The sequence below is a fragment of the Myodes glareolus genome, chromosome 25 (assembly GCF_982192425.1).
Source record: "Myodes glareolus chromosome 25, mMyoGla1.1, whole genome shotgun sequence".
In the NCBI taxonomy this organism is placed as follows: Eukaryota; Metazoa; Chordata; class Mammalia; order Rodentia; family Cricetidae; genus Myodes; species Myodes glareolus.
In genome coordinates this window covers 13,634,809-13,706,897 of record NC_142050.1, presented here as the reverse complement: position 1 = coordinate 13,706,897, position 72,089 = coordinate 13,634,809, and the positions used below count along the sequence as shown (strand labels likewise).

The following is a 72,089-nucleotide window of genomic DNA, read 5'->3' as shown; positions in this document are numbered from 1 at the left end:
TTAAAGAGGCCCTTTGAGATTGTTGTCTGGTCATAGAGGCCATAGCAACATTCAGGTCCCCTACATTATACAAGAGGTAAGTGTGAATCCATGTGCTTTTGCCTGTAGCCACAGCAGCAGTGGGCTCCACACAGCCCTGCTAGCCAGTTCTCTCTTCTTTGATCCAGCCACAACTTTGAAAATTCTGCTGATTTCACCCAGATGCATGCCCCTTCTGAAATGTTTTTTGTGCTCTCAGCATAATAGCCAGCCTTACCCACTTCCTCTCTTGATATCCTCCACCCCCTGTTTGCAATGACACTGCTTACTTACTAAATGCTTCTTCACACTCCAGTGTGAACCAGCCCAGTCACAGGGAGATGCACAGCAGTGGTCTGGAAAAACATTCAGTGGAAGAATTCTCAGGTATTTATATACTGTCTTGAGTCCTAAACTGTGGAGTCATACAAAGAATGTGTATACAACTGAGGGAGGTACAAACCAGGCTCTTCCAGAGAATAGTATACAATGCTCATAATCTGATCCTACAGTCCTATGAAGAACCAATATGGAGAGAGGGTACCTGAATATTAATTTTAGTTTCACAGGTTACCTCAGCAAAATTATTTAATTTCTCTTTAATTTGGTACCCTTGTCTGCCAATAATAACATTACTTACCTCATGTGGTTGTTTGTGGCTTGAAATAATCAAAGAGGTAAAACAATTTGAAAAGTCCCTGGCATGTACTGAGGGCTCAGAAGGAGTTCTCTCTCACTAGCAGTAATTATAATTATTGCTGTTATTATATTAACTCTACAGATTGAAGAATATGACATTTACTTTGGATCTGCCTGATTTTTACTCAACCAAATATCAGTTTTATGATTCATTATATGCACAGAGGAGAGAATTAGAATCATATACCAACTAATAACCAAAATGATTCTTCTATTAGAAAATATTTTAACAGAGTTCAAAGTCTTCAGAAAAGTATATAAAACATGTTATAACTCATTTTTCTTTACTGTTAGTCTAGTTTTTGAGAGGTTTATCAGGGTTAAGATAGTTTTACTCTAAGTAACTGAGTTTCAAAGTTCCATGCACTGTTTACGGATACACTTACGTGTGTCTGCTCACATAAATCAGCTGTGCCAATCTGCTTTAAATTATAATTAAAAGTAATAAATTAACTCTTTGTACTCAATTAAAAAACATTACATATACATGCTAGGTCAATTGACTAGAACCATCATTACCGAACTAAATTAATTAGTCTAAAGAATGGACTGTAGTATTCAAAAATAACATATTGCTATCTGAATTTATCTACTGCTAATATTCAGACGTATTTTCCTTCTGCTACTATCTAAATAAACTCTTCTATTCATTCACTTCCTCAGCAAGAAGCTTTGGGAGTTATGTGTGAAGAGGCATTGTACTGATTCCAAAAACAAGAAAGGCAATTGAAAGAGACAAAGAAGCTAAGCACAGTGGTGTAAGCCTAGAATCTGTGACTTACTCTTCATATTTCCTGATATTTTGCTTTTTGAAATTATTAGCAGGATTTTCAAAGATGTTTTCACTTTTAGAAGAGGTAGCAAGATTCTGAGTTTGAGGCTAGCTTGCTACTTGGTACACACATGGTGAGTTCCAAACTGCATCTCAGGCACAATAAACTACAGCAATAAAGATGAAATTCCTGCAGAGTATGTCTAAGCCCTAGAAGGAGACAGAAAGAAAACAGGAGTAAAATCACACCAAGAATATATAACCAGGAAGGCAAGCTCATTTTTATTAGCTATATCTAGTAAAATGGGAGTAAATTTAGCACCCAGAAGTGAAATTTTACAGTGACAATTATAAAGTACCAATGAAAAATATAGGAGGGACACTGGAAAATATAAGATAGCCCATGTCCATGGATTGGGAGGACTTATACTTTTTCAGTGCTCATATCTTCCCAAAGTAGTTTACAGATTCGGTGTATTGCTCATCATAAAACCAATTACTTTCCTCATAAAAATAAGGAAAGAAAGAGAACCCTAAAACTCGTGTAAAACCAACAACAATTCAAAAAATTTAAACAAAGCCACAAAAATACCCGATCTGAAATCCAATTGTCAGGATGTCATGACTGAGGCAGTGTCTCCACTTCAAATGTGGACCCTTGAGATGGACGCAGTGCGTAGGGAGAGAGGAACGCAGAAGCTGAGTTAATCAGAGGAGGAGGACGGAGATGACAGTATTCTAGAAAACCTAAACACAAGTTTGTTTTCTTCTATTTTACAATTAAAATATAATCACATCTCTTTTCCTTTCCTTCCCTCCAAACCATTCCATATATCCCCCTTTGTTTTCAAAGTCACGGCTCTCTTTTCATTAATTTTTGCTATATGAATATATGTACATGCACACATATTCCTAAGTAAAGCCTGATCAGTCTGTATAATGTTACTTGAGTGTATGTTTTCAGGGCTCAGAATTTGGTGTTAGATAAACAATTTCTGCGCTCTTCCCTGGCGAGTACTATTTCTTCCCCTCTCTGTATCCCTCAGTTGCCCGTAGTTCTTTGTGTATGATTGAAGCCTCATGGCCTTTCAGTATCTCTATAAGAAAAGAATTTTATTGGGAATTTGCAGGCTACAGTTTCACATTGAACTGACAAAAAAGTAGGAAATATTTGTTTCAACTTTATACATAATGTGGTACATCAAATAATCTTCTCCTTTAAATAAATTTCTATAAATAAGTGAATTTCTTGATTTCAATTCAAAGGAAATAAGGAGTTTGGCTCTTTTGAAAAATATGGTAGTAATAATAATGATAATGATAATACTATATGTTTTATTATTATCTCTTAAGAGCCTAGTTGTATGTTAAGGATAATTAAAGACAATTATTTCAGGTCTAATAATGGAAAAATCAAACAACTGAAAATGATTAACTAGATGTATACTGTATATTAATAGGCTAAGGCTAATCTTTCATCCCAGGTTTCTTAGGAAAATTCCAATTTATTCCTGTTGGTCCTGTGTAACTGATAGTAGTGTCTTTTCACTTTCAACAGTAACTAAGTTTGGAATAAAATGACATACAATGATTCTGAACAAAGTAGGGCTCCATGAATGACGCTGCTGGGAAAACATTCCTGTTGCCAACGGTGTCTGCATTAGAGTTTAATGGTAGGGTGGGATTCGGTGAGGATAGGAGCTGACTTAGAGGTTGACTTCGGCAGGGTTACTATGCTATGATGAAACACCATAACCAAAGCAGCTTGAGAGGAGAGCCATTATTAATCTGGTACTTCCACACCATATCTCATCATCAATGGAAAGCAGAACAGGAACTCAAATAGGAGGAACCTGGAGGAAGGAACAGATGCAGGGGCCATGGAGGAGTGCTGCTCAGTGGCTTGCTCACTCTACTTTCTCACAGAGCGCAGGACTGGCATCCCAGGGATAGGACCTCCCCTAATGGACTGGGTCCTCCCCATCAACCACTAATTAAGAAATGGCCTACAGGCTTGCATGTGATCCTGTCTTATGGAGGCATTTGCTCAGCTATAGATTCCTCTGATGACTCCAGCTAGTGTCAGTCTGACATAAAACTGTTCAGCAGAGGTGAATGTCAAACACGGCCACATATACCTACTGAGTGCTCGCCATCTCCACGAAAGTGAAACCTACTCATTTACTTTTTTGTTCACTCAGCCACCAAATAGCCGTTGAGTCAATACTTTGAAACACTGTTAAAGCGTTGGTCATACCAAGTGAGCTTGTTAGAAAAGACTTACTCCTCATGAAACATGTATCTGTGGAGCATACAGGGAGGAATATTTTCTTCAAGTAAGCATTATAAGTCATCTACTTTCAGACTATTTTATCTACTTTGAAGGATGCCTGGAAGTGAGATGTGTCAATAAGTAAGTGGCCAGTGGCCAGTTATAAACAAGAAGGTCCTGTGAAGACCTGCAGTAAGCCTCTGATTTGAAAACAAACTCAGAATGAAGTGGCGAAGCAATCAAGCATAGAGAAAAATGATGCTCAAGGTTCTGAGGTGGGGGTGAGTTTAGTTTGTGGCTGACAGTAAAGTAAAGAGGATAAGGGAGAGCATTGACTCCTGGAGAGAATTTATAAGTACTATGGTGAATATTTGGACAGTATACCAAACAATAGAGCAGCATAAACGAACCAAGTCTTAAAATTATCAGTCTGTTATGTCAGGCGAGAGAAGAAAGAAGAATTGGAAGGTATAAAAGGCCCAAGGTGATGGAAGTTGATTAGACCGGATGGTGGCAGAGAAGGTGGATATGATTCAGTGGAGTCAAATATATATTTTGAACTAAGTTCATAGGGTTTGATGGAAGTCATCAGGGGGTGAGTTGGAGGGCTGTGAGTAGTAGAGAGAAATAATGGTTAATTCCGGAAATAGGCCCAAAATTTAGTGTGTGGTAATAGATGTGCAATTATTGAAATGTAAGCACAGCCTCACTTTTAAGTGCCCATTCATACTTTGATCAAAGAGCAAATAACGTTGACAAAGGAAAGTGCAGATTAATAGCATGAACTCTTAGAACAAAGCCACTGTCAAGTTCATTGTTTCATCTCCTATGATGCTTAAATGTGCCACAAACACTATAAAGGTGCAAGAAAATAGCGCTGAATTAACGAATGGAAATTATTGTACACGATCTTAGATATCTCAGAAAATGTCCAAAAGAATGAAGAATAACTTTGATTACCAGACACAAAATTTTTCGGGTGTCTCATTTATTGTTTATTTTCTCCTTTCACACATATTTGCTTGGTGCTTCATTTGTCCCACTCAGTATGCTCAGCATCGATATAAGTTATGTAATGAGAGTAAGACAGCAGAGGGCTAAAAGTATAGAATGTTCATTGATGGCTAATGTCAAACTGTTATGGTATAGATCAAAGTAAGGATCTTCTATGAAGAAGAAAATCCCTTCCTTCTTCCATCTCTCCCACCTCACTTCCTTCCCCCTTTTCTTTTTCCTTCTTTTCTGTCTTCCTTTCTTTTTTTCATGGGGGAGGAGCAGAGATATGGTCTCCCTATGTGATTCATATAGTCCTCAAGAGTTAGTCTTTTCTGCCTCTTTCTCTTGAGTGCTGAAAGGATAAATTATGGAGCAAAGTGCTAACGGCATCAATTTAGTAGCTGTAAGATCATATAACAAAACCCCCCAAAAGCCCTGGTGGCTGGAGGGAGGAAGAAGGGGCAGCCTGTGGTGAAATGCCAGTGAAAGGCTGAAGGAACAGACCTGGAAACTGACCAGTGGTGACAGCCCGGGGACATGAACAAGGTGCACCTTGTTCACCTTGGGGTCAGTAACCAAACTGAAGAAGTAGGCCAATTCAGAACTGGTGTCTAGTGGTATTTCTTAACCAATCTAGAGACATAATGTAATTTGAATAATTCTCTTTGAAAAGCTTTAGTTCAAAAAAAGAAACAAAAGAGGGAAAACAACAACAACAAAAATAATACAAGCTGTATGTATATATTCAGTATTTGGCACATAAATTCAGACATCTAGAAAAGATATGTGGGTTTCTAAAATAACCTATCCCCAACATAAACTTCTACAATTTTACTATCAACAAAGAGCTAAGTTTTTGTTATTGTTAATATTATTGCTGCTTTTGGGTAAATTTAATTCCAAAATGATGGGTTTCACCCATATTAAGTATAAATTTTGCTCATTATTTTAAAAGTTAGGAAATACAGGCTGTAGCGGTGTCTCAGAGGGTAAAAGTACTTGCTGCCAAGCCTAGTGACCTTGGTCCCATCCTAGGACCCACAGAAGAAAGGGGGGAAGCTACTCCCACAGGTCCTCTGACTGGATCAGGAAAGCCATGACAGGTGCATTCGCCTACACACACACATACACACATTACATAAAAATAAAGGTAAGTGAACAAAATAAAATTAGAAAATGATTCTATTTTTTAATAGTGGAACCAATTTGACAAATGATGTATCTGGAATACAAATCTAATTCTAAAAAATAAGGATAATCCAAATGACCAATATCCTAGAAATACGTGTTCCTGCTCACATGTGAGGAACAGGATAAATAGAACAAAGCATCATTTCTTTTGCCTGGGAATTAAATGAAATCACAGTATGCTAAGTTGCACATATTTTTCATTAGCACTTAGCTACCGTGTCAGCACTAACATCCATTTATCTCATACATTTCCCCCCCTTTACAGATAAAACTTTCAAATGCTTACATTTCACTGCCTGTTGGTTGATTGGATAATTTGAACATCAAAGGAAACTTTCATTTAATTTAAGCCGTAAAGTTGTCTTTTGCTTTATTAACTCTCGATCAATAAACAAGCAATTTGGAAATGTAATCAGGAAATGCTTCCGATTGGCTGACAATGTATCAAAGCCAGGCTTCAAGGCAACAGCAGGCTGTAACAAGCAGTTTATTACCAGTAGCTGTTACTGACATTAGTCAAAACCAAGAAAGATAAAATGGAATAAGAAATGTAATGCTGGCGGAGCCTTGGGCGCTATGTTCTCTTCTTCCTTTTGAAAACTGCAAGCCTGTCTTTGATATGATAACAAATATAAACTGTTTAAAAACACCGAATGCAGAAAAACTGAGCCTAGCCTGTCATGGAGTTAATCCATTGCAGAGTGACATACAAAGAGGGTAGCATCCAGCAGATATATGTTATGGAAATATTTTGAATTGGATTTACATGTAGTGAGCAAATTGGAACTTTTGATTTTTACCAGATATTGTAATATGCATGTTCTCATATTAACGGAATGTAATCCTATTTGAAGATAATGAGTTTTCAACAGGCTTTGGATTGGAGGCTCTGTTGGAAAAAAAAATGCTTAGTTTGTAACTAGGGAGAGGCCAGAAGAATTGGACCCTAAATTTGCAAGGTAGTCTCATTCTCTATCCATCAGGGCTGCATGTTATTTTGCCCTTGGGTACTGCTGACCAAGAGATTTCTGGGATTGATGGGATTTAGGTTTTCCCCCACCCTTATCTCTAGACTGTCCATCGCCATGGGCAATAGCAGTGCACAGAGCACTTGACAGGGATTTTTCTTAGCACGCACCACTCCTCTCAGTCATTCCAAACGGTCTATGCAGATCTTCCGAACAATTAAAAAAAAAAAGGAGCAAGAAGGAGAGATATTCTTTATCTTTGTTGGTCTGAAAATTCTCTCCGATACTGAGTATGGGTTTTCAGAATAAGTTTTCATTGCACTCAGAAAATTATAACCCACATCGAATATATATCAAATAGACTGGACACAAAGGGGAGGCTTTTAAGAAGGGATTCTATTTTATTATTGTTATCATCACTCTCAGAGGCAGCTCGGCCTTGGCACGTTCACTGCTTTTCCATCCAGAGACTACTCCAGGGGTCCCTGTCAGAGTCAGAGATCTCCGTATCTCAAAAATAAATAGGGATATGTTGTTTGAGGGATCTTTTGTTTAGGGGCCCCTGTGTAAAAATTAGTCCCTGAGACCTTGCAACTGGATTACACCAGGATTACAGATCACAATGTGTATACACTTTTCTCCAGGGGCCAGGCTTATCAGTGAGAAGCATCCTTTTAAAAAATAATCCGATGAGTATCTGTGCTGTTTGCCCTCCATATGTAAATGTAGACACTGAAGCATTATAATAGCCCTTTAGCAAGGGCTTACCTAATGGTGCATGGTCCTAATCTGGTGTATGATATTTCCATCTTGATTTCACTTATGCACAATGGGTGTGACAGGCATCTTGAAGCATCACTTCTCTACTCTCTGCTGCTAGGTTCCGAATGTGTGGTACAATTATAGTCCACGCCAGGGCAGACTCATTGAAGTTCCGACTGGGAAGAGACTCCTCTAGCGATGGCAGTGAGCCCTTCGCCTTGATCTGCTTATTTAGTTTTTCCTGACACCTATTTGTAAATAGATTGAGATAAGAAGTTTCACTCATGTGACTTATTATAAGTGTTACGAAAATTAGTTTCACTCGTGGTCACCATTCAAAACTCTGGAATAGCCCTGCCAATCCCAAGAAAAATCATCAAGAACAAGTTTGTTATGATTATTGCTGTAAGGTGTGTCGAAAAGCACATTTCAAAAACGTAAACAAGATGTATTTGTTTCTGATGTCTTAAAACTCTCACATGTTAAACTATAGGATAGCACTCCAAAGACAGGTGGATTTTCAAAAAAAAAACAGTTTATGACTCACAGAAACCAAATATTGTCAGTGTGTTCATGTCTGACAAAAATTCAAGATGTTTGTTCTTTCAGAAGCTGAAATAATAAAAGTGTCTTGGATTTTGCAGGAAGAGACTAAACAATCAGTTTAGACTCAGAAAAGGCCATTTCATGAGAAGCAAGTACTTAGCTCTCATGTGTTAAACATGGAGAATTAGATAGGTCTTCCATATTTTCTTGTTTCCTAACTCCATTGTGCATATAACTTAATACATGTCAATAACTGTGGGAAGGTGTGAAAACCAAAAGGTTCTTTAAAATAGATTTATCATCCATCTACTAGCCCTGAAAGAACGAAGAAATGACACTTTAATACTTTGAAAAGATTTTTTTTTAAAAAAAATTGATTCTCCTCCCCAAACCTATGTGAGGTTATTTATATAGTTTGAAGCTTAATGTCTCTAAGACAAACTGTAGCGACATCAGTGTTGAAAGAAACCTTTGGAGGGAAAAGAACGCTTCCAGTTTTTGAAAGACCAACAGCCGATAGAGTGCGATGCTGAGAGTGCAGAGGCATGCATGGTGTCATTTATTAGTTCTAGGAGATTATGTGGCTTCTCAGTGCATGCACTGTGCTTAATAGAGAGTGAAGCCATTTTTTTTTAAAGAGAGTGGTTTGCCTAGGATAAGTAGGGATGCTGAAGCAACGAGTATGAAGATTGTTGTGTAATAGCATCACTTATGTATAGGAGAAACAAGAAAACAATGCCAGGACTATTAGAAGCTCCTTACAGTATTCTGTTTTTCTTCTTATGGATGAAAAATGATGATACAGTAAGTTAATTTTAGAGAACAGGACTCTGGAGGGCACCTCTGTTACATCAGCCTGGTGCCAGCACCACACATCCCTTGAATGATACCCTAAAGGAAGTGACACACAACCAGGCTGCATCTTCTAACTGACATCAAACTTCTAAAAGACACATTATGCATATATGCAATAGCTTACAGTACAGCATACCATCAGTGAGAGTCAGGCAAAGTCTGAATACTCAAAATTTTAAAAACAGGGAAGACCTGGACCTCACGGGAAGAGTGGCAGTTCAGTGAAGTCCAGCCCCCTACCCACCCAGACAGGGTTTCTCTGGGTAGCCCTAGCCGTCTGGGAAGTCATTCTGTAGATCAGGCTGGCCTCAAACTCGGAGATCTGCCTGCCTCTGCCTCCCAATCACTAGGACTAGGCTTAAAGGAGTGAGACACCACTGCCCAGCTACAGCTAAGTTCAGAGTTGAAGCAAACCTGCAAAAAGAAGCACCTATTCCTGTACTGCACTGATGGAGAAGAGTGTAACATGAAGGGAAGGCTGCTTGTTGGGGTTTTCTGTCCTGCCCGGTTACCACAGCTGTTTAGCCCCAAAAGAAAATCACACAGGGGACTCCGTAAGTTATAGGCTGATTGGCCCATTAGCTCTGGTTTTTTGTTCATTCTTGTAGCTTCTATTAACCCATTATTCTGATCTATTTTAGCCATATGGCTCAGTACCTTTTTCAGTGGGGCAGATCACATCCTCCTGCTTCGGTGATCTGGGCAGGAGTCGGAGGAATTAGGTTCCTCCTTCCCAGAATTCTCCTGCTCTCCTTGCACCATTTCCACTTCCTGTCTGGTTTTCCCGCCTACACCTCCTGCCTGGCCAATCAGCTTTTATTTAAGACATGATTGACAGAATACAGGCAATTCTCCTGCACCAGAAGAGAGATTGGAGAGAAGAAATAAAAATTTACTTTTGGGAAATTGTATAATAAAAATTCTAAGTAATACAGATTCAAGTAAATAGTATTGCCAAAAAGGTTATTTGAAACATATGAACAGTGGTCAGGAAAAATGCTGGGTAGAAATATAAAATCGGGTCTCATCAACATGGCAGTGTCAAAAACCACCTAAGCGTTCAGACACGTGAGGGTCTTTGAATGAAGATAAGAAAAGCTTGTGAGGTACAGCGGGAAGATGTCACCAGTGGGCAAGCAGGACTCTCACAGACTGTATAGTTTTAAATAGGTCTTATTGAGACTTTCCATACTCTTGAGTGGTTTTGGGAGCCTAGGAAGAATGATTCTATAGTTCATTGACTGTTACTTTTGTAGGAGGACACACTACACTAAACTCAGTCATCTCTAGAATGAGAAATTCTCATTGCACACAAAACGGCAATAAAGTGCTATGGTAGTTTTCCTTAAAGCAAGTGCTCTGCCACCGAGTCACATACAAAACCTTGATTTCTTATTTTAAAATACAGAAAATGGAAGAGAAGGTTTCTATGTTGGTAAGAACAATCTAGTACACTGAGATTGATACCACAACAAAATACCAAAATAATTATAATAACCAGGAAGGGAAGCAGTGGGATTTCAGAGAGCCTCATGCTTCACTGGACAGGGGAACGAGATGATTGACAGTGGCAACTCTCACATACACAATAGCTCCTGGTATGTGTACACATGTATGCATGTGCAAGTGTTTGTGTTGTTAAGCCATAACCATATATTGAGTGAATAGTAGCATCAAAATTAAATTCATGGAAGAAAGACTTTAAAAACTGCACAGCTTCTCCTCTAAAGGTCTGAGTTAAAACCACAGCTTTAAAAAATGCAGGCTTTCTTTGCTCATTTCTAGACTTCAGGACAGATCTTTATTTGCAAATCAACAAATTATTAAAATAAAACTTCATATTACTTAGCCTTAGAATTTATTATTATAAATGAGTCATAGACTGTGCACTCTTAAAGTCCCTTTTAATGCTCATGTAGGGTTTTGAAATATTTTATAATTTTGTTGTTTTTCTTGTTTCTGTGACAAGTACTTGACAAAAGCAACTGAAAGAAGGAAGGGTTAACTTTAGTGCACATTTTGAGAATATGGTCCATCTTGACGAGGAGACCATGGTGGCAGGAGCAGAGATGACTTGTTCAGAACCTTACATCTGCAGTCCGGAAGTGGGAGATTATTGGTGCTGCAGTTTTCTCTGTTCTTTTTATTCAGTCAGGGACCCCAAGCCAGTGATTAGGTCACACCCACATTTAGATGGGTCTTCCCATCTCAACTGACTCAATTTAGAAACTCCCTTCAAGATGTTTCCAGAGATTTGCTTCCTAGATGATCCATCTGTCAATCAATGATCACCATGATAGTACAAACTTATTTTCTCATTTTATGCAGTGCTCACATACATGCTCATGGTGCTGAAGCAGTGCTGGTGCGGAGTGCTCTTATTGCCCACATCCCAGTCGGGACACCAGCAATCTGTATTTCTGCCATCAAGCACTCATGATATATAAAACTGAAAGCCATCTTCACTTAACAATGACCTTGAAGGAAGAGTAACAACCACTAATCTTGTCCAATTAAGTTATAAACTCTGTAAAATTAACACTTGAAAGGATTACTTTTTAACACGCCATGTAACAGCATAGGAGATATGCAAAATGCCCTATCTGCCCTACCACTGAGTATTGCAGCATGACAGTGACCTTGAAGGAAGGCCGTGGTGTTACTGTTGAGATTAAACCAGCTACCTTCTTAGGGGACATCATTTTCACTTGAAAGAACAGTTTCTAGACCAAGTGAGATTATTCAGTTTTAACATTCAGTGAAGGTTTTCTCAAAATCGGCCCAAACATGCCAAAAACTTGAAGGAATAAATAGAGAATACTTTTCGCCAATGACCCGATTCAAGCTTTCAAAAAAATTAGAATTCTAAAAAGTCTCCATTGCAAACATTACATTATTACAAACATCTTGGCAACTCCCTAATTTTAATAGATCATCCAAAAAGAATAGAATTATTAACATACATAATGAACTGTTTCAGTATCTGAAAATGCCACCTAGAAATATTTTGCAAATGGCCATTGTATGATGTTACAAAACTGACTACTTGAAAAAAATCCTCTCCAAGTCAAAGATATATTAGCTAATGCATTCCAGTGTGATATAATCAAATTACTTTCTTATGGTACACATTGCAACTCACCTATAAGAAACTGTTTCATGGTCAGTCTTAGTATGGTATCAAAGAAGACTTTATGGTGAAGAGGAATGAAATGTAATGATATACATTATTTTATATGTTAAATAATAAATAAAGTATATTTTCAATTATGTTAACATTCTTGACTCTCTTTCAACTAGATATGAATGTAAAGCTAAATTTACTTCATGGAAAATTGGAATACATAATAATACCTTCTATTAGCAACAAATGAAATAGGTTTGCAGAATCTTTGGAGAGTTGGGGATGAGGAAGAATAGGGAGTGGGTAGTCACCAGGTCTTAATTTGCAGCGTAATAGAAGAAATAATTTCTGGTGTTATATTTCACAGTAGGATGATTGGAGATGTCAGTAATGTATGCCATATTGTTTAAGAGTCAGAAGAAATATCTGGGGGATAGCCGAGTTGGAAGAATGTTTGATGACTATGCACAAATTTCTGAGTTTAACCCCCAGCCCAAATAAAACTATCACGGTGTTGTATTCCTGCAAGCTCTGCACTTGTTGGGCAAAGGCAGGGGGATCAGCAGTCCAACATTATCCTTGGTTTCACAGTGAGCTCAAGGGCAGCCTGGGCTATATGTAAATCAATGTATGAAAAACAAATATTCAGAAGAAATATATTTTCTAAAAATACAATAAATATTTTAAGAGATACTTGATTAAAAAATGATTTAAGAGATAATTCAGTATAGTACAATGTACATTGGTATTCATGTACTAAAGGAGTACATGATACCCTATAAATACCTACAACTGCATGTTTCAATTAAAAATATGAATTTTTATAATGTGAAATGACACTATTCTCACCTTTTTGGAAAATAAATCTGTTTTGTTTTACATTAAAAATAATGTTCATTATGCTCAGCAAATGGTAAATCCACCACATAGAAGACTGTGGAAAAAGGAGTGGTTCCAAGGGTCAGTGGGGTTTGTGTAGCAAGAATTTGTCCCAAAGATAAATGTTCATTAATTACATGAAATATAAGTGTTATTTGAAGTGAACTTGAATCACAAATGTTTTATATAGTTCTCTTTCTGAATTTTTGTGTTAAGTGCTGTTGGATGAAACCCATATAAATGAAAATAGACTGAGGTTCTTACATTTTTATTTTCAGATTTTAAAGGAGTTGAAAGACTATAAGTTTGAAATTCATAATTTTGTCACATTTAAACAATATATTGGTAGAACAAGTGTTTGAAATACACTTTTGTCTTTATATTTACTTTTTCCATTTATTTTGTTTATTTATTTTACGCTTGATTCCCACTGCAAATTATGTTACCCTACTAAGTAATTCTAATACATCCCATTTTCAATGCAGCCACATTCTAGATAAATGCCTGCTATGTTTTGTTTGGAAGGAAAATGGATGAGCAATTTCACCTTGACTTTAATGTTTTAACAGCAAATGTTAACATATGTTCAATTGAAAATAACAGTCATCAGAAGGTTTCCTAGGTCTCAGTGCTTTGTCTAATGTCGCTGCTTGATCATTGGAAAGACAGTGACAGTCTTACAAGAAGGAACCAATATTTGATATCTAGGCCAAATTCTACTCTTAACCATATCCCTCGCATATATAGAAACTGAAAATTCTCATTTATAATGAAGACACAGATCCACAACTTTTCGCTTTCATAGAGTAATTTCAATTTCTTAGAATTGAGAAGTCACCAAATAGTCTAATCTAACAGAAGGATTGAGAAAGCAGAATCAATTTGAAGCTAACTCTACCTTTGTTCATAACTTCCACTTGTTTGATATGAAGACTCATACTAGGGTATTTTCTTTGTGTATGTTTTTTTTTTCTGCATGCTCCTGGTTTCCATCAGTAGTGGCCCATTTTCTTTATAATTTCACACCAGAAGAGCCCAAGAGCAGGTCTAACAAGGCAGGACTCTTGAGGCACCACAGACCCACCATGCAGAAAAACGGGTAATAATTTTGTGTATCCTCAGTAATATTCGACTTCCTGGGCTTTCTATAAATTTCTGATTCAAGTTCATTAAGAACTTTTCCAAATGCTTTATTCACTGTGAGAGTCACATGCATTCGTATGACTGAATTATTTTCCAAGAATTCTTGAAGTGAGAATGTTTTTGTTATCCTGTGAGAAATCTGGATACTTTTTATTCTTTCTATTGTATAATCTGATGCCTCCTTCCTTTAACACATCTATGTTTGAGGGTTGGCCAATCTTTAAATTTTTCTTGCCAAATTTATAAAAAAGAAAAAAAAAAGTAGCGTTTCATGCCATAGTAACTTGATTTTCCTGGTTACTCTTGGTAAATAAAAGAAAAACCATGCTTTTAAATTTTTTCTTTTACCCATTTGAACTTTTTTTCTTAAATAGCTATGCAATGCACATTACCTCTTAGATTGCCATTTCTCTCTCTCTTTTTAAAGACACACATATAGATTCTCTCTGTCTCTATACACAGACATCACACACACATACACACACACACACACACACACTCACACACACTGTGTTGGTTTAAATAAGAGTGGCCCTCATAGACTCATATATTTAAATACTTGACAGAAATTAGGAAGTGTGATTTATTGGAGTAGCAGTGGCCTTGTTGGAGGAAGTGTATCACTGGGTATAAGCTTGGGAGCTTCAAACCAGGCCCAGTGTCTTTCTTTCTTCCTGCTGCCTAAGGATCCAGATGTAGAACTTTCAGGTCTTTTTCCAGTACCTCATCTGCCTGCGTGCCATGATGCTTCCCATCATGGAGATTATGGATTAAATTTCTAAAACGTAAGCCAGTCCCAATTAAGTGCTTTCCTTTATAAGAGTTGCCATGGTCTTGATGTCTCTGGAGAGCTGTAGAATGTTAAAATACACATGCACAAACACATAAATACATCTATATTTATATGTCTTTATATGTAGATGCCACTTTCATTTCTCTCTGAATTACAAATACTTTCTATCTTTGGCTCTTTTTATAAAAATTTGATGTGAAATACTTCAGTTTAAGAAGATATTTTAAACTTTTCATTTGGTTCAATCTACTAATACATTATCTATAACTTCTTAGTTTTATCTTGCTTCTTTACACCTTAACCTTTTTGTGTGTAATAATCTTCAAGCTTATTCCGGGCCTTTAATGATTTCATTCTAATACTCAAATTTTGGAAGCAACTAAGATTCATTTTGAATAAGGAGTGAAATAAAGCTCTACTCACATCTTTTTCCAAATGACCAGTCAGTTGTCTCAATACCCTTTATTGAATAATCCATCTTTTCATGATGTTTTGAAAGGCTACCTTTATCATATCCTAAATTTGTAATTTTTTTCTGTGTCTGACCTCTCAGAATGTAGAATTAAAGGTGAAGGATGAGGAACTATGGACAAAAATTACTAAATGGAAAAACTATTTGTTAAAATACATTAGGACTAAAGTAAAAGAATTTGAAGAGGAAGAGGAAAAGTGGACTTCTGATTTTTCTGCATCCCCTGGCTCTAAGGAATGATTTTGCATTTGATATCTAAGCCATGGGCTATGGGAAATATTTTATTATAACTCATAACACTGCAAATAGTTCAGATGGACATGGCTTTTCTCTTTTCTAGATCAAAGGCCCTTTGTGGTATTTGAGAAAACTTCATAGGAATATAATACTTAAAACAGTATTTCATTGAGAAGATATGAAAGATCCCACCACCAGCATAACTGCTTCCTTTCTGAATATTCTGTTTTCCTGGAAAGGGCCACTTTTAGTTGCTGTTGGAAAAGATAAGTTTTTCTGTGTCTTGAAAAAAATCATGTAGAAAGAGGGAGATGCATAGGTGTTGTGGCATTCCCCTCCATATTCTGTGAATATGTTTTATTACCATTGGTTAATAAAGAAGTTGCTTTGGCCTATGGCAGGGAAGAATATAGCCAGGCAGGAAATCCAAGCAGAAATAGAGGAGGAAAGAAGGCAGAGTTAGGCAGACACCATGTAGCTGCCAAAGGAGAAGGACACCAGATGCTCACCGCCACAGCCTTGTGGTGATACACAGATTAATAGAAATGGGTTAATTTAAGATGCAAGACCTCTCTAGTAAAATGCCTGAGCCATAGGGCAAATAGTGTTGTAATTAATATAGTTTCTGTGTGATTATTTGATCTGGGTTGCTAGGAAACAAAAGTGCCGTCTCCTTTTACACATAGGCATTACACCTGCAAACACCTTGTAGCCTATTTTGCTTCTTCTTGAGAAAAGTTTTCCGAGTCAAAACTAGATGAAACTTTCAAAGAGGATGTTTCTTTAAATGTGGGATTATGGATCGTTGCTTCTGGGTCCTGATGACAAGGTGAGTGAGAATTTGGGTCTACGTTCCTCCACTTACTTTGCACAGAACCTCACGAGCACTGTAGTAACTGAAACCCCCAGGGTCAGAGCAGTAGTGAGGACATCAGGGGAGATGCTCCCTCTTTGCAGCATTAGCACTCCTGCTCTGGAGTCTATTATGGCAGATGCCTAGAAAAGAGCTGGCATGAACAAAGGAAGCTCAACAGAAACACACACACAGATTCTCTCTGTCTCTATACACAGACGTCACACACACAGAGCACTGTCTTCTGGTTATCCAGGAGGGACAGAGCTGTAGGCCAATGGGGAACGGCAGGATAACAAGCCAATGACCTGTTACTTTCCAATGCAGGCTACCAATAGGATAATACACGGAGTCACAAATATTTAGAGAATATAAATCGTTTCCTATAAAAATCAATTTTCATTAAGGCTCTAAGTTATTGATCTTACTTGAAATGAATGCTTTGACAGTTTAGCAAAAAAAATTGCAAGAAACATAATCTGTGAAATTTAGAAAACAGGTCTATTTAGAGAATAACTGGTTGTTTTATAAAGCTTTCTGGTGTCAATGATTTTTTTTCATGTTTTAAGCATCTTTTGATCATGTGTTTTTCTAAAGCATCACCTTTGTTAATTCTTTCAGCATTTCATACAGCACATTTCAATCTACTCTCCACCCCAGTTTGATCCTCTTTTAGAAAAATCATCTCTGAAAGAAAAATCTCTTTGTTATTATCAGACAGGAGGCTCAGGGTTACACATACTCGGCTCAGAGGACTTGGGGATAGCTCAGAGCCAACATTACATGTGGGTGCTAGAAATCCCGAGTAGCATTGTTTGACATAACTCACTAGAGAGGGCCTGAAATGTGCTGGAACCTGTATCAGTTTTTGTCTGATGTCTCTGAAGATCTGTTCTCATGAGGAAGACCCTGAGCTGGAATGGGAACGGAGTCCAGTGTGGGCAAGTAGAGAGTTTCCTGATGAGGCATTTTATTATTGTCCTAAGTCTGATAGCACAGAGTGGAAGCAAAGTCCGGATGTCTTCCCCACCAAAACTTATACAACTCTCAAAAATTATTCACATTCCAATGAAACCAGAATTTACTCAGTTTGAAGAATTATGCAGTACTAACGTATCTGGAGAGACCATTCGGATCATAATTTTATTAGAATGTTGATGAAATAATTAAGTATTTTTAAGAACATGCTTCTCAACTCTTAACCATTTTCAAGGTGCCCCTTAATTAAATCGTATGTTACTCATGTGACATAGTCAGTGTTGGTAGTATTTGAATAGAATATCCCCCAAATAAGATGGATATTTGATTGAATCAAGTAAATACTGAAACAGATGAGTAGTACTCTACCTAAATATACGTGAATGACAAGGCAAGTTACTTTATTCTGCATAATAATTATCTTATGAAAAAATAGCGATTAGCGGAACACAGAAAAGTTTTATCAGGAGGGTGTGTTTCTCCCACAACAATAAAGGCATCATGATGGAATCAACAGAAATCAAACATGAACACTTCAAATAGAAGCACACAGTCCGTCTTAATTGTCTTATGAGATTTTAATTTAAAACCCAATTTTTTTAAAGTCCAGAAACACTTGTTAAAATAGTTTTTGTGTGAAGAGCTTCAGGAATCTTGAAACATCTCCTGTTCTACACGACAGAGCCTGGAAATGAGCTGTAGACCTCTCATCTGTAGTGAGTCAGCAGATTAAACATTCCAAACTCTAAATGAGATTTTTAACAAAAATAGTATGTTGAAAGCATTTCTGAGAAGTGCACCCTGCAATAAACAGAATTTTACAATTTTAATATTGCAAAAGACGGAGACATTAGGTGTGAATGTCAAAAGAGATTTAATTTTGAAATTATTGTTATAATTTTTTCATTTGGGTTTTTCCAGAAATCTCCTATGACAAAATTCCATGGTTTGAATGATCTTCTTTAACCTAGTTTTCTCTGAAGCAACTTTTTTTCCACAACAGAATTTAGTAGCCTCCATGGCTCTTCAGAATGGCCTAGAGGCATTTCTTCCGCTGAAATTTTGGAAGTGAGTAGGTTTCCCAGATGCCTACATATAAGCTTTGTAAATGCCTCTGCCATATGTTTAGTCTTGTGATTGGTCATTTGATTATAGTGGTGCACAGTGAGAGCCTTGCCTACACAGGTGGGGTCACCTTGGATACATATGCTCAACAATGAAGAGCCAGGGAGCAGGCCCACTACTCATCAGTGCTCACGTGTTCAGTTGGCTCCGAAATTAATTCTTTCCAGTCTTTCCAGTTGCTTTGATAAGGGACAAAAGAGGGTAAGTTTACTCTCAGAAATGGTGCTACTTAGGAGATCAGGACTTCTCATGACAGGTTCATTCTACTGTCAGCCTGCAAGCCAGGAGCAAACCTCAGGAAAACAAAACAAAATAAAACAAACAAACAACAGCAACAACAACAAAACACTGCAGTTTCTGTTTCCCATGATGCTTCTCGGCTTTCCTTTTCATTTCTACTTCAAAAATATACTAGTTTTAAATGTGGAGCATGCTATCAGTATCTCTTCAGATACCAAACTCACTTCATATCTAGTATTTTAAGACCAACATACGTTGTCAATTAGTTTTTCACACGATGCAAGAGTTAAGAAAGTGGCAACACCAGATGATGTCACTCCTTCTAATCACCATTACAAATGCTGAGTTGATTCAAGATAAACACAGGAATAAAGTACTATGAGTCACATATGCATTCTGCAGAAGATAGGTTGCTGGATTTCAATAGCCTCGTGGTTTGCTTTCAGACATAAATGTAGGCTGGGCGTTCAAAGCACTTGCCCTGTTTCTTCTTTAATGCCCATTCCTGCCATGGCAAGTTTTTTTTGACATTTCTTACAATGTTCCCATAATCATCATTAACAAAATCTCATAAACCTTGCATCCTTAATAGATAATCAGAGAAATAATATACATTTAAAAGTAATACAGAAATTGTTTCTTGATTTTCTTTTCCCATTGCTTTGCTGAGTAGCATCAGATTCTCAGGAGAAACTATTTAAAACACGCACAGGATGTCCGAAAGTTGAAGGGATAATATAGAAATGGTTATTAAATTAGCGCATTAGCTGTTAGTCTATTTGCTTATCATACAATGGAACTGCTGTTTGCTTCCTATTCTACAAAGGATAGGCCTGCTTTCTACCTCCAAACAGTTAAAGGAATTAGATGAGAAATTATTCCAAATGAACTGTACACAGTTAAGATTAGCCTGGCTGCAGAATATAGTTTCTGGGGGAAAAAAATCATCAACATGCAGAGGTCAAATGAATTCTTATTGAATAATAAATTGGAGCTCCAAATGCTTCGCGCAGTGGCATACTAGTAAATATGATTCTTGTTAGCAATGTAGTAAGTATTTTAATTGGCTAGATATTTAGCTGGAATATTTGAAAGATGTCCAATTTAATATCATAACACTGCAAAAGGCTGAGTTTCAACGGTCAGAATTGATATTCATATACCATGGAGAACAGGATGCTATTATGCCAATGATAATATTATTATTAAAGATCTTTACACCTAAAAATGCTCCTTTGTGTACATTGTCACTGCATCTCTACACCTCAAATCTGTCAGGAGCACAATACATGCTCACAAATAATTTACCTAACCATACTAATCATAAAAAAAACAGCATTTTATAGGTAACCTAGAAAAGAATCATTTGACAATGATAGTCATAGGTCAAAGCTTTATTATTATGCAATAAAGTTGCTCATTATTAGAAATCGAAAACTATCACACCTATAGGCAACGGTGGAGTGTTTGAGGGGCTTGCGTGTGTTTCAAAAGTCCAAGCTGCTCTCACCAAGTGAGGAGTTTTCCTCCATATAATTTGTCACTTGTTGAGGGTGTGTAAGTTTCTAATCTTTTCTGAAAAATTAACATCGAGATTGCTTTTTGTGAAGGAAATGTTTCTTGGAAAGAAGTGGAAAATTTTATATTTTCCTGTACGACACTGCATTTCCAACAACAACCTTTAAGGTTCTCAAAGTGTCTCGTTGTCAGCACTGTTTGGCATAAAGTTATGACTTTGGTCAACCTGTAGTTGTCTTATTTCAGCTCCAAGGTATTATGCTATAATTCATTTCACGAATCTGAGAGTATCTGTGTTATGTACTATTTGTTTTTCACATGCTACTGATTTCTCATTAGGAGTGAACAGTCTCAAACAGGAAAGTATGTACCTGTTCTCCGAGAAACTAAAATACTCTGATTGGGCAGTAAAAATATCTACCATCATGGATAGGTGAATAGCACTTGACCAAGTTCTGGAGGTGTGTGGACACAGAAAGCAAAATGCACTAAGTGGCCAGAAATATTTGATTCTGTTGATGATTAACATTGCATGTTGCAAATAATCCCAGATGCTCATCTAAGTCTTTATTTATTAAAAAAAATAAATAAATAGCTAGAAGTTAGCAAAAAACAATAGAACAACATTTGTGCAAGCCTGAATTTATATGAAAGCCTTCCTTCTTCTCGTGTTTTTCCTCTTTCCTTTTCTCTGCCCGATTGCAAGCACACCTTTCCAGCTCATTACTGCAAATCATTTGAATTCCAGCACACAATGTCACCTGCTCTGTAATCTGATTACTTTATGGAGGAATTAGTATGTATATTTAATGTAGAAGGGTTTTAATCTTGATGAAAACAATCCTAAGGAACTGTGATAGGGCTGCTCATATGTCTGGCAGATATGCCAGGAACATGCTAATAAATGACAGCTGATTTATGTATCTGGATTCTTTTATTTATAAAAATAGCAAGTGGACTGATTTTTGATATTAATAATACAAGTGAATCCACTTTGATTAGACTTCTGTGGAGAGCTGTGCATATCCGGCATTACAATTAAATCTTGTGATGTGGAATGGGAATGACATGCTAATGAAGCAAGCCAGTGAGCCTGAACCAGGAGTGTCCAACATCATTATGGGATATCTTAGATGAAGAGTAATTATAAGAGGAACACTGAAATGTCATTAAAAATCTTCACTAAGAGATTTAACCTACTATTTCGTATTAATGCTGGATTTTTTTTTATAGCAACATAGTCGAACCCAAAGTTCTTTTTCAGAATTTACAGGGAAAGATTTTTAGATAGGTCTGGATTTAAGAAAAGAAACAATCTAGTATCCTAATTTAATTTGCTACATCAAAATTGAATAGTAGTATGTAATTGAAATCTCTTTTTAATAATTTCAGATGAATTAGCAATTAGGACTTGATCCGATTTCCATGAAATTTATTAAAATTGAGGGTTGAAGCCCTTGAAAATTTTTATTCTTTTCACTCCATTAGCATACTACATCTAGTCTAAATGACTCTGGCAGTTAGTGTGGGGCACTTCTTGTTTATTTATGAGAATTTGTTTCAAGGAAGTTCAAAAGAGGTAACTAATGCATATTCATAGAATTATTTTATAATATATGAATCAGGACAATCCTCAAAGCTTTGTACTACCCTCACCTTCATAGCCAGATGTACTTCTGAACAGCCTGCACTAGGGGCCTGCCCTTTGTGATTCTCTGTATCCTTGACCTCTGTGAGAGGAAGACTTCTTCATGTAAAGTGACCACTGGATGGCGTTTGAAGAGGACATGAAGGAAGATGCAACAGTGCCAACTCAGGACGACAGAAAATGCAGATAGACCTGTTACTTCAACTTTGTAAAGGGAGGAGGCTGAACGTGCAGGCAAAGGCAACAGAAATTGTAATACTTATCACACTGCCTTGGCACCCAGCAGGAAAAACAGACTGCTTCTCAGTAGCAAACAAATAAATTACACACACGCTGAAAAACCAAAAGAATTATGCCAAGCGTTTGTTCTCCTTCTCCAGGCTCTCTGTGAAGAACTGCAATTATGCTTAACAAAAACAGTATAGAACTAGTTGGCATCACTCTGAGACACAAATGTGTTTCCATTCCAAATATGTAGCATTTTTCAGAATGTTTGTATGTATTATGTGCAATTTGTTCAGTGTATCATTCGGGGAGAAGCGGGTCCTGGATGGATAATTATGAGGAAGGTAAACAGTATTTTCCAACTGTGAGCTTCCATTTCTAAAGTTGGAGTAGAAAATTCTTATTATTTACCTTTTGTGTTGGAAACAGTAAGAACAGAGCTCTTGACTATTTGCCTTCAAAAAAATCAGATTTTTATAAACGAAATCTTTCGCTGTTTTGCATCATGAACTTCTTGACTATATGTTTGTGGAAAACAGATGCTTTTCAAGCAGACACATGAATGAGTAACACATGACAGCTCATGGACCGCTCCTAGGGAACAGAACACTGACTTGCTAGCACACTCATTAAGGGACCCTGAGCTTTGCTACATAACAAGTTTGTTCAGCAAATCTTTTTCCCCAAGTCTAGTGTAGCAGACTGGTCCACAGGAGTGGTTCACTCCGGCATTTGAAACTCTTCAGTAGAAATAGACTCCTGGAGCTAAAAGGCATTGAGTATGGATTGTTGGATTAAGCAGATTCCTGACAGTGTGAGTCGAGAAAGGCTAAGATGGACAGTAAGCTGGAAATGACCCAAGAGGCAGAGCGAAACTTAATGATAGCTCTGAGTACTGTGCCTTTCGTGGATAAGGGGAATGGTAGGAAGGGGAATTGAATGGAGAAAAAGTACTCTGTGGTCTTCAGGACAGAAGACAAGGTCAAGAATAAGAAGCATTGAAAGAATCAGGACTTGGAGGAACTTGCTGGTTGCATTCTTCAAACCCAAGTCAAGTCTGTAACTGACAGGCAGCCATCAGAAGGTGTTAAGCCCAGGGAAAACATGGGCAGGTAGCCTTTTAAGTTAGAAACAGCAACAAAAAAAAAATTCGCTCTACTGATTTCACCTCTGTTTGAATAGCTGTGCATCTTAAGTGCTTCTACTTAATTTCTAGTATTTTGGTGACCATAATAAAAATCAGGCAGTGCTTCTACACATAACAACAAAGAAGTATGTTGAAAAGTCATTAGCTGCCACAGCTCACGTAATAGTTTCTCATTCATCTTGCAACAATGATCCAGCTTCATTAATTTTCTTTACTATATCCTAACCTATGGAGTGTGTGTGTGTGTGTGTGTGTGTGTGTGTGTGTGTGTGTGTATCTGTGTGGATGCATAAGTACTCCTCCTTGTTTTTAAGACAGGGTTGATCAGTGAACCCAGAACTCAGGTCAGTGAGATTTGTGGATCTTCTTCTCCCCACCTTTCCAGCATTAGGGTTACAGATACAGGCTGCCATGCTGGACTTTTCATACCAGTGCTGGGAATCTGAACTCTTGTTACAATGTTGACATAGCAAACTCTTTACTTATTAAGTCACATTTTCATGCCCCATGTAGCATTTTATATAAGAAAAGAAAGAAAGAAAGAAAGAAAGAAAGAAAGAAAGAAAGAAAGAAAGAAAGAAAGAGAGGAGGAATGAAGGGAAGGAAGAAAATAAGAAAGAGAGTGAGAGATGGAAGGAAGGAAGGAAGGAAGGAAGAAAGGAAGGGAAGGAAAAGAAGAAACAAAGAACGTTAAGCCTGAAATCAGTCGAATTCAAAGCCAGTGATTTTAGGCTCATGTATCCAATCTGAAAACATTTTTTTGCATAGGAAAGAGGAGGTAATAGCAGTTCTTCATGGGAAGGCCTACAAATGTGCAGAGTGTTATCACTGACATCTTTCTACCTACATCATCTACATCGTCTACATCAGATATCTTTAGCAAGGTCTCTTCTGAGCATTGACCATTTGGGAAAGTAGACCAGATGAAGACAGGCAACAGTGGACATACAACAAAAAACAAAAGACTAAGGAAATCTACCATGAAAAATTGAAAAGCAAACAGCAGCACAATTTTATTGAAGAAAAAAAGCTACATTTGTTTGATTGTCTTGCCAATGAGCTTCAAAATGTTACCCTAAAGATAGCAGTTTTTATTGTATTTATAGTTTAACTGTGGAGAAATATAACCCGAGCCCTAGGATTTAATTCATGAAGGAAACAACACCTTGAAGGACATGTGTGATGCAAACAGCAAGCTTTGATTTACTTGATTCTCCTTTGATTTTGCATCTGGTCCAACTGACCGCAAGGCACCAGGTAAAAGTTTCCAAGTCTTTGCTGTAAGGTGGCAGAAAGGTGAGGTAGAAAGGTAAAATGAAAACAATGTGAGATCAGAAAGAAGAAGAGGGGGGAAAACAAGGTTAGAGGCAAATGAGGCAAAAGTCACTGTTTGTCAAACATTGGGTAAAAAGAAAAAAGAATTGGCCACCAGCCAACTCTTTCCTTCGCCCCTCATTACTGAACTTTTTAGTGCTGTTGATTTAATCATATTTGTTTTTAAGAGGATTTTTATTCAAAATATTTAGGTATAAAATATTTAAATGAGGTACTATAAGATCCAGGATCTGCTATGAACATAGTTGAACAAATGCTCTTGCAGTATGATTGAATATCTTTTGGATATATTCCCAAGAGTGGAATTTCTGGATTCTGAGGTAGGTTGATTCCCAGTTTTTCGAGGAACCGCCATACTGATTTTCAAAGTAGATGCACAAGTTTGCATTCCCACCAGCAATGAATGAGTGTTCCCCTCACTCCACAACCTCTCTAGCATAAGCTATCATTAGTGTTTTTGATCTTAGCCATTCTGACAGGTGTAAGATGGTATCTCAAAGTTGTTTTGATTTGCATTTCCCTGATAGCTAAGGATGAAGAACATGTTCTTGAGTATCTTTTGGCCATTTGAAATTCATCGGATGAGAATTCTATGTTTAGTTCAGTACACCACTTTTTAATTGGGTTATTTAGAATTTTACTGTCTAATTTCTGTAGTTCTTTATATATTTTGGAGATCAGTCCTTTGTCTGATGTGGCGTTGGTGAAGATTTTTTTTCCCATTCAGTAGGCTGCCTTTTTGTCTTATTGACTGTGTCCTTTTCTTTACAGAAGTTTATCAATTTCAGGAGGTCCCATTTATTTATTGTTGCTCTTAGTGTCTGTGCTACTGGGGTTATATTTAAGAAGTGATCTCCTGTGCCCATGCATTGAAGATTACTTCCCACTTTCTCTTCTATCATGTTCAGTGTGGTCAGATTTATACTGAGGTCTTTAATCCATTTGGACTTGAGTTTTGTGCATGGCAACAGATATGGATCTATTTTCATTCTTCTACAGTTTGACATCCAGTTATGCCAGCACCATTTGTTGAAGATGCTTTCTTTTTTCCATTGTATCTTTTTTGCTTCTTTGTCAAAAATTAGGTATTCATAGGTGTGTGAATTAATATCCGGGTCTTCAATTCGATTCCATTGGTCAACATCTCTGTTTCTATGCCAATACCAAGCTGTTTTCATTGCTGTAGCTCTGTAATAGAGCTTGAAGTCAGGGATGGTAATGCCTCCAGAAGTTCCTTTATTGTACAGGATTGTTTTGGCTATCCTGGGTTTCTTGATTTTCCATATGAAGTTGAGTATCATTCTTTCAAAGTCTGTGAAGGATTGTGTTGGGATTTTGGTGGGGGTTGCATTGAATCTATAGATTGCCTTAAGTAAGATTGCCATTTTTTTTTTACTATGTTTATCCTTCCTATCCAAAAGCATGGAGATCTTTCCATTTTCTGGTATCTTCTTCAATTTCTTTCTCCAAAGACATAAAGTTCTTGTCAAATAGGTCTTTTACATCCTTTGTTAGAGTTACCCCAAGATATTTTATGTGATTTGTGGCTATTGTGAAAGGTGATGTTTCTCTAATTTCCCTCTCAGTTTCTTGATCCTTTGTGTATAGTAGGGCAACTGATTTTTTTTTTCAGTTGATCTTGTTTTCTGCCACTTCACTGAAGGTATTCATCAGCTGTAGGAGTTCTCTGGTAGAATTTTTCGGGTCACTTATATACACTATCATATCATTTGCAAATAACGAAAGTTTAACTTCTTCCTTTCCAATTTGAATTCCCATGATCTCCTTATTTTGTCTTATTGTTATTGCTAAAACTTCAAGAACTATGTTGAAGAGATATGGAGAGAGCAGACAGTCTTGTCTTGTTCCAGATTTTAGTGGGATAGCTTTGAGTTTGTCCCCATTTAAGCTGATGTTAGCTGTCCAGGACATGGAAACAACCTAGCTGCCCCTCAACTGAAGAATGGATAAAGAAAGTGTGGCACATCTACGCATTAGAGCACTACTCAGCAGTAAAAAATAATGACATCTTGAATTTGCATGCAAATGAATGGGATTAGAAAACATCATCCTGAGTGAGGTAACCCAGACCCCCCCAAAAAAAACGAATATGGTATGTACTCACTCATAAGTGGATACTAGTCATAAACAAAGGGCAACGAGCCTATAGCTCAGGATCCTAGAGAAACTAAGTAATAAAGTGAAACCAAAGAAAAACATATATATACCCGCCTGAAAATTGGAGTCAGACAAAATTTTGGGAGCAGGCGGGTGGCGGGGGGGAGAAGGGGTTGGAGGATAACTTGGGAGTATGGGATGATCAAGATGGAGGAATGACAGATATGAGAGCAAGAAAAGAGATATCTTGATTGAGAGAGCCATTATGGAGTTAGCAAGAAACCTGGCTCTAGAAAAATGCCCAAGAACCCACAGGGATGAACCCAGCTGAGACCCTAAGCAATAGAGAGGGTGTCTGAACTGACCTTACCCTATAGTCAGACTGACGATTATCTTAAATATTACCATAGAACCTTTGTCCAACAACAGATAAGGAACAGAGGCAATGACTCACATTGGAGCACTGGACCGAACTCCCACGATCCAGTTGAAAAGTGGAGGGAGTGAGAGTATGAGCAATGAATTCAAGACCATGAGGGGGTCATCCACTGAGACAGTTTGCTTGAGCTAGTGGTAGCTCACCAACTCCAACTGGACTGGGAGTGAGCCAGCATGGGAACAGCGAAGCCCCTCTGAAGGGAGTTGACAGTTAGGGCAGACTGAGGGGCCACTGATAGTGACACTGGGATGTATCTCTACTTGCATATAGGATCAGGAGGACCCTATTCTCTTTGGATGTAAACCTTTCTCAACCTTGACATCGTAGGGAGGGCCTTGGACTTTCCACAGGGAGGGGTGCATGGCACTCCCTTAGGGTTGGAGGGGTGGGGGGAGGGTCTGTGGAGGAGAGGGAGGGAACTGGGAGGAGGGGAGGGAGTAGAAATTTGGGTTGGCATTTTTTTTTAAGTAATAAAAGAAAAAAAGAAAAGAAAAAAGATCCAGGATTTGATGGAGGCAAAAGAACCTTGCTGTGTTTGGAACTTGCAGCTTCCTAAAGTCTTTTCTACTCTCATTGTCAGATAAGAAACAGTGTAGTTTGTAATAATGTTTAAAAAAAAAAAAAAAAGAAGAGTTACATGGCTGGAACAATGGCTTGTGTTTGCTCCTGAGAGTGTAAATGGGGACAATGTCATATAGAATGTTATTGTTTACATTGAGTCATGTAAGGATCTCAGAAAACAGAGAAAAATCCAACAGATACTGAAGGAAGCTAGCAACGACTGCTGCAATGTCCTTCCTTAGGGAATGAGGTGGTGATGTCTTCTTAGTCAGACCTAAGGATGGGAAGCAAGCAGAGAAACACTCTGAAGAACTAGCTTCAACAGTGGGTAGACATAGTGCTGGGTAAAGGGCAGTTGACTGACAACGAAAATTAGTTTGTGTAGGGCCCATGGGTCTACCCCTGCTTCTGGGGTTTTGGCCAGGTAATGTGTTTACCACATGACCCGGTGACACTACACAATGGATAAAATCATCAAGGAAAACATCTAAAACACTATTCAGAAATGTCAGACTTCTTTAGTAAAGGCCTCTTAAAACATAATGATAAACAGGGGCTCTAGTCAAACATTCTGACTCCGAGGTAGAGAGCTGCAAAGTGAATGTGGTGCTGTGATAGCCCAAACCTGGCAGGAGCAGCTGAGGCTTCCTTCTGGTGTCCTCATGTGAACGCACAAAGTTCCCCCAAAGAAATAAAAACAACCAGCTAAAAAGTCCAAACCCATTTTCTCTTCGGAAAAAGTGGTGTTTGACCCTGTTGGTTTTGCTTTGTTTTGTTTGTTTTGTTTTGTTTTTTCCTTTTGTGAGGCTATGAGGTGGAAGTTTTGGTGTTGAAGATCAACTCTAATTTTCAAGATAGGAAATTTGACTTCTAGTAGAAATAAGATCCTGTGAGTTCAGCACAAATGAAGAAAATCGCATGAGGAGGAAATACGCTGCTGAAGGTCTTATCACGGGAAGCTAAATGATAACTGGTCACTATGGGCCAGGGTAGGAGAATGTTGACTTGTGTGATGATCAAGATGATTAATAAGGAAATTCAGAGCAGTGGGAGATCTTTAATAGGCTTGGTTTGTTACTAGGACAGCAAAGCTGTATGAACTCATGGCATAAATGAGCAGTGTTCCTCTGAGTTTAAGGCATACATCATTGCTACGGAACACCAAGAATGTAACTAGTTCAGAGAAGCAAGATGAAGGAGATGTCACTTCCTTGAATGAAACGGACCAGGCAGAAATGTTACTGTCAGTAAAGAATTTAAATGCATTTAGTAGAACTCATAGTTCAACTTTGGTTATGTCATTGAATTTAGAGATTTCATCATTAGAATATTAGATCAACCTGGCATTGATGTGTCTTCCTACTTCAATGAAAGTGTACAAGATACCCCCTCCCCAATGATGATGATAAAGACAAAATAGAACTCTTAATTCCTCAATACCAAAGTGCCCAGCAACTTAAGTCAGAGGAGATAGAAAGCCAGCCTTGTGATGAGATGAGTGTTGCGGGACTTCTCATTCTCTGTACTATCATACATATACATACATATACATATGTATATACATATATATATACATAACATCATAGCTGAGTATCTTGAGACCTGTGAAATGTACCTCTAAGTACATTTAGAGATAATTTTCAATACATTTGCTAAGTATCACTGCTATTGGGATTATGATTGGATTAATTTTGAAATATGATTGATCTGTTTTCCTTTTGTCTTATGTGATTGTGGATCTCACTAAGCTGAACATAAACGTGAAAATACATGCCCTGGTTTGGGGAAATGATCCGAGTATACTATAATGAATTAATCTAGTTATGTTCTTTTCAAGTAAACTTTCTCACTGGCTATCTGAACCCCACTTTCTACAGACCAAGCCTCTGTTGCAATGAGAGTCAAGAATCTCATTCTGAAAGTGTAGGTAGTGTTATCTATGTCTTCTAGGTCACTAGGTTGAAGAACCCAAGAATGTGTAAAGTATATCTATTGGATGGTCAGAGACTGTGATTGCTATGGCCCATTGAAAACTTTGTAAAATAGAATTCTATTGATGGTCTTAGCTTCTTCGAATTTACATGTTTGATGTCTCTCTTCATTATAATAAAATGTCTAAGTGCCAGCTCTATTGAAGTTTCCCTTTTATTTGGAATAATGTAATTTGGGAGATCAAAAGACAGTTAAACAAAGTCTTCCTATTTCTTTTTTAAGTTTTTTTTAATCATGACCTCCTGCATGATAGGTATATGGCATTTCATTAATCAACATGACTAGCTTCTTCTCTAAAAATTTGAGTTTTGGAGCTGGAGATATGCCTCAGGAGTTAAGAACATGTGTTGTTAGTCTTAGTTCTGCTTTCTATAGCTACCATAAAACACCCTGAGTATAAGTGATGTGGGGAGGAAGGGTTTAGTTCATCTTACAGCTTGTAGTTCGTCATATAGGTTAGTCAGGACAGAAACTCAAGGCAGGAATCTAGAGGTAGGAAATGATATGAAGATTTTGGAGGATTATAGCACTGGATTGATCAATTTGCTTTCTCATATAGCTCCGGAACACCTACCCAGGTTAGGTACTTTCCACAGTGTCTTGGTCCTTCTCACAATATCATCAATCACTAAAATGCCCTCACAGATTTTCCCAGAGACAAATCTGGTAGACCATTCTCTCAATTGAGATTATCACTTCCAAACTGACTCTACTTTGTGTCCAGTAGACATAAAACTAGCCAGCATACTGCTCTTCCAGAGGACTGGAGTTTCTAGCATCCAGGCTGCGTGGCTCACAACCAGTCATTATTATTAACTCCAGGACACACAACCTCTTTATCTGTCTGCTTGAACATGTGGAGTTGTGTTTGCTGAGACTATGAGAACTTTGTGGCAAGGAAAGTGTAGGTATAGATAGGCTAGTGTTTCTGTCTATCCTCTCTCTGCCTTCATGCATGATTTAAAGTGTAGGTATAGATAGTATAGCATTTCTGTCTATTCTCAGTCTGCCTTCGTGTGTGGAAATGAAGTCACTTACTTTAGGACATGTACATGTATTTTCTGCCTTTGGGTAGTCTAAATTGCTTTCTCTGTTAGCTCAACATCATTGGTGAGTAAGAGAATTCCTTGTGGTTATTAATATTTACCCCATGAGTATCCGAATTATGATGGTAAACTCTTGGTTTTTAATCCCTAAGTCACTGTCTCCAGAGGACAAACTTGTTTTCCTTTCTCTCCTGATCATACTAGTCTCTCTCTGGCCTAGGATCTCCATGTGATTGACAAACAATGCTCTTAAAAAGGATTATTTGTAAATAATGGCCCCTCCATATTCATACACTAAAACTTTCCAAGTGTCTCAAATATGTTTGTATTGGGATGACTCTATAGATGTAGTTATGTTCAAAATCTGTCAACTAGATGCTCTCAAATCTAATCTGACGGTTGTTCCTCAAAGAGACCAGTTAGACAGGAAAATACAAAGAATTCACAGGCACAGAGCAAAATTTTATGAAGAAGCTGCATGTGGTAGGCATCTGGAAACAAGGGCAAGCCTCACAGGAAATATTTCTTCCCACTCCCTTCCTCCTGCATTTTGATTCTCTACCACTATCAGAAAGAAAATGTCTGTTTAAACCACGTAGTATGAGATAAATATTATATGAAATTCGTACATATAATATTTTCAAAAGTAATAGTAAACATTTGAAACCTTCTTAATTATATATTGATTAGGCATGCAACTCTAAGGAACTTTTGGGGGGGGGTTGTTTGTTTGTTTGTTTTTCAAGACAGGGTTTCACAGTAGTTTTCGAGCCTGTCCTGAAACTAGCTCTTGTAGACCAGGCTGGCCTTGAACTCACAGAGATCCACCTGCCTCTGTCTCCCCAGTGCTGGAATTAAAGGCATGTGCCACCACTGACCCACGGAGCTTTATAAAGAATTCTAAGTAGTTGTAGAATTGTTTAAGGGTGAAAAAAAAATACAGGCCATTTCTTACTGTGAGATGTCCTTCTGTATATGTGTTGCTCTTATTGGTTGATGAATAAAGTTGTTTTGACCTAGAGGCCTAGCACATCTGACAGACCTTTCTGTGAAGCAGGACATTCTAAAGAGCTGCACGTCCCTGAAGTTTACAAATTGTACCCAAATGATTGATAAGAGTTTCCACATAAAGCCTGAGAAAGTTTAAAAATAAAAAAGGAATATATATATAGGGAGAGTAACAGAGTCAAGCACGGCTTCTTGGTGTCAGCATTTTCTCAGGTGGGCTCTGTTTGCAAGAGGCACAGCTCCTTTAAGACAGGTTTTCTGACTCAGCGTTAGTGGCAAAAACCTTGCATTTCTTTTAAGAGGCTCTGACACCAAACACTTAAATGGTGTTAATGAGTAGTCAGCAGCAGGCTTCTTGGTGGTGGCAGGGACCTAGAAAATCCACAGAGTTGTGACAATAAACATATCTCTCGCTAGTACTTCTAGCCATAAGACTAGACTTTCAGAAAGCTAAGGAAGGTGCTAGAGACAGCTGCCAAAGCTGCAGCTTTAATCCCAGTCATGGTGCTTAGCAGAGTAAAAACTCATGTGCTCAAAAAAAGACAGATATACAGTAAAGTCAGATTCAGACAAAAAACAAAAACCCTGTAAGCTGTTTACAGTGTGTTTAAAAATATATGTAGACTTTGGAAAGAAAAGAAAAATGATAAAAAGAAAAAGTTTTTTAAAAAAGAAGTGGAGTAGACAGGCATGGTGGCACATACCTTTAATCCCAGCACTTGGGAGGCAGAGGCAGGCAAATTTCTGTGAGTTCAAGGACAATTTGCTCTACAGAGTGAGATACAGGACAGCCAAAGATATACGGAGAAACCCTGTCTCAAAAAAGCCAAAAAATAAGAAATATAAGTAAAAGAAATCTACTTTTGACTGTGAATGAGCTAACTACAGAGAGACATTTCAGTGAACAAACCGCTAAGCTAAATCAAACACATATATTTTAAATGTATCTTGGCTTCAAAATTTAAGTCTAAGGACATGCTACTTTGGAAATGAGGTTCTGGTTTGTTTGTTTGTTTGTTTTTGACAGAGGATAGAAATTATGCAGGATGTCCTTACGTATATGTGTTGTTTTTATTGGTTGATGAATAAAATTGTTTCAGTCAATGGCTTAGCAGAGTAAAGCCACATGGAAAATCTGAACAGAGATATAGACAGAGAGTAGCCAGAGTGAAGCAGATACCAGCCAGCTGCCAAGGAAATAAGACATGTAGAAAATTAGGTAATGCCACAGCCACATGGCAATACATAGACTAGTAGAAATTTGTTAATTTAAGATGTAAGAGCTAGCTAGAAATACTCCAGGGCCATTGGCCAAACAGTGTTGTGATTAATAAGTTTCTTGTGATTATTCGGGTTTGGACAGCCAGGAAATGAAAGTGCAACTGCTTACCTTTTTTAAAAATAAAAAAGAAATATATATAGGGAGAGTAACAGAGTCAAGCACGGCTCCTTGGTGTCAGCATTTTCTCAGGTGGGCTCCTTATTATTATTATTTTTTTGGCTAACACTGATAAGAATAATGGACTAATGTAAGTTATAAGAGTTAATAAGAAGCCTGAGCTAATGGGCCAATCAGTTTATGATTAATGTAGACCTCTGTGTGATTTCTTTGTGACTTAATGATTGCGGGAACTGGGCAGGACAGAAAACACAGACAACAGTTTTCAGTCCACATGACAAAATAGACATAGGCAAGACCACTACCTAGGAAACCATGATAATGAAGATTGTACTACTTGCCCCCCTCAGTTTACCTTGATATAAAAGCTGTTTGAAAAATAAATGCAGGTGATTTCAGGATTTGAATAATCACTGAATCTCTCTCCCAATACTGTCGTGTGAATTGTCTTCATTTATTCCCATGCCTCCATTCTAGTATTAAAAAATGATTTATGCCAAGGCTGGACCCTGACATCCAGGCAGTGAGATGTCTCTGTTATTTCTAGAATTTTGGAAGTTGCTTACAATGCACTTCCTGCTTACTTAGGTGATATTATATCCTTCTGAAGTCTTTGATGGAGTTGAAGACTAGATAGTTATATCTTTCCTTAGTTATGATGAAAGTATATGAATTAAAAGAATATAAATTAGATATAAAACTTTAGACTCACAGATAGAATAGATGATAGAGTACTTTCCTTAATTTCCCAAATGTAAATGGACTAAATATTATAACTATTATTCTTGCTTGATGATTGTTTTGTATATGTAATTTTGCCTTCACTTTAGAAAATTAACCCTATCCAACCTTCGAAGTCCAGTATAATGCTCTCCTCACTCACTATTTCTTCTTGGGATGCCCATATCCTCATTGTTTCTGTGTTTGCCCTACACAGTGAAGAAGTGATCTATGACATTTTCTCCTAATCATAAAATGACCCTGTACAATTCAAGATTGTTTTCACATCTGCAGCTTTACTTTTCTTGTGCTAAAAATTTTATTTTCCACATGAAATTGTAAGTGCCTTTAATATAGGAACACTGGTCATTCATTTTCTAATGCTGCTATAGTATCTGATGAAGTTTTCTCCAAATATTGATTGGTGAGTAATTAGGAGGTGTTCTACAGACACTATCACACTCTGTACTTAATTAAACCCCAGAAGATCAGGGGCAGGATAGAGAGTTATTTGTTCTCTAACAGTTGTGTCGTCAGCGGCTATCAGCATTTTAACATTGATGAGCAATCACAGTGACTTTGAAATCTGTAAATGGTTAGTTACTAATTCCAAAAGATGATGAAAGAAGAATATAACCAAAAGGCCATGATCTGCCATCTTTTATACTTAGACATGCCTCCAGAGGAGTGAAAAAAAGACATCTACAAAACAACGTAGAGAATGATAGTAACAACTTAGACTAAAAACTTCAAAATCTTCCTAATTAGGTCCCACTTTAGTGCCACTTAATAAAGTTGTATTGGAGAAACACTATCCTTGCCCTCCACAGATTAAATGATTCAGTATATCTCAGTGAGTCAAAACATTAGCTAAAAATGTCTAGGTTATGTCACTGCATTTTATGGAAAAATAGAAGGGAAGCTGATTATCCTGACCCTCACTTTGAATGTTATAAAAGTGTGTACGTCTGTTTTGTGATAGGACTAAATTCAGGATATTATCCACACCAAGCCATTGCTTGCCAAGGATCAGAGTAGGACGTCAAGGAAGAGACGAATAGAATTGTGTAAATAAGCTGATGAAATGTTCTTCTCAACTACATAAAGGATGGATGCATAATATATTATATATTAATGGGATAGATAATTGTCAGTTTTTAAATAACAGTTATATGCTACTTTCATTTAAATATGCATCTAGTGTGTGTTTCTTTTCTATGTTTGCCTTCTTAAAGGAATCATAAAGTACTAAGTAAAAATCTTGACCACTGTCTTTTTTTTAATTTTTTCCTTCTCTGTATCAGCTAGCTATGCTGTGTGATAATAAATAAAATTAAAAACACAAAAATATTTCATGATCTTATTATAATGTGTATGTATTCAGTTCATACATCCAAGCCAAAAAAGGAATAACTGAATATGGTTGACTTGTCTAAATGACTTTGCTCATTCCTATGAATCCTTCTCTACAGCTGATTATTTATGATCTCAGGACAAGGAAAAACACCAGATCAAAATCCCAATGGGTGACTATGTTTTTTATGCTTCTGCTAGTGTCACATCTGCAATAACACCTGACAAAATAGGCAACATGGTACTTAAATCTATTCAATACTACCAAATTGTAAAGTCTAGAAAAATTATAAACAACAAAGATGAATTTTTGACTATTTTTGACTATTCTGATATATTACAAGGTCAATTCTTTTTATATTTAGTACCAGGAGATGGCCTGGTCTCTACTTCCAAGGGAGTACCTAGTGTCAGAATCCCCTGGAGGTGGAGATATGTTGTTACACGAGAGAAGGAATAAAGGACAGAAGAGCTTCTTTATATAAGGGTATTCATCTCATTGATGAGGACACAGCCTTTAAGTTTAGGCCATTTAACCAAGGTCATCCATTTTAACAGTGTTAAACATGTTAAGTTTCAACATGAATTTTGGGAGACATACTAATGCACCGACCACAACACATGGCTACTTAAAGAATCTATCTGCAAGATCACGTGCGTTACTGCTGTAGCGGAGAAAGTATGGATGTAGAGATATATAAGGAAAGAGGGGCGTAATTCCCAATAACTACACTCATAATGTTTTCAATCCTTTATTAGTTAACTCACTGAAACTTGCCATTCTATATATCCACCATCTTCAAAGTGGCCCACTATAGGTAGTTTGTTGTCGGGACCTCTGATCATCTATGTCCTGCCAGTCACTCCTAAATAACTACAATGAGACTTATTATTAATTATAAATGCTTGGCCAATAGCTTAGGCTTATTTTTAGCTAGCTCTTATATATTAAATTAACCCATTTCTATTAATCTATGTGCTGTCCAGAGGCTCATTTACTTCATCTATGAACTTCCCATCCTGATTGCTCTGAATCTCATGGCATCTTCTCCTGACCCCAGAGATTCTCACACCCTTCTTCCTCTTCTTCCCAGCATTCTCTCTACCCTTAAAATCCTGCCTAACCATTGACCAATCAACTCTTTATTAACAATGAGAGCAGCATGTCTTCTAAATGTACAGGAGGATTATTCCACAGCAATATACCTTTCTTTTAATTCGCTTATCATTTTCCAAGTATATTTTCTACAGGTTGAGGAAATCTCTGAAAAGTGAAAGAGTCTCACTCCTCAGTGTACAGGTTAGTACTCAAGTTTCCAGCTCCATTTTAGGCAAACATGAAAACAATAGAAAGAAAGAAGAAAGAAAGAAAGAAAGAAAGAAAGAAAGAAAGAAAGAAAGAAAGAGAGAGAAAAAAGAAAGAAAGAAAGAAGGAGAGAGAGAAAGAAAGAAAGAAGAGAGAGAGAGAAAGAAAGAAAGAAAGAAAGAAAGAAAGAAAGAAAGAAAGAAAGAAAGAAAGAAAGGGAGAGAGGGAGAGAGGGAGGGAGGGAGAGAGGGAGAGAGGGAGGGAGGGAGGGGAAGAGAAGGGAATGGAAGAAGGAAGAAAAAGAGAGGAAGGAAAAGGTGCTGACTGTAACTTGAGGCTTCCATTTTGCTAGTTTTGATAAGCAAAGATGGCATGAATGGCAGCAACAGCGAAAGGTTTTTGGTGGATTCCTGAGTGAGGTTTTCAACAAGAACTTACAAGGAGTCTACACTAGTATCTACTACAGCAATAGTATTCAAAGCATTCACCGTTTGACCTGTAGCAACAGAGCCTTCTTTACTCTGCCAGTTCCACATCAGGGAACTGAAACTATTTCTCTGGCCCTCTAAAAAGTACTATAAGATCTCAGAAACCCTTTACATTTAAGCTGGCCAGGATGAATTCCATGAACACTAACCGCCAATTTGAACAGGCACTTCATCATGCACAACAATTAGCCAGACTTTGAAGAGACATCAATTATTATGCTTTGGGGGCAAGCAATTTATTTGGAGGGTCTGGGGTTGCTGACAGATGGTGGAATGTCAGACCTAGTGAAAGACTCCCGCGTGGGCGTCTTCCCTCGGGAAAGACCCCGTGCCCAAAGATCAGTCGAAAACACCTTTAAAAAGAAAAAAGGAAAAAGGGAAAAAAAAAGAGAAAGAGAAAGAAAAATCTGAGTGCTCAGAAAGAAAAGCTCAGGTTTCAGCTTTAGCATTGTCTGGCACCATTCTTACACCATCCTGCTGAAGTTGGCTTGGGAATTTAGAATCTATATGAAAGAAGAAATATTTTCATTCTCTATCTTTGGTTTGTGACTAAAGTCCCCCTAAGGGGAAAACTACCTAATAAACAAGAAGACATATTTTTCCGAAGTTCTTTCAGGTAAATTTTGTGTGAGGTGGGAGACTTTGAGCATGAAGACCCCGGGAAGTTGGTGAGCTTGTCTAGTTCTGATTTTAGTTTAATAAAGAGGTGGTAGGTCTGGGGAATTGTGACTGGAAGAAGGGCCATGAACAAATGACAGTGCACCGGGGAACTGAGCAAGGTTCATTTGTCAGCTGTGTCTCTGTATATCTGGGTCTTCGGCACAAGAATGTTCCTGCCCTTTCTTTCAGGTGAAGGCAGGATCATATGCCTTGTTTCAGGGGGCTGAATAAAGAGCAGAGATGAGATGAAAACCAAAGGTGCCTTATAGAAGCCTGCATCCTAACAGGGACCAATTAGGAGGTCTTTATTGATGTCCTTTTCAATAATTCACCTTTATAGAATCATGGGATTCCTCAAAGGAAACTGGGGTGCTTTGTGAGGAGCAAACAAACAACTAAACAAAGTAAAAAAGAAAATCGAAAATAAGGCAAATGAAACAAAAATCATATGCACAGTATAGACCAAAGATGAATATTAGTTCATCTGTTCTCAGGATAATCCTTCAGTAGAAAAGACCTGACATGCAACTTTGTTTATTATTGTACAATGGTGACACCTGTCAATGGATTTAGCCTACCTTACACCACCCTGACCTTTTCATTACTAACTCCAGTGTTTGCCAAGATGATTTCAAACAGGGCCACATTCCTGTCTCTATGAGGCATAGGCAGGTGAAATTGTGCCCTTCACTCCTCTCATTCCAAAAGCTTGTCAGTCTTTGGAATAAGGTTAGACCTTCACCTACAAAAAAAAAAACCCACAAATCATTTTCTCTTGCAGGTCAATTCCAAAATGTGTTATTTTTAGGCTCCTAGATACCCTCTTGTGGTAAGAAAACACAGGTCATCCTTAGCAGTGAAGTGTGAAATGACATTGGGGGTTCTTAACACAAATATGGGGGAAGATATTTACTGCTGGTACATTGTTGAATGCACATACTCTATACCCCGATGCTATACACATGAAAACTATGTGGATGCTTTTTGGTTAAATAAAGACTATATTTGCCATGTTCTTTTATTTGAAGACACTGCTTTTTAAGCAAAAGAGAAATTAAGCAAAACCAGGCAGTGATTCCTAGAAGGCTGAAAAATTCTGTCTCGCTTAGATAAATTAAGGTGTTTTCCATTGATTTCTGTAAAGTGTAATTAACAAATTAATACATATGAAGATAAGATAATAGAAAGCACCAAGTAATAATGGAGTTTTGTTGTGTTTTTGAAAATTACTGAAAGTAATGGCAAAGCTAATCTACTATAAATTTCCTTTAATTAAAAAGTATTTAGAATAACATTTTTTTCCTCAGTTCAATCTAACTCATGTGTGTTTATTCATCTTTGTGTGGTCAGGAAATGTTCTAGTAATACAGATATTCTGCTAGCATCAAATTTATTATTATAGACTAATTAGACTACAAAGTTAAAATAATGTTTTTGTAATATCTGTTGATTTAAAGCCCAAAGCTATTTTAAACTATGACTACTAATCATTTAAATTGTTAAATATTTTAATTGTAATCATGATTCACATATGCTTATTGTGCAAAAATATATGATAAAATGAAACATAAGATAAGTATCATAAATTAGGTTATTCATTATAGTGATATGTAATAGGATTTACAAATTTATATTATAATTTATATACTCAAGCACCAGTACAAATAAGACAATGATTAATGAATAGTAAATAAAATGGAACGTCCTTTACAATAATGGAAAAGAGTGTATCAACCAGCAAACATAAAGAAAATGTCAAATTGTACATTGCACATCTTGTTTGTTAGGGCATTATGAGATCTGGACAATCATACACTCTTGGGTGACAGACACTGAAAACAAAGTATTTGGCAGATGCAATATACCTAGCTACAAATTTTTTTTCCTTTTTTCTTTTTCATTATAAGTCTGAAATTTGGTCAGTTGTGGCACACTGGGTGGGAGGATTCTCAAGGTAGTCTAACTTGGGGGGCTCTGCATGATTTATGATGAATATAGACAACTCCTGGAGGTTTCAGGGTGATATAGACCCTCAAGGTATATCCTAGACTTGTTCTGACCTCTGTGGCCACACTTGTCAGCCCAGGATGAGTCTCAGGATGTGTATCACCAGCCTGGAGATGCTCTGAAAGACAGCAAACTCTTCAGTCTTTCAGTTCTGCTTCCAGGAATTTTGTCCATCACATCCTGTTCTAGGTGCAGGTAATGGCATAAGACTTGGTATCTTGTAGAACACTCCCTGCAGAGTCTGTGAAACCGACAGCCACCCCCATCCTTCATAACAGATATCTAAATCATCTTTCCTGAGTAATAGTGGTTTGAGACGGAGACGGTTAGTTGGCCATGCATAGAGCTAAATGGGTACCTGGAACATTAGTGAGGACATTTCTGATTAAATCTATCTACCATGAAATGCCTCAGACTTTGACCTGCATCACTAAATCCTTCTTTCTTATGACACAGGAAGTGACTTTCCTAGGAACTAGTGAGAGTACTCGGCACCCATCCCAGCGACACAGGATTCAGAGTAAACAGCAGAATTCCATTTTTGTTGTCCTTACTAAATTCCGCTGATATACCAATTGAACAGACATGTAAGCTTCTTCCCTAAGAGATTTACAGTTTGAAGCAAAACAAAAATTTTCTCATGTTTTCTTTTTAATAAAGCCCCAAATTGGGTTTGGTGGTCTAGCTCAGTAGTTTGCACATGCTTAACATTTACCAAAGGTGTTCCCATCCCCGCCAGCAAAAACAACTCTAGGCTACTAAAATATTTTTATATTCATTCAGATATCTCATCCAAACTTAAGTAAATGTAGTGGTCTGTAAAATATTTAGCATACTACTGTTTTGTCTTTCTATGTCCTTGGGATGTTTTTCCTTCTTATATCCATTCTCCTTTTGTTCTATGGGATTTTCTCAACATTTCACTGATTTGTTAATTTGTTTCTGTAATTGAATTTTCATCAACTCTATGTTTTTGATTGATACTTTCTCTTCATAGCCTGTTCTTGTTATATAATACTATATCCTTTTCATTCACTATAAGACAAAAATAACTTTCCTAAATTATTCTCTTTCCAATGCTATTATTTTCATATGTTCACCTCTGTTTTGCTCTGTATACTACTTCTTGTCCTCAGGTGACCACTAATTAATAGTTTTGTCTCCTGTACCCACATGTCTGATCTAGAGAAGTGCCACCTGCTATCACTCTCTGGCTCATACTCTTTTCTAGAAGGGAGAGAAGACTGCCAGTTTGGGGAGGGACCCACACAATGTCTTTAGAAAACATGGCATTCCATATGTGATACTTCAACATCATAGAACACAAGTTCATCAACTGGACAATGGGAAAAACTACTGACATACCATATAGAGAGTCTCTGAGGAGTGTTTCCTCCAGTGGAGGGCTTTCCTGTTTTGAATATCAGTCTTTAGAAGACATCTACCTGTCTTAAGGATCAGAATAGAAAAAAAAGTCTGGAATCTTAGGGCCAGGGACCTGGAGACAAGAAACTCTGCTTCTTATCCTTGACAGCTCATTCTGTCTTGGTCAGAAGGCAGAAATGCTCCTGGTTCTATTGGACTTTGTCCTCAATAGAGGCCAGAAATAACAAAAAACATTTCCAGACACTGGTTTATGCCCTAGTGTCTTGTTTTGTCTTCATTCTCTTTTTATATAGCAACCTGGAAGCAATTCAGGATTAGGCATCAGAAAGGTCTGCTCGAACTCTGACCAGACCCTGAAATGGAAATACCCTGAAATGTCAAGTGCCTGAACCTAGGAAATCCCCATTTCAAAAGCAGGACGTGCTAGGCAACCCTTCGTGGGACTCACTCCTGCTACACAAGACCACTTTTTCTGCTTTACTCTAAATTTACAATAAAATTATTTTTTGAAATTCAATCTTCTGTTGTCCATGAAATTCATTTTCTGAGTTTGCGACAAATGACATTAGCCCAAGGTAGTTCTTATAGCTGTTGATTGTCCCTCACCTGAGTGCGTTGAGCCATTGTCATCTGAGTTGAGAAAACACCTAGAGTAGTCAAGGTTTCTCACTTTTCAATGCATCATCAATGCAAATTAATATTTTGAAGGACATGAATGTCAACCCATGTTTTCTAGAAATAATACATACAAAACTATTCCTAAACTAATAAGTACCCTTTGAAACAAACAATGGCAGAAAATCTTGCAAAACATTTCAGAAAAAAATGATAAAATCTTATAACTGTGCATGTGATTTAAAAAAAAAACAGGGAATAAGGGAGAGATGTCTAAAATTAAGGGGCATTCAAGGAGTGTGTAGAATCTTAATACAATAAAAAGTTCCTAAAATATATGCACATGTGAAGGTGATTTAAATGAAATTGTCCAATAATGTGGGAGACAGAGTCTCCCTGACCTGAACATCTCTTGTCATCAAACAAAACTTCCACTACTGAGACTGTATTACACCTAACTGAATTGTTAATCAAAGGGGCCCCCACAGGAATATTCCAAACAACCCAAATTCCTGTGAAGAGGTAGGTTCCTCTCCAAAAACTGTCAGCAAAGCCCCATGGAAAGACAACACAGCTTTAAAGATGGAGGTGCTGAGTTTGCGCCTCTATTAAACTTTCATCCCTACATCTTTGGTGCAGGGAGGTATTCTAGATGCTCTCAAATGAGAAACATAAACACCAAGCCAGACCCAAATACTTTTTCTACAATGGTATCCAACCTGTAAGATATGGGATATATATTTTGAAAATTTCCAGTTTGGGGTTTCTCCACTGAGACAATCAACCAGATCCAACTGAATTAATAAGAGCAGGCTTAATAAACAGATCAAACAATGCAAAACCTGCCCGGGTGACTCTCAGAAACAGGAGGAGAAATCATGTGGCAGGTCTAGGGCCCGGGTCTTAAATACACTATAGACATACTCTTGAGCATCTCTAGGTGAGGAACCACCCCTTGGCTGATTTCTGAGAAATTTGGAGAGTGAAGGGGGGTGCTGAGAAAGAATTTCCACCCAAATATGTCAGGAAATGGTAGCTTACTATTGTGTGAGTAGTCAACCAATAACAGATTTGACTTAAGACCCACTCCATGAGAGAAAACCTATAACCAATTTACACTCTTGGGCTGACTAGAACCTGAGGCTAGATAGCCAAGGGACCTAGGGCAAAGCCAAATAATGCTGGTATATAGAAAAAAAGAAAAAGAAAAAAAGAAAAAAAAAGTCTTAATGTAGTGATCAAATGTCAACAAAAAGAACAGGCAGTTATATCTATAATATTGCAGGACACAGAGCAGAACTTGCCATATTCAAAGTAAGCATTTTTTAAGGACTCTTTTCTGAAACCAGAAAGGGATATTTTCAGCATTTCTCACCTCAGTATAAAAGTTTGCTTATGACTAGTTGGTTTACTATTTTAGCTCTGTTTAGAAAATTGGCCAAGAGTTTTAAATTGACACATTATAATTATTTTCAGTTAAATAAGGAGAATATGTTCATGATTAATATTTTCTTGTGGAACATCTAATCCTTCAGAAACACATTATAATGTTAATTGAGAGAGGCTCATATTATACTTTCTATTTGGAATTCCTTCTTATTCTTTTAATAATCTCTATCTTATGTTTTATAATACAGATAACATATTAAAATAGCATACAGATGTAATTTTGGAAAATAAAGATATAATTGGGAACCAGGCTAAATTTCTATTTTCTTGCAAGTTCCATGATCAAAAGAATATGCCCTCAAAGGTCCATGTGTTAATGTGGATGTAATAGGGAGAAGAAGGCCCCTGGAAAAACTTTAAGAGACTGGAGGCTTGCCCCCTTCTCTCTCTGTCTCTCCCAGACAATGAGATGAGTGGTTTTGCTTTACTGTGTGTTTGTCTCATGTGTTACCTTATTTCAAGCATAAAAGTAATAGGATCAACTAATTATGTGCTAGAAAAGGGAACTCTGGGACAAAATAAACATGTTTGTAAGTAGGTTATCCCAGGTATGGTTTCAGGTATAGAAAGTCAACTAAGAGTTGGTGGTTGGTAAGATGTTTATTTTCTTGAATGATGGCTCTCGAACTTCAACATGGAAACCAGCAGCAGTGCGGTGAAAGGAAGCTTGGGCCTCAGCAATGTGAGCCATCCAGGATATTCTGTGGGTAAGTCTTCAGTCTGTTCACTTAGTGTCTAGTCCTTCTCACTGTCCCGTACTCCTCATCTGAGAACTTTGTGGGGAAGCTATAAAAAAAAGGAGGAAGGTTGTGTTTTATGTTTTTTTCCCCATGACTATCACTCTTCTCGTTTTCCCACCATTATTATCCTCCCCGTCTTCCTTCACCCAATTCCCCAAGATTAGCTCCACATTTTAGTGTGTATATGAATTTTGTTTTTCTCTAAATTGCTTTAGTGTGATTCAAGGTATTGGGGTAAAACAAAACAAAACAAAAGTGAAACTTCTCCTTAGTTGTGAAGAGGGTCCCCCTGAGGCAGAGTCCAAGAGTTCAGGTACAAGGGGTACAGATAACAGCCTGCAAAAAAAGCTGTGAATTTGAATTGACAAGGATATGCATGCCTAAACAATTGGAAGGATTCATTCCTCCCATAATCCTTCCTTCCTAATCTAAAGACAGTATTAATATCAGAGTTGTGCTAGACAAACGTTTCTTTAAGTTGAAGTCCCATTTCTACCAGGGGACAAGCTCCCAAATATCTAAATAATAACCATGCCATATACAAATGAAGTTTTAAAAAATCAGTCCACTCCTGAGTTCAGTGCGTCTTCCATTAAGGGTAAGAGCTGTTCTTCATCTTTAAGTATTCTAAATTGAGGAGTAATTAGGGAGGACTCTCCAAACCAAAGAGTCTATCCCACTACTTAGAGAATCATCCAATGGAACTTTTGAAGTCATCAAGGTTACCAAACTGAGGCAGGAGAGTCAGTATCTCACATGGCTAAAATCAGTAAGTATTTGATGTTTGCCTCCCACATTAGCATCCGTAAAGAAGGAGATGGTGGTTGTTTTCAGATTAAAACCTGTGGTTCAGCACCCGCTCCTGCTGTTTAATCTCCACCCCAGTGTTTATTTGTACAGATACAACCTAAATGACCTGATTCATTTCTGATTCAATTCATTTGAGCCACTGCATAATAAGACAAGAGGAATAGAGCCTTGAGGGTTGAGAGGTGAGTAGAGAATGTGCAGGAGTTGCAGCTAATTTCAATGTAAGATGGACAATTAAATCAAGTGTGACTTGGTCAGCAGAAACACACAGAGAGACAAGATATAAATAGAACTTAAAGGTGGGGGATGTTGAGGACCACAGTCCCTTCTTGTGACTCCATTCTCAATGATAATTTGACAAAGTCACCAAGGTCCAAAAATTAGGAAGAGAAAATGTAGAACCTTTAACCCAATATCTAATTACAAGCAGAGAATGCAATAAAAATATTCCAGAATGTGAAAACACCTGTAGTGAACAAAAATCATAGAAAAAAATTCCAGTTCCGAATCAGATAGTAATGAGACCACAAGGAGAAAACCACCTAGCTGCTGGAATTCTTGTTAACGAAAAGGAAGCAGAAAAAATAAAATAAAATGGCAAAGAGTAAAATTTTGAACCACTATATGATTCAAACGAAAGTAGAGTCCGGGCATATTTAAAAGGTTAAAAGCTGTAATTCTTTTAAGACTATTGCATGGAGCTGTGCTAAGAACTGATAAGGTGAAAAATAAAAATTCTGTCTGTCAGAGGGTTAATAGGACATGTATCCCACAAAGATTTTGGATTCATAATGACTCTCTAACTTCATTTACACCGAGAAAATGCTGTTATGTGAGGTACCATGGCTATTGACTACATAGGATTAAAGAACAGCAGAGATATTATTAAGTGAGACATTTTCCTGAAATGGTTAGAAAATGGTTCTAATTGCAAACATAAAGCTGGTATTTACACCAAGCTGCTTGCTTAAGTCTGATATATGATGGCATAAAAACCCTTTGAAGTTCCATGTCTTCTAACACAAAAGAAATATTCCCAAAGACTGACATAAAGTATCTATCCTCTCTACCACATAGCAATTTAGGGATTGGTGGTTTGTAGAGCCACAGGTGAGGCAGGACCATTGGAAGGGGGGGGGTGCACCAGGAGGAGGCAGAACAAGCAGACTAATGAGAAAGGATTAGGAAATCATGCTGTAGACATACTGGGGCTAGGTGGTCAGTCTTTAATATCAATCATAGCTATTGTTATCTCGTCAGTTAAGAATTGAAATATGTTGACATAGTTTCTATGGGTATTGGAAATTGTCCCCTTGAACCTTATCCATACGATCCAATGTTAGGGCCTAGATAGCCCTAACAGGTATATACTCTTCCCGTCTCAAAGCATAGAATTATTTATGAAGAAAGGAGTTTCCAGCATCTGAGCTTTGTGTCTGTTTATCTGCTTTGACAGGTCCAGTCTGATTTCAGCCACTTCTGACCTCTTTCAAGCTATTGCGCTACTTGGCCCTCCTTTTCCAGTGGGCGGGTTCAGGAACCCGAAGCTGAATATGCGCTCAAGCTGAGACTTTCCATTCTGTTGTCAAAACTCTAAGAAATTAATTGTCACTAATATTGACATGTTAATGAGAGATCAATTACCAAATGTACACACAGGTTATAAATTAAAGAAAGATATATACCATGTGTTGGGCTATTTCCAAAAGCAGCTTGATCAAGAATGGGCCACTACCTCAAAGGGAACCCTCTCCAGAACAAATTGTTCTTGGCCATGTGCGATCAAATCGCTCTTCCTGTACAGCTGTATTCTGAAGTTCTGAGTATATTTGAAATCCATGGCTCACTTTCAGTCAGTGCAATTTTCAAGAAACTCTGTTGTCTTTTCATTTTAATTGAAACAGTAATGCTTTTCAGGATGAAATTTGGGTTTAAAAAGCGTATTGACTTGCACTGTGCTGAGCTAACACTCAGGCCCCCTCTTCCACTGGGAAGAGAACAGGAGTTAATGTGTTCGGGACAGGAATAGCATCAATTCGAGCACCACACCACTCACATTGATCTTCCGGAGCTTTGAACAAAGAACAGAATATTAGTCCCCTCATTGCCCAAGGAGGATGTTAACCTGAACCTCTGCAAGAGTGAGGACACTACGAAAGTCACCTTCCCCCGCTGGATGGGCCAGCTTCCAACTGTGAATGGGAACTTGGTTAGAGTAAAAGATTCTTTGTCGGGTCGGTGGAAATTGTGACATTAGGGACTAGCCTGGGCTAGAGGATAAAACTTCAATGAAATTTGCAAGTTCATTTTGAGTTATGTACCTGTTGGAGCTGAGACTTTAAATGCACGAGGCTTTTAATCTAGGTATTTTAAACACTACTTGATACCATGGGCTCGTGTCACTCAATACAGAGCACTTCAAGGACAGAGCTAGCTCTGAACCAGAACAAGACCCCAGGAAGGCTGATTCAGCCCAGAGCATTTGGGAAGGGGTTATTTTCTTTTGTTTCAACATTCACTTTTGACAGAACTGGCTTTTCTCTTGGCCCCTGCTGGAGAGCTAATAACTTCCTTCATGCTCAGCCTACTCCAGTCTCCCCATCCAGGCTGGTGCAGCTCACTCCACACGCAGGTGCGGCACACTCCTTGTTTACGTCTGCTTCCGTCCACAACTTACTGTCCGGCTAGCCTAAGCAATAAAATGCAGGAGCAGATTAGAATGTGGGACAAAATTAAAACAGAAGAAATACCCGTGTGAGTCTTCCAAGTTGCCAGTCTTAGAAGATGATAGCCAAAGCCTCCTCGGTCGCAGGCAGGGCTGTTTGCTCCAGAGATTCCTGAAGATTCTGCAGATGTCTGAAAGCTTCACAACTGGGATAAACATTGAAAAATAAATAACCAAATCAGTTTGGCCATATAAATCTCAAATTCACTTTACTAGTGAGATAGAATTTACTTCGGGCCATCTAGGTCAATAGCCTTGGAGAGGGAATTCCAGAGATGAAGGCTCTTCATAGAAAAGGCTCAGCCTTCAGACATGTGTAGTTCCAAATCAGAGGGCTTAGCACCTCCAAGCTCTCCAGCTGCTGTGAGGGCAAACCCAGGAAAGAGGTGGCCACTGGATATAACCTAAATCCCCTCTCCACTGCCTCTCCCTCAACCCTGAAACAGAATGCCGTTGAGGTCTGCTACCTTGATTCCCTGTGAAAGCAAAGAGGAAACTCATGAGGTATGGAAGCCTGGAGGGAACAAAGGCAAGGATAGATGTGTGTGAGCTCATACTTTGGTATGATGAAAAGTAGGTACTCTTCAAAAGGTCTGCTCTGTGGCAGAGGGGCTCGTTACTGAGAGCAGAGCCGCACTGCCCACACAAAGGCAGGTGGGGAGGCAAGGGGCTCACTGAAGTTAGAGCGCAGATAATGTGGAAGCAAAGATCGTTGAATCTTAAAATCTGATGGCTATTTGCGAGGCCATTTAAAGCAGTGGGGGAGAGCAAAGGGCAAGCCATAGATGAGGCTGGGCAATGTACTTTCGTGTGTACACTGGCCAGGTAGCTTTTGTTTTGTGAGAATGCAGTTGAAATTGGCTTTCATCATTAACAGTGAAAATGAAATGAAACCCATTTAGCCAAAATAATAACCTCTTCCCTAGGAAGATACTCACTTCTTAATTCCAGGAACCAGTGGCTATATTGTTACACGGTAAAGGAGAATTAAGGACAGAGATGAAATTAAGTCTGTTGATGACCTAAAACTAAAATAAAGGGATTATTTGGGGTGATCTACAGATGTCCAGCATCTTTACAAAGATACTTGAAAGCCAAGGAGGCAGGCGAAAGATGTTGTGTTGTGGGGATGGGAGAAGAACTCAGTCCCCTAAGGCTGTTTTGAAGATGGGAAAAGGGATATAACCCCAGTGCTTCTGAATCCGAGGCATCCTGAAGCTGAAGCACTCAGGGATGCTGGCCTCCAAAAAATACTGCAGCCGGGATGATGCCATGGGGAGAGTTAACCAGGACTCGGGAACAAAGCTGAATGATAGGTCCATGAGCTACTTTCCTCACTGCTATGACCAAAACCTAACAGAAGGCCACTTAGAGTACAGCTGGCTGGGTGCAGTTCCTTCCATGAGGGAGGGCGCGGCAGCAAAGTAAGAGACACCAGGCTCTGCTGCTTCCCTAGTCAGGAAGGAGAGAGCGTGGGGGCGTCTATAAAACCTCAAGGCCTGTCCTGTGACTCGCTTCCTGCCATAATGGTCTGCCTCCTGAAGGCTCCACAGCACAGCCTTCCCAAACAGTGTCATCCTTCGTCGACCATAAAACAGGTGAGCCTCTGGAGACATTTATATTCAAACCACATAGTAGATCCATGCTTTCCGCTCTGAGACGGTGGTGCTATGTTGCAGCCGCAACAGACAACTACAAGAGGACCTGATGGCCAGTGTGATGTATGTCCGCGTTTGCTTTCCTCTTGCTGTACTACCATATTCTGATCAAAAGCCGTTTGAGAGGAAAAGGGTTTATTTGGCTTGCAGGCTACTTCCTATCGTTGGGGAAAGGCAAGGCAAGAAACAGAAACCATGAAGAACTCTGCTTGCTGTCCTGCTTTTCTGGCTTGCTCAGGTGCCTTTCTTATGTAGCTGACACCATTCCCAGAGGCCTTGGCTCGATGATTGGCAACTAATGACAAAAATGCCTTACAGAAAGGGCTACAGACCGATATCGTGGAGGCAGGTCCTCAATGGAAACTCTCTCCTCGGTTTGTGTAAGGCGGCCGAGAATTAACCAGCACCATGCACAAATGTGCAGATGTGCATTAGGCTTTGTCTCAGGGAGAGATGGACAGGAATTCAGCACTCATTTCAGCAAATCAACAGTCGCTTGGGGGACAGAAAGTGGAATCTGTTGCCTAAGTGGAAGGCATGTTATTCTTTATGCTTGGTCAGTCAGTTAGCATTTGGACTTTATCTCCTATGCTCTATGGGTTAACCCGCTGGGAATGGGAACACCATTTAGCACTTAGAGGACCTAGTTCCTAGCTATAGTCAAGCCCACACCTCCAGAGATGATCCTAAGCAGTAACTTGCTGACTGATCAGTCACATAGCTGAAAGCAACTGTTCAAGAGATGGACAAAGAGGTAAACAGTCATACGGCACGATGTTTCGGCACACCCAATGTCCTTTTGTTGTAAGATACTCTATGTAAGAAACCAAAGAAACCAAGCAAAAACAATGAAAAAAAAATCCCAGCTTCTTGCTTTATTTTGATTTTTCTGCATCTGTTTAAGGCCATTCAAAAGTGAATGGTAGCCTTAGGAAAGAATTTTAGGACATAAATGGATTTCCAAATCACCAGTTCACATTAACATTGGTCAAGAGGGGAAAATGGGGAATTGTCCCTGAGAAGACATATACAATGGGACCTCACTTGCCTTTTCTTGAGTGACATGTACAGAAGGAAAGTATCAGGTTTTGAAGTATGACTAGAACGTCATCTGTTTGCAGCAATGGCTTCCTCGGAGTAGTTCCTGGCACTTAGCTGATCCTCACAGCGTGTTTGATTGGAGGTGGAGACGAGAGAGCTAGAAACAGCCTGGAGACCAGCATTCCTGGCCTAACAAACCCCATGTGCTGATCTCATCACTGTCTCTCACGCATCCCTATGACTCTTTCTGCTGTTGACATAACTGTGTATCTATAAACATATAATGGGGATGAATTGGTGCTAACTGAACTTCGGAACTGCAGACCGGTGACTGCCTGAGCCTGGGGTGTGGTCTACTGGGAATGAGCAAGCATATTTTCAACACAATTGGCTGCCTAATCGTGTGTTGCAAACTTGCCTCATGTATTTGGATGTGTAAGCAATTATGTTCTTGCTAAAAGGCTTACTGGGTAATAATGCTTTTGTTCCCCATCTCTTACGAGCAGAGGGTAGAAATTGGTATTGATATGCTACTCAGTATCTTCTATTTTGTTCTTCTTTTCAAAATATTTTTCCATTAAGCTAGCGAACTGATTCAGAACTTATTATCCCTGCAAACACTGAAACAAAAAGCTAATAAACAGAAAGTATAGATAACAGTAAGGGTAGTTTAAGTAATAATAAAAATATTGCTGAAAAAAAGGCCAATAGTTTGTGTTGCACCATATCCTTATATAGCATCACACTTACTAAGTACCCCTTGGTACTATGCAGACAGTTAAGTGTGTGAATATTACATGTGATTCTTGACTTTAAGAAATGTCCCTTAAGGGTGCATTTGTCCAAAAATGGCTTGATATCTAAGTCATCCGAGGCTCTAGGAAACACCAACCACAGGCTGTTTTCAGGAAGTTACTCATATCAGCCTCCACTAGGGAGTTTGGAGTCTATATAACATATCATGTTGCTAATTGATTTTAAAATTGTTAGGCGTTGATTAACAAAGAACTAAAACCAACATTCATGCTGTTACCTGTATTCATTTGGAAATGAAGCAGACATATGTACTTGTAATTTCTACCTAAGCATATTTATTGCATATAACATTCCTATAGTCTTGGTAACCTGTGTCCTTCTACTTTTAGCTTTCCGTGTGAATTTGTTAGGTCTCTCTATGCAAACCAAACTGATGGTTCCTGCATACACAGTAGGAAATTACTTCACTTCCAGCTCGCTCTTTACCACGGTGTGGCTTCACTGAAGTCACTGTAGTCTTGCCAGCTTTCATTTCTCCTATCTGATAAAAGGAATTTCACGTACCACATAATAGCTATGAGCTTCCAATACGATGATATTTGAGCTAGCCTACAGTGTCTCAGCACACAAAAAAAATTCTCAGTCTTTATTAAAATGGTTGATGTGTACGCAGAAAATGTGAATTTTTTAGCTGAAATTTGTAAAAGATGAAAATGTGCTGTTTTTTTATGATCCCAAATTGACCATCCTGGGAAGAATTGCAAAAAGACAAAATTCACACTGATTGAATACATTCATTTGTAAACCTTAGCAGTACATGTTAAAGCTTTTGTTGTTTACATATTAGTCCAGATTTATATATTAGGGTGTTGGGTTCATGGGGGCAATGTGAATTCCTGGAAAGAAGCTGTCCATGCAGGCTGAGCAACTGACTAATAACCTTCAAAGACAAAGGGGAGTTGGGAACGTTGTTTCTTATCCCACAGCATAATTAAAATTTCTTTTGGACTATCTTTAGGCCCCTAAGGGCATTCCTTTCTAAACTCTTATCAGACATAAGATCCTGATAAATAGTTAAAAAGCTTTGGAATACATTAACTTCACAAAACACTATTCTTTGCCATTGTAAAGGCAAACAGAGGACATCATTAGCATCTGAGTCATATTCAAGAGTTCCCTCATTAGATGCCTAGATTTCTTTGGGAATGGGAGATCTGCATAGACTGGGATGGGCGGGGATGGGAACATGAGGGATTGCATTCCGGGATAGATAGTACTGAAAGAGATATCTTGATATGGGGGACATTTTGGAGTTAGGTAGAAACCTGTGCAAGTGATACTCCCATGAATCTACAAGGCTGATCCCAGCTAAGACTCTTGCTATTACTGGATAGGTAGCCTGAACTGACCATCATCTGTTATCAGATTTGTGACTGCCCAAATTGTCATCAGAGAACTGTCTTCCAGAAACTAATGAGAACAGGGGCAGAGACCCATAGGCAAGCACTGGGCAGAGCTTACAATCTTGTTGAAGGAAGGGAGGAAGAATTGTGTGAGCTAGGGGGTCAAGATCTTCACAAGAAAACCCATAGAGACAACCATAGGAGCTCACAGAGTTTAGACCTACAGATAGGTCGGACCTGTACGGGACCGACCTAGACCCTATGTATGTGTGACAATTGTGAAGCTTGTGGGTCTCTTAGCAGTGGGAGCAGGGTCTGTCCCCAGTGCTTTGGCTGGCTTTGGAGAACCTATTCCCTATATAATATAAAGAGAAGAGCTTAGTCCCACCTCAACTTGATAATGTATGCTTTGTTGCTACCCATAGGAGGCCTGCCCCCTTCTGAACATAAACAGACAAAGAGTAGATTGATGGTGGAAGCCATGGATGGGAGGTGGAGAAGGGAATGGGAATGGAGGGGGAAAGGGGAAGTAAGGTTGGGAGGGGATATAAATGAATAAATTTCAAAAAAAAAAAAAGACAGAGAGAGATTCCCCACATCTTGTAACTATTATGGCCAGATCACAGAGTCCCCACCCCCAAACCAACTAGGAGACTGAGTCCTGAATGTGACAGCAAAAAGCCTTTATTCTTATACAAGTTTGCAAACTGAGTCTCTCCATGTCCAACATATTGGAGTGATCAAAGAGACCCTAGCTCAGTTGGGGTTGAGTTTCTGTAGTAGTAAAGGTGTGGGTGAGGGATTTCTAAGGTTCAGGACCCCTGATTGGCTGACATTTGTCTAAGGGTATCCTGGTGAAAAGCAATGGGTGTCTGGCAGGTGATCCTATCTACAATGGTTGGAACATTAGGAACTTTCTTTAAATGGTCTGTTCCTGGGTGGAGCCTTGGTAGTCTCAGTTTGTGGTCTTTCTTAGAACCAGGGAAAACTACTGAGACTCAGGCCTCTATTGAGCTTGCCATGGCTGAGTCCTTCATTTTGCCCTTCACAAGTACCAGTGACAGTGAAAGACCTCTGGAGTAGGAAGACTCTCACTCAAGTCTCGGGATAACATGACCTCCCAGTAACTCACGAGAGACCATCCTTGCTGCAATCATATGAGGTTTTTTGACAGGACAAGAACCAGTGCACTGGGGCCAAAACTCATTTCCCACAGAGGAGTAGAGAGTTTGATCCCAAGTAGCTGGGAGAAGGGGTATTTAAGGAAAGACACCATGACCCAAAGGGGGGAGAAAGGGCATCATTGGGAAATTTCAAAAATACCAGTGATAATCACAAGGGGGTAACTCCCCATTTCTCAATATTATTCTCAAGATTATAATCTAACTTTATGGTCGGCTAGTTCATGGAACAGAGTCACTGAACCGGCCAACCTACATTTTTGGTTCTTCTCTCCCTGCTAGATTTTTTGGCTCTACTCTTTCTGTTAGAGGGGTCTGAATTTATCTGGGTCTTTCAACAGGACCCTCTTATGGGTCCTGCTTGCCCATGGGATTAAGGAGATATTGTTGGGACCTAAGAAACACTAGCTAACAGATTTTTCCAGGGCAGTGGCCTAAAAGGCCCTGTAGCTCTGATTTTTTAATACAACCAAATTGTAATTATAATCATGAATGTCCTCTTTGGTTCTGTGATTCTGCATAAAGAACCAAAGTGTCTTTTTATTGTAGGACCGTTTTAGTTAATAGATCTATTAATTGACAACTCTGGGTCTATTTTTCTGGAATGTCAATGGGCACTATAGGTATAAATTCTGTCCCCCATACCATGGAGTTCCCCCTTATTTCAGCATTTCAATCTATTCTCGGTAGGGATCATGGGATGATATGTTCTTTTCTGTAACTACTTTGTGCTGACATTGGGGCATTGTTGTCAGGGCCCAAGAAGTCTTGAAAGACCCGGATAAATCCAGACCACCTCTAGCAGGAAAAATAGAGTCAAAAATCTAGCAGGAAGAGAAGAGCCAAAAATCTAGGTTAGCTGGTTCAGTGACTCTGTTTCAGGAACTAGCTGAAGATAAAGTTAGATTATAATCTTGAGAATAATACTGAGAAACAGGGAGTTACCCCCTTGTGATTATCACCGGTATTTTTGGAATTTTTCAATGATCACTGGTATTTTTGAAATTTTTCAATGACGCCCTCCCTACCCACTTTGAATTACTGGGTTGTGGTTTCTTCTCTCAAATACCCCTTCTCCCCGCTACTTGGGGTCAAACTCTCTACCCCTGAATAGGAAATGAGTTTTGGCCCCAGTGCACTGGTTCCTGTCCTGTCAATAAACCTTGTGTGATTGCAGCAAGGAGAGTTTCTCACAAGTTCCTGGGGGTTGTGTTATCCTGAGACTTGAGTGAGAGTCTCCCCGCTCCAGAGGTCTTTCAGGCTGAAAGGTTAGCCAAAGGTAAGGAAGAAATTCGGGCAATGGGGTATTTATGGTAAGCCTCTTGTTCACAGACTCTGTTTAAGAGACAGGGAACATTCACATCAACTGGACTGGTCCACATCAACTTTCAGCAAGTCCAGGATTCACAGTCATTTGGAGCAGGCTGTAGTCAGCAACTGATACTTAGATATATCTACCAGTCAAGTGGAAACCTACAGAGATTAGTTTAAACTATGAACAGAAGTTAAAATTTATGCTTAAAAGAAAATAAAACATTCGAAGCTTTCAGGACCATATTGAAATCCATATCATAGATAAAAGCAGATAATGGGTATCCGTAAACAGTAGGTATAGACTGCTGAGTCCTACCTTTGAGTCCTAGCAAAAACTACAGATTTTGGTTAAAAGCATGTATATTTGGTTAAAAGCATGTATGGATTGGACAGAGATTAAAATTACCTGGTGTGAGTGAGAAGGAAACAGGGAACAAGCAACAAACCAACTTAGGAGTTTATTAGAGGGGGCGTGCACAGGCCTGGGAAGTCAATGTGCAGAGAGAGAGAGAGAGAGAGAGAGAGAGATAGGAAAATGGTGTATCCAGCTTTTAAAATCTGCCTAGCACATGCACACAGGGGGGTTGATGTGGCTAAGTCATATGCAGATGACAGGGCTCACACATGCACGCAAGGGCTTAGCTCAGTCGTAGGTGGATGATGTAATCCACCCATGCACGCCAGGGCTTGGGTGAGTCATACAGGGACCTTTAACATCCCACGGGGCCATTGGGCACTTCTACCTGAAGACTTGTCTGTACCTGCATGACCCCTGTATGAGGCTTATGTGATTGAAATCATTACAGAGATGTCTTTGGACTGATGGGAAACATCTTTAAGTTCATATTTAGATGGCAACCAGAATAAATCTAAAATCTTGAGCTTGTGACCCAAACAGAAAGTAGTCATTGCTCTATCAGCTTATCAGAACTTTACCATAGGAGAGAAAAATCAGAAACATTTTTCATATCTTAACCTGTATTTACATATTAAATCATTTTTAGACTCTCAAAGCTTATGAGCTTTTATATCCTTAGACCTTTGTACATCTTAAAACTTAAAACATTTCGTTTTTTAGTCAAGATATATATATATATCTAACAAGATGGCTATAGCTTTGTGGAAGGGTCTGGATACCTGCTGCTGCTAAATTGACAACATTATAGCTGGCCTAGCCATCAATATTATCAGAGATCCCAGAAGAATAAATAAATTAAATTATACCTGAGTACAAACCAAGCAGCTTCCAAATCTATTAAAAATGACATGGACCAGAGTCCATATACAGTTAGCCATACCCAGGTCTCCATAGCATTGGAGGCAGAAGTATCCAGAACAGCAGTCTTACAGTTTTAGCCAGGCCCATAAGGTGAAATTTTTTTGCCCCCTGTGGAAAAGGGACTTTGAAAAGACTGGCCTTATTTTGTCTGGGAACCGTGATGGAACCAATTCTCCGAGGTCCTGCTGTCTGTCCACAGTCTGGACAGGGTCCTGGCAGCAGGTGTTGCACTGGGGCATCTCGCCCCGTGGTCAGCATCATCATAATCCAGGTGGAGACATCTTGGTGTCCCATGATCTTCTTTGGAGACCTTGGGTTACTGTTAGGATCTTGGAGTCTCTGTCTAATATAAGCTTTTAAACCATTATTTTAAATGTCATATTCTGCAGATCTCTGAAATATGAGTAACGTCTACATATATCTGATGGACAAACTTTGTTTCTATTTACTTGTTTTAAGTATGACTTTTAAAACATATACAGGGAACTAAATATGGCTTATCCCAGTAATTTATTATTACTTTAAGGTTGACTGACTAACTTTTATTTTTTAACAGGCTATAATAAGCTAGCGGCTTTCATAAGACTAAAACTTTATGTTCTATCAGGTTTAGCCTTAAAAACATGTAATGATTTTGAATTGTAGCTAATAAAAAGCCATTCTGCCCCCTCCATCCAGGTCTATAAAGGTGAACCCTGATTGCTCTTAGTACTAGAGAGGGAGGGGGAGGAGGATGGGGGAGGAAAAAGGGAGACAGGGAGAAGGTGGAAATTTTTAATAAATAAATAAATAAATTTAAAAAAAAACATTCTGAGGCTAAAAACGGAACAAGTTTGTATCCAGCTGTTAATGCTGTCTCCTATAAAGGCGAAGAAAAGATTCCAGGGCAAATGGGAATGGGAGAGAGACTGGGGCTAGCATTGCCCTTGACAAGTTCTAAGGCACTACAGTCCCGTGTTAGGGAAGAACCACAAGTTCTGTCTTGCCAGAGTTAAGGAGGGTGATGTCCTTTTTAGGGAGTAAGAACTTTCTCTAAGCATCCTGAAGAAATGGGAGTTTTATCCAAATGCCTGATCGTGGGAAAAGGACTTTGTAGTTTTATCTCTGTTAAGTATGAGCTTTAGAAAACAACTATTTTTTTCAACTGAAGTTCCTCTTAATATCAATACAAAAAAATTATGACTCAGTCTATCCAAATAGCTTAAGCCCAACAAAGTTAGCAAGACAAGGAGACTAAGCATACATTTTTAAGCCTGAATAAACCTTGAGCAAGGCTACCCCTGTAAAAGGTTTTTTTTTTTTCAAACTCTAGCAAAATGGCAATCCAAAATTTAAAGTGGAATCATTCCATAAAGTGGAATTTTACGGTTTCTTTAAAATTACCCATGCATAGATTTTAAGCTATCAACTCCCAGTGTTACTAATTAACTTTTAACTAGTTTATTTTAATTTGAACAGATTTTTGACTAAATCTAACAAAATAAACATATAAATCTGAAGCTACAGAAAACTTTTTGACTGTTCTGCTTTGTTTTCTTCTCCTTGCCATTGTGTCAGGGGTTCAGATGGACAGAGTGACAGAGGAAACATCTAAATAAACATAGGTCTTACAAAGGAAGAGCCATAGCACAATTCTAGAGCCATCTTTTCAATAAAAAACAACATAAAATAGTTTTAACATTAACTATACCAAAAAGTCATCTGAATTACTGCTAACCCAAATCCAGTAATCAGAGCTCAGTGAGAAATTCTGAGGTCAGGTCCGTAAATGTGGCCACAGCAGTGATGGGTGGCAGAGACAGCAAAAATATCCAATCCATGCTTGCAAGAAAACTTACATAGACAAACTTTTCAACAAAACAAGCATATTCAGTATTGGCAGGTATGAGAAACCACAGCAAACAGTTCACATTCCCTTCTGATCTCCTATAACTTTTTACATACCTTCAATCTGCTTTTCCTCGCTTTATTTTTTCAAGTCTCCTGCTTTCTCCCTCGCTTTCCACACAACATACCAAAGTCTCCCTCGCTTTTCAGACAACATAAAAACTCTTACCAAAGTCTTTCTTATGGTTTCCCTTAACAGTATGTAATATATTGTATGACTGTAATATTTTAAGCAAGAACAGAAACATTCATATACTATAACAAAAAATAACTTTAAATATATATCACATGAAATCATTTACCAGTGTGAAACATCGGAGACTAACAGTAGGTTTTTCTCCATACCAAGAGTAGTTTGTAAGCAGCCCCTCTAAATGATGACAGATATTTATAACCCACTGGATCTGAATGACAGAGAAGCAGCTGTGGTGGAGGGAAGTCTGGTTGCAGTGTTTCAACATGGCCAGTGCAGCGTAACACCTATAGTCAGAGTCCTTGACCGCCAAACCACCGTCAGGTTTGTCTAGAGGTCAAGGCACGCAGGCCCCAGGGCAGGCTGAGGGAACCCATCCACCAGCTTGGGAGGGGGCAGGATGGTATGAAGCATGGGGGGAAAAGATTGTTAACGTCTCCAACCACAGCAGTTAACTCCAGATTCTGTGTTCAGTGTTTGAAATCTTGGTGGGACACATCTGCCCCCTACTACTGTGGCTGGCAGCCTTGCTGCATTGTAACAAGGCTGCATAGCCCAGCCACCCATCCATACAAGTGAGCTTCCCTTGCTTAGACGGCAAACCTGCCTGTGTTGCCCCTGTATTACAGAACATGGCTGCCTCCTTTTAATGAAACGTTTAAGGCAGGTAGAGGTTGCTTGTCTCATCTTTTTTTTAAGGAAAATACACCCCTAGGCTTATGGTCCTATCTCTGAAGTCCTGTAAGGGATCCAGTATCAAAGTCAAAGAAGCCGTGATCTGAATCTGTCCCTCCACTTCAGTCTCAGGTTGCATAAAAGATAAAAACAAAACAACACACAAAACAGAGTCCTCCTGGCGCCTGGAAGCAAAACCGAACATGCCTGTCTATCTACAGAACTGAGATGCTGGGAGCATCCCATAAGTCTATCCACAGAAACCAGAGAGATACACTCTCACACAGAAGGGTCTTAGGGATGTCTCCCCAGGTACCCCACCTGTGATCGTGTGTATCCTTGTAGACCTTCTACAGGCTCTCACAGATTTCAGGCCCATTTTCAGAAGGATATCCAAACCAAAAAGACACAAAATGAAGCTTGGGTTCTACAGTAACTAGTAACTGTAATTGCCTTTGTTGTTTCTACCAGTTTATTTTTAAAATTTCCTTGATTTATGACTTTCTTTGTTCTGTTGCTGTAAAACTCCATGAAACTGCCTGCCCCCACGTGGGAACCTGGCACCCAAGATAACCTAGCTCCCTGTATCTCAGGCCATGGTCATTCAAATCTGGCTCCAGGCTAGGTGGAGGTGGCACATGCCTTTAATCCTAACACTTGGGAGGCAGAGACAGGAGGATCGTTGCAGTTCGAGACCAGAGTGGTCTATAAGAGCTAGTTCCAGAACAGACTCCAAAGCTACAGAGAAACCTATCTTAAAAATAAAAAATAAAATCTGGCTCCAGAACAAACTATCTTTTATTGCCTTTGAGGTAAGAACTGTATGCTTTGTTGTTTGTTGTTTGTTTACATTTGTTTTTAGTCAATCACAACTTTTGGGGGTTGATTTTTTTCTTCCAATACAGGAGAATTATCTGTACTCTGTCAATCATGTATTTTAATAAAACTCTGATTGGCCAGGCAGGAAGTATAGGCGGGTCAACCAGACAGGAAGTAGAGGCGGGTCAAGGAGAGCAGGAGAAAGCTAGGGAGGAGGAAGCTCCCTCTGCCATTCCCGCCCAGATCACTGAAGAAGCAACATGTGAGCTGACAGCTGGAAAAGGTACTGAGCCACATGGCTAACACAGACAAGAATTATAGGTTACCGTAAGATGTAAGAATTAGTTAATAAGAAGCCTAAGCTAATGGGCCAATCAGTTTATAATCTTATGGAGTCCTGTGTGTGATTTTCCTTGGTGCTTGCCGGTTGTGGGGTGCGGTACTGGGTGGGACAGATACCCCAACAAGCCGGCCCCTCATGTTACAGATTATGTTACAAGTGTTCCAGGAGGTAGGCACAGGCTGTCTGCCCTGGAGTAGGTGTCCTGAAACTCAGTGGCCCTGAAACTTTAACATGAATTTAAAGTGAGCTCAGATGTTTCTAGTATCGTACACATATCTGCTAAGCTTTGTTATACAAGACCGAATGGACCGCATGGACAGGGTGCTGATCAAAGCTGCAGTTCTGCTGGCCTCATTTCTTTCCGAACCGCATCTCTGGTCTTTCCTGTGTACTTCTCTCTCCCTCTTCCAATCACCCATCTTGGCTTCTACCCATCCCTCTACCACACTGTTCTTCCTAGCCATTTCACTGGTCACCCAACATGTGCAGCAGAGTTAAGTAAGAATTCTGTTTCTCAAACGACTTTGTGGGGAAGACTCCAGCTTACTTTGTTTCCAAAGCTCTTTGGCTGTTTTTGAAGTAGGGTTACTAAGTGGTAAACTTAAACTATTACCTGATACTGAGAAAATATTGTACATTGAATTTATAGAATGCATACTGTGTTATCAATATTAGAGCAAAATCAAAATTTATGCATTAATTATAATCTACGGTGTGCTGCTCATTTTTTGAGGGGACTCCTCAATCAGAAGAACCCATACTCTGCCTACAACTGAATCAGGATTGCTTTGGCCACAAATTCAAAGAAAAAGAAAATTGGTCTATTATTGTGGCCTCGCTTTTGGTATTTTGAAAATGTGAAGGCCTAAAGAAAGATTTGGAAAGATAATTCCGCAGAGAGTTTAATGGGATATGCGCATTACCTGTGGCAACAGATTTTATTCAACCTGACTTCCATGTGGATCCTTTTCCTTTATGTTTGTGTCCTTCTTAACCAGTTGGTAAAACTACAACCTTCTTTTCAGATGACACATGAGTTGTATATGTTAAATAGGCCAAATCATGGAGAATGGAAAAAAAAGGGATTAAAATAATGAAGAATGTGAATGACCTATTGATATTAAAAAGTAAGGTTTTAGCCTAGCGGTGGTGGTATATGCCTTTAATCCCAGCACTCAGGGAGGCAGAGGCAGGTAGATCTCTGTGAGTTAAAGGCCAGCCTGGTCTATAAAGTAAATTCCAGGACAGACAGAAATACCCTGTCTCAAAAAACAAAACAAAACCAAACAAAAACCAAAAAAACAGCAAAAAAACAAACAAAAACAACAACAACGAAAAAACACTTAGGTCTTCCTCAGGAAAGAGGACATCAGTTGGTTATCAATTCGGTCCTGAAAACATACATACAAGTAGTATTATACAGACTTAGTAGGTTATATTTATGAATATATTTGTATACACATATATGTATTTAATAGCAATTAGTGAAAAAAAGAGGCATGAATTTGAAAGAGAGCAAAGACAGGGAAAGGAGATTGTCTGGAGGGAGGAAAGAAAAAGAAAAAATGATGTAATTATAATCACAAAATTAGAAGAAAACATTTTAAAAAAGAAGAAAACTAGGTTTTTCAGAAAGAAGTCTCTAAGAACATTTAAAAAAAAAATGTTAACTCTGCCCCACCCACTACTACACTCAGTAAAACAAGAAAGGTCCTAACACCTCGAGAAATTCCTGTGGGCCAGGGGCTTGCCTAAGTAGCCTTGTCCTCATAACCCTGTTAGACTCACTGGTACATGGGCTCAATAGGAGCAAGGCTCTGTGCTGGCCTTTATTATTTGCTGTGTCTGTCAGGGACTAGATCATCGTCTGATTTGTCACTGATACCAAATAAGTATGAGTGACTAGACCCATTTCATCTTAGTTTAAGAAGCCCTGGGAAATTGCTCTAGTAACTACCAAATCCAGCAATTGTGAAATCCAGATTGGAACCGACCCACTTTAATGCTGCGTGGGTTAAAAGTGTTAATTCCTTTTTTTGGATCCACATGTCTTTTATGTTGCCTAAAGGCACAGAGCTAAGTCAGTGTCCTAAACACCTGTTACTTTAAATTCCTGGAAGAACAAAGTTCCACGGGGCAGACTGATAACCAACCAGATGAGGGAACTATCTATTATCTACGGAGATGAGGAGGCACCATAGAGCAGAAGCAAGCATCTCCAAGCACTAGACGTAGCATCTCAGGAAATACATATATTAGATAGACCACACTGCAGAACAGGAATCAAGGCAATGATGGATTAAACCTCATAGATCAGAATTGCTAAATTTTATCTACTCCCTGCTTCTTACCCAGATATTCCCTGTAGCTCATTTGTTCCCTGAAGATAGACTCAGTGTCTCTGGCCCCTTTATTCATTCCTTGTCCTAATGTGGACCCACTAAGTAGATTTCTTCCTCTTCACCATTACTTATTGCTTCAGTTGGCATGGCAGACACTTGGACAAGTTTCACTTGTGGGAGTTCCTGTACCTAGCCACCTATAACACTCCAGTCATGGCACTACAGGGCTAGAGAACCCAGGCTTCTGCAGACAGAATCAGAATCTACTGGAAACAGATGTCATTCTCTTTTCCACTAGATAAAGTCCATACTTTCCCAGAGCAATGTGGGTACAACAAGTCTAGACAGCTTCTGTGACCCACAGTTGTTACCTTTGCAACCAATCAGTGGTAAGGTAGCTTGGAGATCAAGATTTCTGAATCATCCAGTCTCTCCATTTCAGGCTAGCTTCCCTCAACCAGAACAAGTAACTCATTATTTATTGAAGTTGGACATTGATCAGCACTCAAAAGCTGCATACATTTGCTTCCTTTTACCTTTGGAAAAAACAATTTCTTAGATCATGATTACCGAATTTAGTCATTGAATGTGAATTTGAGTGAATCAAATGATTTGAAAGCTGAACATGACTTTCAAGGGCATCTGCGAAAATATTCTATTATTTTTCTCTGTACATCTGAGCATACTGCTCCATAGAAGGAAAGGAATCTTGTTCAGTCGATGTCAGTGATGCAGGAAACATCAGGTTGGAAACCAAGTCTCCAGAGACCCAGCTTAACGTCTCACATACCCATCTTGTATGTGTTTCCAAAAACCGACAAGAGAGGAGTCCCATACCTTGTAGGACTGGGATTTTCTCTAAGCTCAAGCACACTGCCTTGCATCAATACTTGGGTTTCCTCCCCTTGATTTTTGTGTATAGGTACCTGTGTGTATGAACATTTATTTGAAAGTTAATTCCTCATAACAAAGACGAAGGACTCTGTGACTCTCATAAAATTGCTGTCTGAGGTGTCCTGAACATAACAACAGCATAATTTGACTAACGTGAAATCCAACTTCTACTATAATATCTTTCAAATAAGCAGAGTTTTGTTATTGCTTAACAGGTGAACATTTATGTCTGAGTTGAGGAGCCCATATGCAAAAGGAAGAAGTGTACAACGAAGAATGCTCAAGTGAACTGAGCAGCCCTACCATCTTCTCTGAATCTGATCACAATGTGGAATCAGAAGTTCCTCTTTGTAGGAACAGCACACAGAGAGAGTTCAAGTGAGTTTTCTCTGCCATGTAACTGTAGCTTTTGTGCTGGTTAGTTGACGATTCCTTAGGGTCTAGAAATGGGTGAGCCAATGATGAGGCTGGCTTGCATAATTCAGACTTTGAACCAAAAAATAGTGGAGGTTTCTTTGGAGAATCATTCAACATCTGGAACATGATCTAAAACAGGAAGTGAGTTACACCCTTTCTATAAAGTTGGGAGGTGACAAAGACATCATCTCAGAGTCACAGCAGTATTAATTACAGCTGAAGGGCTTTTGCTAGACTTAGGAATTTCCATGGTCTCTAAAGAGACCAGCCCACCCTCTGAAAAAAACAGAAGCCAGGCGATTAAGTGTAAAGGGAAATTTAATATTGCAGTGGTTTTTCAGAGTCAAATGATAAAACTCAATGAGAATGTGCCTGGTTTCAAGTATACTTTGTAACTTTTAGCTACAGCATTTCAAAAGTGCAGTTCAGTACTAGAGAGATTCCTTAGAGGATAATGGCTCTTTCTCCTAACTCTGATGACCTGTGTTAACTCCATGGAAGCCACATGATGGAAGGAGAAAACCATCACTAGGTGTCCTCTGATTTCCACACGTGTGCCAAGGAATCTGCATTGCTCCCTTTTTCCCTCCCTCCCTTTCTCCCTGCTTCCCTCCTTCTCTCCCCCCATCCTTTTCTCTCCCCCCCTTTCTCTCTCTCTCTCTCTGTCTCTTTCTCACTCTCTCATTTAAAAGTGTATATTTTTAACTGTAGATGAGACAGGGCCAAATCTTTTCAAGACAGGTGGCTCCATGGTGGCAGTCACGTCCCAGGGAAAGCAGTGGTGATTGACAGATGGCAGCTGGTGATGGGAACTTCCACACAGGAGGGGGAAGCTTCAGGCAATGCAGGCAGAGCACAAGGAGACTGGCAACACAAAGAGACTGTCACAGACAACCATGAGTTCTGTGACCTCTCAGAAAACTAAGAGCCATGATATCTGGAATTCTGTCTGGGCATAACTGGGTTGTAACTGGAGGTTACTGCTAAGAGAGAGATTTCATTTATCCTTCCGACAGAAAGAAGAAGGAGAGAGTTCACCCAAGAACACAGGTAAACATGGCCATCCTGCTCGAGGATATCAGAGGTTCTTCTCGCAAGTACTTATGTGTAATACAAGGAGAGAAGTTTCTTGGAACATTTTATATTAATAATTTGAGATATAAATTTTTCTCAAAAATTTATGTCTATGGAACAAACATAAATCTTTGAATGATCCAAAAGCTTGTTTCCAAGTGTGAGAATAATGAAGCTCTTCTGAAGTGTAAATAGGGAAACTTGAGCCTTTCTTGAAACAGCTTTCTATATGCTGCTGTAAGTAGAGATACCAGCTTTCAAAAACAGCAATGAGTGACGGTACTCCCTAAGTCTTTACCACGTACATTTGAGGCTTTATATCTAGTAAGAATTCATTAAAATGCAATAGATTTCTCAATTATACTCACCACTCACCCTACTTTAATGTCAAATAACCCAATATAAAATTATTTCCAACTCATAGTTTGTCCTCACTATTGGATTCGTAGTATAACTATTTCTCTGAACTCATTGTCAATGGCAAATCAAATACAGGTACACAATTCATTGCCTTCATGTCAAAATCTCTGGCATATCTTCATGGCAAATGTTACTACAGGCAATGAAATATCTTCTTATGAAAATCAAGACTTTTCTCAGGAAATTGGGAATCAGTCGACCTCAGGATCCAGCAATACCACTCTTGGGATTATACCCAAGAGATACCCAATTATACTCCAAAAGCGTTTGTTCAACTATGTTCATAGCAGCATTATTTGTAATTGCCAGATCTTGGAAACAACCTAGATGCCCCTCAATAGAAGAATGGATAAAGAAAGTTTGGAATATATACACATTAGAGTACTACTCAGCAGTAAAAAATAATGACATTTTGAATTTTGCGTGCAAATGGATGGAAATAGAAAACACTATGCTGAGTGGGTTAACTCAGACCCAAAAAGATGAATATGGTATGTACTCACTCATTAATGGACTCTAGCCATAAATGAAGGACATTAAGCCTATAGTTTCCAAGCCTAGAGAAGCCAAATAACAAGGTGAACTCAAAGAAAAACATATATAGATCCTCTTGGAAACTGGAAGCAAACAAGATACCCGGGCAAAAATTGTGAGCATGGGGGTGGGGGTAATGCTGGAGTGGGGTTGGGGGAAGGGGAAAGGGGGAGAGAGAAGGGAGAAAGGAAAGACTGGAGAGAGCTTGGGGGAGTGGGAGGGTGGAGATGGAGGAAGGGTGGATATAGGAGCAGGGAAGAAGATATCTACATTAAGGGAGCCATTTTAGGGTTGACAAGAGTCTTGGCTCTAGAGGAGATCCCAGCTGTCCACGGGGATGTCCCCAGCTAGGTTCTTGGTCAGCAGAGGAGAGGGTGCCTGAACTGGTCTTGCCTCACCGTCACACTGATGATTATTTTGAATATCACCATAGAATCTTCATCCGGCAACGGCTGGAAATAGAGACAAAGACCCTCATCAGACAATGGACTGAGCTCCCAAGGTCCAGTTGAAGAGCAGAAGGAGGGAGAAGATAAGCAAGGAAGTTTGGACCGGGAGGGGTTGATCCACCAACTGAGACAGTGTGCCTGTTCTAATGGGAGCTCACCAAATCCAGCTGGACAGGGACTGAATGAGCATGCAATCAAACCGGACTCTCTGAGTGTGGCTGACAATGGGTGCTGACTGAGAAGCCATTGATAAAGACTCTGAGACTTGTTTCTACTGCATAGACTGGCTTTTTGGGACGCTATTCTATTTGGATGCAAAGCTTTCTAGGCCTGGATGTGGGGGGAGGGGCTTGGACTTCCCACAGGGTTTCCTGCCCTCTCTTAAGGAGAGAGGGGGAGGGAGGAGGGTGAGTGAGGGGCAGGAGGGAAATGGGAGGAGGGGAGGAAGTGTAGGTTTTTGAAAAAAAAATCAAGACTCTAGCCTCGAATCTGGGAATCATTATTGAGCCTCTATAGGCAATCACTGTGGATTCATTGTGGTTGTAAATGACACGAAAGCAATCTTCTAGCTCAGGCATTACTCCCACATTCAGTCTTATGCCTCTCTACTTTTTGTTGTTGTTGATACGGGGTCTCATTATGTGTCTCTGGCTTGCCTGGAACCACAACCAGCCTTGATGGTTATCTGCCCTTTAATATTTTCCTTCCACTTGGCTGGATTAGGAATGTCTCATACTCTGGTGGCTGTGGAATGTCTTATAGCTTAGTCACAAAAATGTTGAATTATTCAGCACTGTTAAAGCTTTTTTGAAAACCAAACCACAATTGAAGGCTGAATTTGTTGACATGTGCTTTTAATTCCATCATTCAGGAGAATGAGGGAGGTGGATCTCTGTGAGTTTGGTCTACATATCAAGTTCCAGTCCAACCGGAACTATATGGTGAGACTCAGTCTTAATATTTACTTGGCAATAATCATTAAACAAAAACTTGCTACCTATGAGCCCCCAATCAGATGCAATATAATTGCTTATGAGATCTGTATCAGAGAAAGTGAACTCTTCAAGCCATAGTTTGTGTGTTACTTGGCATGTAACTTCTCCCCCCTCCCCCGATAAAATAAATTTAGAATTCTTGGAAATTTCTCTGAATTTATCATTTAACTTCTTTCATTTATTTCAAGGTTCTTACAGCCTGTTTGAATGTATGATCTTAATGAGACTGTCACTTAAATTTGTGCTCTTCAGGTTACCCAATAATTTTTCTAAGTGCCAAAAATATCAGTTATAGTAACAAATATGTTTCTGCTTAGAAAATTAGAATAGTTAAGGTTCTTTGACCAGTTCTACTTGAGGAAAATGGTACCTACTGATACACATTTATCCCATAATGGGTTTCTATTTCTGTAGAGGATAATATTAATGAGGTAATCCCATTCTATTGTGGAGATTGCTATGAGACTATCCCTAGAATGGGAGTGAGGGGATGGAAGGTGAACTAGCATAGACAACGGATGGTATACCAGAATGAATAAACCTTCAACAGGGAAAGTAAGGGGACTGCAGTTGAGGCGAGGTGTCTGAGTTATATGACAGTCAACCTAGTTGGAACTTTTATGAAGTTTATGTAGCTCTGCATCGTTATGAGGCAAACAGAATTTGACCTGAAAATAATTTGGTTAAATTTTCTAATGCATTGCTATCTTTAGTCTTCAGTTAACTCTGAAGTAATTTCTATTATCAAAACCCCAGGAATATAAGGGAAGGAACTGCATTGCCAATGTGCTTTTGAAATTCTCACAGGAAAAATGTGTCTCATGTTTCTTGCAAACAGACTTCACTTCTTTCTATTAAGGCTGTGTTCATTTGTTTTCTTCAGGATTAGCTGGACAAAGTAGAGTTGTTGGGTAGAAAGTACTAAATGAAATATTTAAGTGTTGGTGTATAGTTTTCTCATTTTCAATACTCTCAGCTCAGTGTTTATTCAAATTTTTATGGGATTTTAATTTCTGAATAGTTTAAAATTTTAGTTTAGGAAAAAATGTGAAAATAGTATTCTAATCACTTAAATCATGAGAAATGATTTTTTAATAATTTTCTTCTGAGAGTATTTTCTCAGTACATTTGATTAAAAAACTAGTACTTTTAAGATGCTGTACATTTTGCACTACACTTTAATGTATTTGAAGGAGCATGAAGTAGAGAGGCCAGGTTAGGTATTCTTCCCAATGTCACATGCACCAGGATTCTAGGCAGCCTCTGTTGACCCAGGAAAGAAGAGAACGATAGCAAGGAACCTTTGACTCCTATTAGTGTCCCTGAGCATTATTATGGCAACACACGCACTGCTCAGCACAGTTTCCAAGGAGGAATAGCACTGCATAGAATCAACCTAGGGGCAGCAACACATGTCTGAGCAGGGGCAGATGTAGTTACTCCATTTACAAAGGGACGATGATGTCTTCTGCATTGTAACGGTGACATAAGGACCTGAAAATCACATCGTGTTCCCACAGAAACATTTTCTTAAATACACCTCTAAATTCTTATCTCCTTTTTGTTTACCTTCACTTATGCATGTGAATCTTCATGGTCCTTCTCTTATTGTAATGTAATATATAGAGGGAGGACTAATGCATTGTGCAAACATTTTAAGTTTTTTTTTTTTTAATAGTAACTATGGAAACTAATGACCCATGGTTTTGGGGGATAAGATTCATTTAAATTTTAAACAATATACTAAGGGCTGTAGAAATATCTCAGGGGTTAAGGAGCATTGGATGCTCTCTAAAAGACCATGGATTCAGTTCCTGGCACCCACACAGTGTCTCACAACTATCTGTGACTCCAGCTTTAGAATATCTGACTCTCTTTTGGCATCTGATTGTGCCAGAGATGCACATGCTAATGTCCAGACAGGCAGTCAAACATCACACATGCAAAAGGAAGTTTTAAAAAGAGAAGAGAAGGAAATGCTTCTTTCAAAGACTTGAGTGAATGTTCACAAAAAGTTTCAAATCAAAATATGTACTTTGGCTTAAAGTCTTGCTTGGTCTTCTTATGTGTGTATGTGCAGGCATGTGTATATTGCCTTAGTGAGTTCGAGTCACCTATAAAGTTAAAATCTTCCCTTAAGATAAACTGTCAAAATTGCCTTTGATTTCCACTGCTTGTCCATCTCTTCAGTGCCACATGGTTTATCCTTGTCTGGACTGATGGGGACTAGACCAAGGACTGTGTTAGATCCCCACTAAAGCCATCCTTTACTTTCCCGGGTTATATTTTCTTTTGAAGTCATTTTGTATAATCCTTAAAGAGTTTTCTTTGAAGTTTAAAAATTGAGTAATAGTGTGAAGAAGATAGAGATGAGTTTCTTCCTTAGCATTCCAATGTTAGAATTTGCCTAAATATGACTTTTGACAAGATACATAGCAATATTAATTCATCACAATAAAGGCTGCTGCATTGTTATGTCTATTCCTGCATGTGATTTGCCATTGTAACTGGAGTTGTTTAGTTACATTCAATATTATTTTTAACTTTTAAAATTTTGAAAGTAACTTGTAACAAACAGTTTAAGAGCATTTGATCTTCCTCTGGCCACACAAAACACATCTCTGCATGTGAATCTTCATGGTCCTTCTCTTATTGTAATGTAATATATAGAGGGAGTACTAATACATTTAACTAAAGGATGGCATGAAGGTGACTACAGAGCTAAATACAAAGGGCTTGCCAAATCAGTCTTGCTTCTTTCTTATGCTGTTAGTCTGAATCTCTAAGTTATGTTTGCTGTATTAAAATATACAAGGTCCCAGCGAGTGATTCTTATTATATCATTGTTAATCAGTTAACAAAATACACTGGACAGGGAAAGTTAATATTCATTTACTTCCAACTAATCAATATGAAAAAAATTGAAATTTTAAGGTTCAAGAAAATTTATCTCACATTCACATTTCTGTTAAAACAATTCTTTTTCCTGTGGACATCATTTTGCTCAAGTTTACCCTTTCACTGGGGTGACCAGACAGCATTAAATTATCCATAAAATAAAAATATACCCAACACGTTTATTATGCACTCTACGTCTCCAAACGTTTCTTTGCTGGAAAGTAACAAAGACATCATATTTTTCCTGTTGGGTTTTTCCTCAAAAATGGTCTTTGATTTACCCCAACATCTTATGAATCTACTCAAAACTTGTGTCTACTATTCCTTTGTGTTCCCTAGATAACGGTAGTATGTTAAGAGCATGATTAGTATGTGTGTGGAGAAATATCAAACAAAAAATGTATAAAATTAAGGATACTCATCTTTTCATGTTTTAAGTTTTAACATTTACAATGCTGAGGTCTATTTGAATAAAACAGAAATAAACAATGGAGGTTACCAAGGAGCAAATTTCAACCCAAGGATAGCTCTTATTGGAGTGCATCTGACAAGTAGCTAAAATCTTTAAGGACTAAAATAGAGTGTGATCAACTTTAGGATTCCCAAGTTCTTGGAATTTCATTTTTTAACAAATTGCAGGACATGGACACACAACTTTGTGGATTGTCTTTAGTATGGAAGAATGATCTCTCTGAAAGAATAAAATCCTAGTTCTATAAATGGGTCAAAAGGAATTGATTTTTTTTATTTATATTTCAGAAATGTAAGCAACTGAATGAAATGGTTTCATATACATTTTTACATCCGGCAGTAGTGGCACACTGTTCGTACATTAATTCTATAGGAAAATGTACAACCTTCTTTTTCTGCTAAATAAGATCTGTCAAGTGTTCTTAGATGGAGAAAAAAGAAGCCTCTTTCATTACTGGCTGAATGAATGAAGTAACAAGAGTAAGTCGTGTTTCTTTCAATAGTTAATGTGTCAGTGAAGTTACTGCCCAGGGGTGTGTTCATATTGACAGGAGTAATACGGGGTCTTACAATTTCTCAAAAATGTAAACGCCCAATTTGAAAACTTTACAAAATAGGCTTTTAGATTTTGCAACTGAATTTGCCCAGGGACATGAAAGTCCTGAAGCAGTTATTTTAAGTGTACTTCTGTAGTTCCATTCCTAGCTGGCTGTTCTTCGATTCCCTAATCACACGGAAATGCATGCTTATGAAGTTAAGCCACTGAAGACGCAGAATGCTGATGACATTTCTCTTTATCTGACTTATCTAAAGAAAACCCAGTTAGTGGTAATTCTACCAAATACTTTTAACAGTCACATAAAATTTTAATTGATTTTCAAACAATACAACGGTGCCATGAATCCAACCACACAGAATATAAGCCTTAAGCCCACTAGGTTTAAGCGGTTGTGTCTTTGTAGACTACACTATGTAAAATAGAATCTGATAACTCCCTGGTGTTAGAGGTAGACAGTTTCCTTTCAAATCCTAGGTTTGGTCCTTTATTTTATTCAGCAGTGAAAGCCATGAATACAGAACGAATAACAGTTGTGTTACAATTCTCAACCATGACTTCTAACGTCAGAGAATTCAAAATATGAACATAGTACACAGTAATGAAAGTATCAAAAATTAGTTTACCTCAAAGAAGATAAATAAAACAGGTATATCCCACCAATACATAAACAGATGTTTGTGCTACAGTTAAAATTTGCTGTATACAAAAGATCATAGTCTCCATAATCAGCTTATGGTAGAAGCAAGAATACATGAGCCATTTAAATTGTCAGACATTATGCTTTATAAGGTATGCACAGAAGTTCAAGCAATAAATACATACATTAGTTCAAAGCCTTACAATAGCTACGCAAAGCAGATGCAGAAAAG

The 72,089-nt window shown here is 38.5% G+C and overlaps 1 protein-coding gene across 7 annotated transcripts in view; it reads right to left on the bottom strand.

The window, feature by feature from the left end:
* Positions 1-71,691: 71,691 nt before the first annotated feature.
* Foxp2 (forkhead box P2) overlaps positions 71,692-72,089 on the bottom strand; it is a 502,382-nt gene continuing 501,984 nt past the window's right edge. For all 7 annotated transcript variants that reach the window (XM_085683588.2, XM_085683587.2, XM_087901631.1 and 4 more), the window contains one exon: positions 71,692-72,089. This exon is cut by the window's right edge and continues 2,868 nt beyond it. The gene's annotated coding sequence lies outside the window, so the exon portion shown is untranslated.